This window comes from Acomys minous (assembly GCF_964271855.1).
Source record: "Acomys minous genome assembly, chromosome: 8".
Classification (NCBI taxonomy): Eukaryota; Metazoa; Chordata; class Mammalia; order Rodentia; family Muridae; genus Acomys; species Acomys minous.
In genome coordinates, this window is record NC_140489.1 from 24,018,150 (window position 1) to 24,090,238 (window position 72,089).

General features: G+C 34.9%; 1 protein-coding gene across 1 annotated transcript; it reads left to right on the forward strand.

Moving 5' to 3' along the window:
* Window positions 1-10,425: 10,425 nt before the first annotated feature.
* Window positions 10,426-10,809, forward strand: LOC311603452 (large ribosomal subunit protein eL21-like; the record flags this gene model as incomplete). Its single annotated transcript, XM_084792418.1, has 1 exon — window positions 10,426-10,809. One exon carries the CDS (start codon window positions 10,426-10,428, stop codon window positions 10,807-10,809), a length of 384 nt encoding a protein of 127 aa, XP_084648544.1.
* Between the last annotated feature and the right edge of the window lie 61,280 nt (window positions 10,810-72,089).

Here is a 72,089-nt window from a genome sequence, read left to right on the forward strand (position 1 = left end):
TGGAAAAGTATGAGACTCAAAACAATTTGCTTTTTAAAAGACTGCAGGAAATAAAAGAAATGATATGATTTCTTATGGTTGTTAAAATAGGAATACAGAAAAAGTCTATTGAAGTTTCCTAGCAGTAATATATTTTATTTTTTATAATCATTTCAAAGATACTATTCAAATCATAACTGTCAATATAACCGGATAGTATTACCCAGGGGAAGTGTTATATATACAAAATTATTTTTACAAAATTTTCTCATTTAACAGCACTTTTATTTAAGTCAAAAGTGACAAATCAATATCATTTGAATGAGTCTTGAAAATAGAAATTACTTGATGTGTTATGGTAAGTTCAAATCCATTAAAAAAGAATATGAAGCAGCTCCTGTTATTTTTACTGTTATCTTTACTAATTTTTTTTCAATTTGTTATAAATTTTGCCTTTGCCTGGGGTCTTTAGTCTAATAGTGATTCAGCACTAATTTCAATGTCTGGCTTTCAAAGCAAGAGTTATTATTCTAGCTATATTAGATTAGCAAATTCACCATTTAATATACGTGCATGTCTATTATCACTGGAACGCTGGGGAGCCTAAGCAACTGAGATTTAATGTAATTGAATGTAGTCATGTAGTACACATAGTGTGAAGTTGCCATTCATAGTTGAAGCAACAGTACGAATTCTCAGGTGATAGAAAGGAGGCTGGTCAGTGCTAAATCGTGTCTTTTAATGCCTTACCAATTATATTATGTAAAATTGTTATACATATGCTCCCTTATCAGACACTCAGAATAGTGTGTACGATGTATAACTGTGGTTATGGTAGGTGTTTCATATAGAACCTGTACAATATATGTGTGAAAACTCTAGTTATGAGTGTCAGAGGCATTAATATCACATGAAGATTATCAAACAGAAGGTCAAAATGTATGCTTCACTTTACAATTTAGCATCCACAAGGATTGCCTTCATCTCCATTTTAGACACAACTGCAACCATTGCAGTAACTGTAATAGCCACACCTCTGTTAGCAGGCGTTGAGGAGAGATAATGGAGCCTACTGATCTTCCAATGAATACCATACCTTGATTCTTCCTGGATTAAGCCAATTAGAATTTTCTAACTCCAGCTATAACCAGATAATTTTAGCTCTGCTGTATTTTAATTCATTAAATCCTATAGTGTTCACATCATTATCATTCAATCTGGAGAATTTCTAGTGTGGCAGCCCTTGTGCTTGATTTTCTAAATCATTCTTTTTTTTTTCAATAATTCATATTTACCACACATTCAGATTTATAACTTGAGACAATTTAGTAGTGTGCTGTTGGCAACGAAGCAACATAATACAGAAAAAATTTGCTTGCCATATTTGCTCAGTTTTCAATTATCTTTTAATGAAGTGTCTGAGGGTAATAACTTTACAAAGAAAAAGAAGCTGTGTGTTGAAGAGATGTCTCTGTAAGCATTTGTCATGCAAGTAAGACGACTGAATGTGAATCTGTAAAGGCCACACAAAGCTAGAGAAAGTAAGCAGCATGTGTTTGTAATCATAGTGTCCTCATAAAGAGATGAGAGGTAGGTATGAGAGAATCCCTCAAAGCTTAGAGGGTAACTGTGTAGTATATAGAACAATGAACAAGAGATCTTGTCTCAAGCCAGGTGGAAAGATAATGAATGAAATCCAAGGCTCTTTTCTGACCTCAACACATGTTACATTGTAAGACCGTGTTTCTGAATTCACAAGAAAAGAAACACACACACAAAAACACAAACACACAAACACACACAGGGGAGGGGGGAGAGAGAGAGAGAGAGAGAGAGAGAGAGAGAGAGAGAGAGAGAGAGAGGAAGAAGAAGAAGAAGAAGAAGAAGAAGAAGAAGAAGAAGAAAAGAGGAGAGGAGAGGAGAGGAGAGGAGAGGAGAGGAGAGGAGAGGAGAGGAGAGGAGAGGGACAGAGACAGACAGACAGAGAGGGAGAACAACAAAGACAGAAAGAGACAAAACACAGGGTCAGAGACAGAGACAAATAAAGAGAGAGAGAGAGAGAGAGAGAGAGAGAGAGAGAGAGAGAGAGAGAGAGAGAGGAAGAGAAAGGATTAAAGACTGAAATATATTTACTTAACTGTTTAGGAGGCTCAAAGACATGATGTAGCTTGGTTCTGGGGAAGAATTCATCATCTTATGTAGGACCAAGGAAAGGAAGAAACCAAGCCATCAGGGGATTTGAGTATCTGGGTAGGGGTGCTGGGTGCATAGCATGCCTGGAGATCTCACTGGAATCTTTGAGCATTTGTATGTTTTGTCCTACCAGTCCAGATTAACATAGAAACAGCATTCTTTCCTAGTATAACACATGCCCTTCCTTCTTCAGTAAGTCCAGAGCTCTCTGGACTTTGTAGACGCATCCCCACTAGAAAAATGGTCTGTCCCTGGAAGGGGGGAACTGGCTGTGGTGGAAACCGTGACCTGATCAAGCTTGCCTTGGAAGACACAGCCAGGTTTTGTGTCTGGTGCTTTTGCTCTGATACACATAAACTTTTAAAGGTAATGTTGTAGGTACATTTCTGCATTAACAGTTTCTGCATTCTCTCCTGTATCTTTCTGGTATCTGAGAGGGTGGAGCATTGCTGGGTCTGGGGGAGATCTGGGGAAGCTGCCTTCTGACACTGTGAGTCTGGCCTTTGTAATGGAGTCCTGGGGAGTACAGGGATGTTGGGCAGGTGTAGAGGAGTGGGGATGCCATAGAGGCTTGCTTTTTGGTGAGTTTTATGAGGGCCCTTATTTTTTTCTAATCTGTGGTTTCTTTTGATGTAATGAGGTATTGTCCATGATAAGAAAAAGGAAAGGAAATGCCAGAGCCAGAGAATTTTCTTGGGTGTTGTGCAGCTCCACAGAGGATTCCCCAGTGTCCCAAATTTTCAGAAAATCCAGCAATCTCCCTAAATAGCTTTGCTGAATAATTAGTTTTATTGTTTGTTTGCTTGCTTAGAAAAAGAGTTATTGCCAACGATATATGGGATTTTGGGGTTCAGACAGGGGCATTTTGGGCCTTCTACCAATGCAATGAGTGCTCTTAATAAAAAGTGTCAGTTACTTTGTCAATGTGCCTGCATTAATCAAGAACAAAGGAGAAAATAGATTGGCATCCCTCCTTGTACACAGGATTATGGCCTGTGGCTAATGCCAGAATGCTGGGGCACTCATCTGTCATCTGCTCTTACCCAAGGTCCTATGAACCCCACATTGGGGGCCTGGTGCTGCCCCATGTCTACTTTCCCCTCAGGGTAGCCTGGTCAGTTGAGCACCTAAGTGGTCCTGAAAGTGGGAAGCCTAGCTGGACACAGGTGATCTTAGTGGTGGCGAGCGTGTGGGTAAAGAACACACCATGAAGAGCTTGGGAGAAATGGTTCAGTTTACTGGGGAGAGAAATTGTGTTTATGCCCCTGGGGAAGTGGCCAGGGTCCCTAGGGGCAAGGTTGGCGTGGCCATGTAGCAATGGTCAGGGCAGTGAAGTTGGAAGATGCTTCTTCATCTGTGTACTTGAGGCTGTAGGGTCCAGGGCAAAAAACTATAAGGTCAAAGAAGTCTGATAATTGTCAGGGTAATAAATTCTTACTAGTGTTGATGGTGGGGGAGGTTTTCAGGGTTGAAGCTCCCTTAGCCTTTCCCCTATAAGCCCAGACCATTACAGTCTCACACTTAATTAATTTAGTACTGCATTTTGGAGCATTGCATCTGACACTGAATAAGTTTTTTGACTTTTCCAGTGTTGTTTTCCAGTTTCCAAGTGATGGTGGTGGCTTCGTCAGAGTTAAAGTCACAGTGTGCACTTCTATAGAACAATGGCATCAAGGTCATATATTTAATAAAGAAAAGGTTTATAATAAAAACCATAGAAAGTTCTCTGCCAAAGCCATAACATTTTGAAAAGCAGGGTTTTTTTATATATATATAATACAGCCAGTCTTTATTGAAAAGCTGCTCTTTCATAAAAGTAATATCTGATAGGAATAAAAATGATATTGACAGATTATTTCCTAGGATTGTTTGGACCCCTGGATATAAACTATTTCTACCACATTCCTTAAACAATATTACATGTTTTAAGTGGTATCCAGATTGTTTCGTTTCAATCAGAGACACTGCTAAATTGCTGAAAAACTCTTCTTGTTAATTCTCCTTGGATCTCTATGAAATATCTCAACCCTTTAATCTTGTCTTTGCAAAATGGAATCACATATAATTAGCTAATTTCTCAGTGCAAGGAGCTAGAAGCATCAGCTCAAAAGACATCCACCCCTGTTCTCTTTACCATGGTATGTTTGTCCCCACAGGCTCATGCACTCATGCACTCAAACCTAGTCCTCAATTGACAGGAGTGTCCCTGAGGGGGCTTAGGAGACTAACAGAGTTCCTGTGAAAGTCAGTTGAGTGGAGAGTGGGGTATGACTTTCACACGAACTATGGTGCCCCATATTTGACTACATCCCCTGGAAGGGGAGACCTGGTGGCACTCAGAGGAAGGACAGCAGGTTACCAAGAAGAGACTTGATACCCTATGAGCATATATAGGGGGAGGAAATTCCCCCCCCAGGTACAGTCATAGGGGAGGGGAGTAAGGGGAAAATGGGAGGGAGGGAGGAATGGGAGGATACAAGGGATGGGATAACCATTGAGATGTAACAAGAATAAATTAATAAAAAATTAAAAATAAAATAAAATAAAATAAAAAGGATACTAACAGAGGATGTAGGCTCCGCAGAGCTCCTTTTCCTCAATATTGCAGCTCTCTAGTCTGCCCCTCTGCTAGGACCTTTCACCCAATCTTCTTACCAAGGTGAACTGAAGCAAGACTGAAACCCTCTGGTACTGTGAGCCAAATTAATCCTTCCTTTCTTAAGTTGCTCCTGTCATGTGTCCTGTCCTAGAAAGGAAAAAAAAAACCTAATATATCAACACCCTGCTTTCCATTTTGTCAAATAATTTTTAAAATTATAATATAATCACATTGTTTATTCCTTCACTTTTCTTCTTTCAAACCTTCCCAAGTGCTCATTGCTTGCACTCAAACTCATGGTCTCTTTTTAAAAAATTATTATCAATTATTTGAATTATATAACTATATTATATATTATTATAAATTTTACATATTTATTAATTATTAATATAAAAGTATATATCAATGAAACCTGTTCTATCCATATAATATTCCTTTTATGCATATGGTTTCAGGGCTTACCACTTGCTATTAGATAAGTAGTTGGGGAGTTCTTCTTTGAGCAATACTATTTCTCTCACTCTCAACATTCTTAATTGCTTACAGTTATTTGTCTAGAATGGGGACTCTGTGAGATTCCTCCCTTTCATGGCTGCATGTCTAGTTGTGTTCTTCTTGCTCCTTTCTTGTTTAAGTAAACATTTTATTGAGATTTCAGGGGTATAGGTTCCCTAACATTTCTAGGAGATGCAATCTCACATAAGAATTTCTATTAATCAGGTTCTTTTTACACTCTTTGGAAACTCCGATAAGCATGAAGTGCATGAATTCTGCTTTAAATGTGTCAGCCAAAGTTTGTTGCCATGCATTCACTTTTTCTTTGCATTTTTACCAATAATCCTACCAAAATATGATGCCTATGAAGTACAGCGATGGCCAAATGACATGGTAATCCTATCGAGGCAATAGTAGCACACAAATAACCATCATTTTCTTTTCAATTAAATACAGAGATGTGTTTCCCCAAGGAACACTAGTTTAAAATTCACTTTTAAAAATGAGAAGAAATTTAGAGGAACCAATAATGAACTTTCTAGAAAATGGCTAAAGATATGATAACCACATTTTTGGCAGAACAGACTGCCTTGCTCTTTAAATATGAGTGACATCCTCATCAGGCTGCTCTAAAAGCTCAGTCTCTTTCTCAAGGCTTACTTTCCATGGCTTCCCCATGATGGCTTGTATGATCAGGTATTTTTCATCAAACCTATTCCAATAAAAGAATAGAATAATTGTACATTTTTGTCTCCAAGTGACAGCATTAGCTGTATGAAAGAATAACTTTAAAAATACACTGGCTCTGGAGAATTATGTAAATACACAAGGACTGTGGGTGGGAAGGTGAAGGGAGGAGTGATTGATAACACAGACATTCATCTGCTTTAAGTAGTAAATGAAAGACTTCCTTCCTACCACAAAGAGATGGTTTTCCAGGATGCCCCATTGTTTGAAGCTAGTAAAACCCTAATAAGCTACAATGCCTTTGTGTGTTTGTATTACACTGCTGACCTTTCTCATGTCTACTCTCCAGGGACCAAATTTTCTTTCATTATATAATCCTACTTCTTACTCCCCCAATTTCTTTTTATCATTCTTTATTATACTTGTGAAAACACTTTCTCTTTCTATATAACTCTGACCCTCTAATATTCATTGATAAATAAAGCAGATTACAGGATTGCAGAGATGGCTTAGAGGTTTGTTAAGTAGATAACTCTTCTAGAGGATTGGAGTCAGGTGGCTCACAATTTCCTGAAACTCAATCCCTAGGCTTTCTCACACCTCCGTTTGGCTTCAACAATCATTTGTGTGTATGTGGTACATACAGACATGTACATAGACATAGACAACAGACAGACACACAGTTCTCTCTCTCTCTCTCTCTCTCTCTCTCTCTCTCTCTCTCTCTCTCTCTGTCTGTCTCTCTCTCTCTCTCTCTTTCTCTCCCCCTCCCTCCCTCCCTCCCTCCCTCCCTTTTCTCTCTCTTTCACACACATAGACACACAAAAAACGTTCTGTAGTCTTTATAAAACAATGTATTTGTGTTCTTTTATAAGCTCTCAAGAAAACATAACCCCACATTAATGCACGAAAATAAAAAGAATAAAATGCTATTGGGTTTGAAATGTCGTTCTACCAAGTTAAGCTCACAGGAAATACAGACTAAATATGTTCTAATAATGTATTCCAATGAAGTGGATTCTTTTTTCCCTTTATTTCTTCCTGATTTTTTTTATTCTTTTGCTTTGTTATTTATTTTCCTCCAAAATTAGTCAGTATAATTTCGTTTATATATAGAAATGTCTTCTCAGAGGTATTTAATTTGAAGGACCATAATAATGTTCCACATATTATAAGTTTACTTCTTGGTGGCTGACTTCTGGGAGCTCTTTAAAATAACAAAATTAGATGATGATGATTATGATAATGATGATGATGATGATGATGATGATGATGATGACGATAAAAGGGAAGAACAGGAAATGTCATTAACCCAAAATGAGACAATGAATTCAAGTCTCTTCTTTGGGATGTTTCTTGAAGAACAACAAACTTATCAAGTGAAATTATTATTAATCTTTAATTCAAAAAATTTTACTGTTAGTTTTTAAAAAGTTGAAATTTTATAGTAATATTATTTTTAAAACTTGTGATTTCATTGTCTTTCTTTCTTTCTTTCTTTCTTTTTTTTTTTTTTACAAATTCAATGCATCTGTTAACAACAGCTATGTACTTGTACTCATCAAAATTTTGTTTGCTGAGGTATAATGGGTACAGCAGGACTTCAAAGCTGCCTTATATTTATAAATTAAAATTTTATGTGCTGAAAATAAAAACCCTACACTAGCCATTTCTTTCTTTTGCTGCAGGCTAGAGATTTGAAAGATATCATAGCAATCTGCTCAGGGCTCTCTTCTGAAATGCTTCACAGCATTGTTTACGAAGATAGAAAACATTCTACTGTCTTCAATTAACTTTCAACCCCAAACACATAATATGCAGTTTCATTACTCTTAATATTTTGAAGATAAAATTAAATCTGGCCACTCTTAGTGGCTAGACTGTGTCTTTTCCCCACTTTCTTTTTTTTTAATAATAACACATTTTTATTGAAAATTAAAAATAATTCATATTATATCTCATTTTCTATCCCATCCCATGCATCCTCCCATTCCTCCCTCCCTCCCACTTTCACCCCAATCCCCCTTCCCTATGACTGTGGCTGTGGTGGACCTCCTCCCCCTGAGGATGGTGCTAGGGTATCAAGTCTTTTCTTGGCAGTCTGCTATCCTTCCTCCGAGTGCCATTGGGCCTCCCCAACAAAGGGCCATGGCCAAATATGGGGCACCAGAGAACGTGCAGTCATCATCAAACCCCTACCCAGATCTAGCCAAGGGACAGAACAGTCTCCACAGTTAAGTGGAGACTGGGGACTGACTTTCTCCACTTTCTTCAAAGAAAAAATTTGGCAAGAATGAATGTACTGAAGAGACAATAAGAGACAGACATTAAATACTGCAGGATGTGAAATAAATGCTTAGAAGTTAATTTACAGATCTTGCTGACAAGATGTTCACATGGCAGTAGAAAATTTCAGAAGGATTAAGTGGTGCCATGAAGGAGACGTTCTGAGAAAGTGAAACTGGAGGCTTTGAGAAGCTGTTTCCTTCTTCTCAAAGACATGTTCAAATTACTGTCCTTGTGGAATGGCTCAATGGCTTTATCACTGTAGGAGCTCATGGCCATAGAATTTCCTAGGTTTTTTCCTATTTCTTGAATACCTAGCCATGATGCAACTAAAGAGAATAGCTGCTTCAAGAGGAATGCAATTCAAGAATGAAAAAAAAAAGTCTATATTAAAACATACATTATAATTATGAAAGGGTTTATGATAAATTTAGAACATGTCCTTATATTGATTTGAGAACAAGATATACTTCATAAATTTCTTTTCTGTGCAATGAGATTAGCAAGCAAGTAAGGTACTTGATGTGCACACGTAATGATGAAAGTTATACGTGCAGAACCCGTAGTGGAAGGAAAGAGCCCACTCCTGCCTGTTGTCCTTTGTCCTTAACATGTGTACCTTATCATATGGGCACCCTCAAACATACATATATAATTCATCAATACAGTAACAATAATAGTAATAATAGTAATAGTAGTAAAGGAGAATTTGTTTCTAATCTCTGGTCAATACTAATACAGTGGAAACAGCCTTCTCTATCCCATGAATGACTAATGTCATAAGAGTGTAGTAGACATGAGCCACTTCAAAACTTGGTTAATAAATGAAAACTCTTTTTTCTATTATCTTTCTTAGAAACTGCAGTGATGTTTGCAGTGTATTGTCAAGAACTAAGTTTACTTGCAATCAGTATCCTCATTCACCTTGTCTACATCGCCAGCCACCTAAATTCAAAGATGTTGTGCTATCAGCACTTGATTTCATACATCCAAAACTTCTATAAGAACCAGGGGAACACATTTCTATTGACACCTGATTTAGTAAAATGTAACTTATATATCACAAAAGGCACTGTTAACAGTTATAATAGCTTAGTGTCACTTGGCAGCATTAACTAAACTTACAGCAATTGCCATTATGAGATTTTAGAACTGCCATCTTTTCCATGGGAAGGTCATGTCTGTTAACCCACCACTTCTCTTTTGCCCCTCAATCAATCTCTGAAGGTGATGACTCTACTCTCTGTGAACTTGTCAATTTCAAAATTTTCACATATAGACTATACAATATGATTATCTTTATAACTGTCTTTTTTCTTTTTGGCATAATTTTTTAAGATCTTCTGTGTGGCAGCTTGCAGCAATATATTCACTTCCTGAAATACAATCTAGTCCATGGAAATAAAATGTGTTTGTCAACTCATTCTATGGATATTTCCCCACGTTTTGATGACGTGAATAATTCTGTTATGAACTTTCTCATGAGAGTTGTTTAGTGCGATTTTGGATTTGATTTTTAGGTTTTTCTTCAGAACTAAACTGGCAGGGTAATACATACCCCATGTTTCAAATTTTGAGCTGCTGCAAGACTATATCCCAAGGAAAATGTATTATTTTACATTTCTCCAAGCAATATATTCCCGAAGGCTCTCACCTTCCACAGCCACATAGCACTAGGTAGTGAGTCATAAGTTAATAACCTTCATGAGTGTGAAGCTGTATCTACTAAAAGTTGTTTGATTGCCTTCCCTACTGAATAATGGCTTCTGGCATCTCCGCAGCCGCTTACTGTCAATTGCAGACGTTTCTTGGAAGATATCTATTCAAATCATTGTGTTTTTAAAAATAATATGATGGCATATTTTTACAATTATTGAGTTTATTTACATATTGTTAAATGGTCATTTTTCTTATTATGTTAATGGTTTACAAACACGTTCTTGCCTGGCTTGGATTGTTTTTTCGTTGGATTGAATCAAATGTAGCTCAAATATTTTAAAAATATGAGAAGATAAACTTTGTCTTTCCTTTTCTTTTCTTTTCTCTTTCTTTTATTTTGTGAATCTGATCCTAACAAAGAAATTAGTACCCTTTCAGCCGTGGTAGTCATCTTCCATAACTCACCCAAACGACAAAGACAAAGAGGAGGGGCACTCACCTTATGTTCTCTAGACCTTTTACGAAACATGGAGTTGTTTCTTGGGCTCCATACATATGAGTCTACAAGAAGGGTGATATTGGAGGCATCAAGGGAATGGGCACTGTTCAAAAAGGATGTCTCTCTTGAGTGTTACCATGGCAAACCCAGAAAAGTCTATAGTTTCGCCCAACATGCCATGGACATCATTATGAACAAGGAGGTTGAGAGGAAGATTCTTGCCAAGAGAATCAATGTGCGCATTGAGCATAGCAAGCGCTATAAGAACAGGAACAGCTTCCTGAAGCAGAAGAAGGAAGCCAAGGAGAAGGGCACCCAGGTTCAGCTGAAGCACCAGTCTGTGCCACCTAGGGAAGCCCACTTTGTGAGGACTAAGGCGGAGGAGCCTGAGTTGCTGGAGTCCATTCCATAGGAATTCATGGCTCATTGTATAAAAAGAAATAAAGGATCTGGACTGTAAAGTGTTTTTCTTAATTTGAAGTGTGGTGTCTTCCCCTTAAAATGTTAAAGCAAATTTTAATTGTGCTAGCTCATTGTAATTTTCTCTTCAAATTTTACTATTACGTCCTTCTAAATGATATACTCTTAATTAGAAAATAAAAAAAATATTTATTGAAAAAGTACACTGTTTTTTTTAAAAAATGAAATTATTGTTCAAATTATGATCACTTATTTCATGTGTTAAAAATTTTAATATATATAATTTTAGTTCTTATAATCAAAAGTATTTGCTTCATTTTAAATTAATTTTTATACTATTAGAAAAGGGCATAATAGTTCTTGCTCATCTATATATCCAGTTAGTTAAAGCTGCATTTGTTTGTGAATTCTTGCCAAACTATATAAGTTTTAGTTTTGACATTTATTTTTATAAAAATGGCAGCAAGTGTGTCCAGAAATTTGGGTCTGTACTGAGATCTTTTAATACATTTTAATATTACTAAATTTTATAGTTAACGGATACAGAATACCTATTCATTTATGTGGGATTGTCTTACTAACATTTTTGTATTTTAATGTATGACAGTTGATCATATTTTGTTAGTTGTACGCTTAAGCATATTTTTATTTTGATGATGTTGCAAATGGAGTTTTAATAGTAACATTTAAATTATTGTTAGCAATGTAGAGAAATAAAATAGATCCTTGCATATTAAACTTACATAATGTGCATGTGTTGACAAGACTGGTAGGGCTAATCAGCTCCTGTGAATTCCCTAGGTTTCTGTACACAACATGTTTTCTGCGGCAGACACATGTTGGCTTGTTTGCATCATATACAGCTTTCATCTCTGCTTAATGGCTGAAGCTCCAACACAGTTTTAAACAAGGGAACAAATATGTATCTTTGTTTTCTTGCTGACATTGCGAAGAAAGCTGACAATCTATCAGCATGATTTAAGAAGCGTTGCAATCTGTTTATAGACTGAAAGTATCCTTCTCTACTGCTCGTTTTCTAGATGTCTCCCAGTAGATTGGTTCATCAAACCTCATGCTCTCTTTGTTTTGTAGTCATTGTTAGCTTTGACTCAGAAACTCAATACATTAGCCTAATCTGGCCTTGAACTCAATATGCTGGTAAATCTGGCTTATTACTTTTGGTGAATCTCTTTTCTTGATCTCTGGAATTATGCAAGCACACTCAGCTTCTAGATTTTGTTAGTTATTATTGTTAGTTATTAATGTTATTTTTATTATTATTATTATTATTATTATTATTATTATTATTATTATTATTATTATTATTTGTCTGTGTGTGTGTACAGTGATTTGAAACTGAGTCTCACTTAAGCCTGGTAAATGATGAGCTATTATCCTGAACTGCGTCCCAGGACAATACTAATTTCAATGAACTGTTTCATTTTCTACTATAGTATATTAATTTAAAATATAATTTGGATACATTAAATATTTTAAAATTCTAGAATCAATCATATCAATCAAATGGGTTGCTTTGAAAATTGGTGGAAAACTAAATGAATTGAAAATTGGTGGAAAACTAAATGAATTGAAAATTGGTGGAAAACTAAATGAATGAATAAGTGGATAAAAATAAACATACACTGTTGCAGTGTATTTGATCCCTGAGATTGTGTACTGAGAGAACCCATTTCTAGGTATGGCATGGCTCATCCCTAGCGTAGACTTTTAATCCAAGAGCTTTCTGTAAACAGGGTTCATAAAGTCAGCTATAGGTTAAGAGGCAGAGCAAGCAATCAGTTGATAGGGAGTGAACACAGAAAAAAGAATGATAGAGTGAGAAGAAATCCAAAGGACTGATAGACCACAAGAATTAGAAAGAAGGGACGTTAAGTTTGAAGGTTTTATATATATATATATATATATATATACATATATATATGTATGTATATAAAACAGCATGGAGAAGGAGAAGGATCTCTTTCCTTCTTGAAAGGTCAGCTGAGTAGGAAGGTCAGATGGGTGCTTTCTCTGCCTCTCTGAGCTAATAGGCTTTCACCCCATTATCTGGCTCATGAGTTTTTATTGGTAAAGTTGAACATTTGAAATTTAAAAAAAAAAAATCAACAATGCGTCTTATTACTAAAGCTGTTCACACTCATTACTCTTACAGCATAAGCAAAGAAGAAGAATTAATTACACCAGAAACAGCAATTGAAACTAAGGAAGATAAAATTCAAGCAATTTTACAGCTAAAATGTTAGGAGTTTATCAGTCTGCACAATCTCAACTAGTTGTTTTCATTCAGTTGGTTGCTTTGGGGTTTGGTACAATTTGGGGCTATATTTTATACTATTTCTCATTGATTATCTTGGAACACACTTTGTAAGCCAGGCTAGCCTTGAGCTCACAGAAATCCACCTGTTGCTGCTGTCTCCAGAGTGCTAGGATTAAAAGACTATGCTGTCACTCCATACATTACAGTAACCACTGAACTAAATTAAACGGGAATTCTGGAAACAACTATATATTTTGAATACCTTAAAGTAAGCAACCTATTACCCGTACTGCTTACAAACCTCCCTGCACTCTTATCATAGCCAGGCACAATGGCTGCTCCTTTAAGTAAAAGGTAACTTTGCTTTCCTGAAGGTCAATTATACTCTGATAATTTAATTTTTCTTTAATTCATTAGGTCTCTGAAAACTTTGTGTACTTCCCTTTTTTTTTTTTTTATCACATTCACCTTTCCTTCCTCAACTCCACCTAGATACATCTCTCTTCTCCACCTTCCCTATGTCATGTCTTCACTTTTCCTTATGCATCAAATCCAATATGTACTGTCTGCATGCTTTATGGTCAGTGGCCTTCCACTGGAGCGTGGGCCTTACAGCTGCCACAGCCTTACAGAAAACTGATTATCATTTTAGCAGTTTTCAATTGTCAGTAGTTTCTTACTCAGGGCTAGTATTGTGCTCACCACCACCCCTTCCCTGCCTCCATGCTGCCTTTTTTTTTTTTTTAATTGAGCTTGTGCAGGTCTTGATCATGCTATCACAACAGCTGTGAGATGATGTGTGCAACTTCCCTACTATTTCCACAAACAGTTTTTTTGTAGTCATCTAATGACTATAGTTATTCCAAAATACCATCCCTTCTTCCATGAAGATCCCAGAACTGCAGGAAGGGGTTCTGTAATATAGCTATTATTTGAAGGGTTACCATTTCACATTTTTTTATTCTCTCCATTTTAATTAGCTGTGGATCTTTTTTATCACCACCTACTGCAAAAAGATGCTTCTCGGATGATGGCTGAGATGTGGACCTTACAAATCAGTTTAATACTATATCCATTAGGCAGAATAATAGTAGCACCTTAAGATTTAACCAACAAACATTGGAGAATGCTTTCCAAAACTAATGGATTGCAGAGTTCCTGAATAACCATTTGATTGAGGGGTAAATAAAACAGGAAAGCAGAGTACTTGTGTCTTCTGAGTTTCATTTTCAAGGAAGTGAGATCCTGAGTTCCAAATATTAGCCACATATAAGGGTGAAATTAAATAGTATATATATATATATATATATATATATATTTTAAATTTACTTTTAGCCATCTAGAAAACCATACACATAAACAAAGTAAAATGGCCATTGTATGCCAGGCTAACATGTGACAAAGTTATTAACTAGGATTTAAAGAAGACTTTTTTCAAATAATGCAGCTATTAGTAGGTCTCTTTGTATGTGTGTGAAAGGGCAGTAGTTGGAAGATCCTCCTATAAAGTTTGCAGTTCACCATATCAAGAGAGCTTTCCAAGCTCAGTACAAAATGGAGGATTCCTTTCCTCAGTGAGGGTTCCTTTTTCTCTGCCCGACCTTATCTGGAGAGCTCCTCTAGGCAAAAATGCATGGCCATAACCAGAGTATGACACTACATGACTCGAAGCACTAGTCCTATTCTTTTCCCTGCCCGTATGATAATTACACACTATGTTTTAACCAGCCATCTTTTCTGTCCATATGATAATTAGGTACTGTATTATGACCAATCAGTCCTTCCTACCTGTAACCCTAAGAACTTCTATTTATATCACCTCTGAAACAATAAAATGAGGTGTTTGTCAGAAGCTTATCCTGGAAGTCTTATTCATTGTACTCACAGGTTGTCCATCCAAACCCCATTCATTGCTGCTGTTCCCATTGTCCTTGTGGGTCTGTGACAAATGACCTGTGGGGAAAAGGAGGACCATAGAGGGGAAGAGTGCTCACTGGTTTACTTCATTGTCTACTCACGACTAAAATAAGTGAATAGTGAGCTTTTAATCACTGTGACACAGTACTTGAACAATATTACTCAGTGAGACCTGATTTATTTTGGCTCCTTTTTTTAAAAATCCAGTTTCTGTTCCTGATTACTTAGTTCACCACAGTGGGTTTGTAATAGTTAATAATATTGTAGGACAGGTGTATGGTGTAATAAAGCGGTTCATGTCATGATCTGAGAAGCAGAGCACCAGAGCAAGAAGTGGCCACGACAAAACAACTACTTCGAAGGCATATCATCAATGACTACCTCCTCTGACCAAGTCCTTTGTCCTAAATAATATATTTGTGTATAATCAATCAACCAATGAATGCACCCTCTAATGAGAGTAATACATTCATGACCCAATAACATTTCAATAGTGCTACCATCTAAAGCCAAGCTTTTAACACATGAGTTCACAAGTTAATTTCATACTCAAATAACATTACTAAACTTTAGATTGTTCAATTTAAATTATTTAATTGTGTAATTTATCCCATTTTTTATAAGTATTGTGCTTACTTTAAAAATAGAATGCACTGTTTAAAATATTATATTTGCAGATGTTTATTAAATACAGCCATTTTTATACTGACCAAACCCAAGATCTTTCATCTTCATTATTTCTGTAAGCACCAATACCCCAGGCACAGAATTTTACACATGCTGTTCTCTGAATATGTATTATTATTATTATTATTATTATTATTATTATTATTATTATTATTATTTATTCTGTGTTTGTTTTGGACTATATTTCTTAAGAATTAATATAAAATACTCTCAAGTATTAAATGGTTGCTGATTTAAAATTTCCTCTCCTCATATAGCATTTAGTAATAAATTATTTAAAGCACATTTATAATCTGCATAAGTCCTTCCTATAAAGTCAGCAAAAGCTAGTTGTATATTTCAGACATTAATGTGCACATCCAAAGACTCAGGTGTACTTTCGTATCTACAGATAGAAAAATGCATATGGTATAACTTATTATGACCTAACCAGTTAATTTCATATTCTTTGTCATTGATTAAGCATCTTTAAATCTATCATGTCACACATGAAAGATAATGACAGATAAATGGTGTAGAAATAAAATCTAGATATAGATAAGCCTTTTGTAATTTTCCTATTGCAGCTTACTTGTTCTTTTAGCGAGGCTGAGCAAATCTTGTTAATTTAACAATTTCACATAGTGTACACATGTATTCTTACAATTTAATGGCACCACAAGAGAACTATTTCCATTCTTCCCACAGTTTTCCATGCATATACCCTTCAGCTGAGGTAGTGTGTTCACACAAAAATGTGTGAAGCACTTCCACACATCAAAGATAAGCAACTGCTGATAAAGCCACCTTCATTGTTAGCATCTCAATACCTCCACGTTTGCATACTACATACAGAAAGAAATTAAACAGTAATTGATATCACCATGATTGATCAACTAACAATTAGCTTGCATAACTAACTTATCCTAAGCAGCCTACAATAGCACTTTCAAAGTATTGGGAGTAAACCTTGTATTATAAGTGAGTTGTTTAGGTATAATACCACGTATTATAGTAGAAATACATATAATGTGTGAAAAATTATCTTCAATTTGAATTCTATATCAATGTATCTAAAACTAAAGTTATTTTGCACCCATATACAAAATTCTGTACCAGTTAATTAAAAATAACTTTGTCAGTAACAAGCATTAAGTTGAGGAGTAGATTCACTAGTATACTTTTTGTTCTATCATCCTTTTCTATATTTCTATATTTCCCCTTCTTTCTTTTCAACCATATCTCCAAACCTAAAAATGAAAGATAAAGGAAAAGAGACATATCTCATTAGTAGTCTATTTTTATGACAAAAATATGCATCTTAGATATAACAGAAAGATAGGATTCTATAGAAATATGAGGTAAAATAGTTAGATAAGGTCCTCATAAACCTCAGAGACATACAGAATATGGCATCTAAAGATGTTTTTATCATTTTAAAAATTCATTGAAAAGAAGGCAGATTAACTCCTGGTAACACCCAGCCTACTTCAAAGATGATCAGCATCAAAGAACTTCCTTATGGAGATGGCTTCAAATGTGACAAACAAGTCACTGGACAAAATGTCTTCATTTCTACCACAGACAGAATTCTGCCTAAATATGGGCAACTTTTAATACAGGCAGAGTTGACAGCCAAACTCTGCCAAGACAGGGTAAACAAGTTCTCAATAGTTCCTGCCTCACAGATGTGTCTGTCAGATATATTGGACCAAAAGGTTGAAGATGATGCTCCAATGTTATAGAGAGTTTTGGTTGACTTCAAAAAAACTGTCCCAGTCATCTTCTCACTTGGGAAGCTGCTAACCTGTACTACCTGTATACTCAGGTAATTAATTTTATTCCTTCTCTAGTATTTGATGGGGTTGAATACCAGATAGTTTAATGTTACAATTAAGCTTACTTGTTTAGGGTTTAAGATGTTTTTAGTTCGAGATAGACGTTTTAAGTTGATAATGATGAGATATGATAATATTAGTTTACATTCAGAATTTTAGATGCACCAAGATAGGAAAGAAGTTTTCTCCTAGGCTTCCAAACGGAAACAGACAAAACACTATGAATGTACCATTTATATAATTCCTGATTTTTTGTGATTCTTCTTGCTGTATGTAGATTATTGTATATATGTGTAATAATATAAATATATATGTAAAAAGATTTAGGAAACAAAGATGAAAAAAGAACTGTAAACAGAGTAATATAAGAAAAAGGAAAGTTCCAGAGCATAAAAATATTAAATTTTAAAAAGTTAAGCAATTCTTGTCCATTGATCAGCCTTACAAGCCTAATGCATATGTTTGGGTAAAAATCAAATTCGATTATTACTAAAATCTCTTTATAGCTACATATGTATGACAAAACATTCACATGCTGCTTAGGTATTTTTGTCAGAAGTTCAAGATTGGCAATGGAAAACGTCAAAACATAAAAATCATTCACATTTAAGGGAAGAAAGACACACCTAGTAGTAAAATTTAGTCCATGACCAATCAATCAATGTTCATCTGAATCAGTAAACTACTAATTGGCAAACATTTCAAATTTTCACATAAAAGTGAATAAGTTTATTACTTGGAGAACGTAGTTTTATACAGAAATAACAATGAAATATATAGATTTTGGAATGTAAACAACAGTACCAACAAAACCACAAACACTCTCCATTGGATTTTTTGTGAATACTTGGATGTTATAGCTGCTTAAATTACAAAAATAAATGAATAAATAAAAATGAAGACATTCTTTTGAGGTTGAGTCTGAGCAAGCAACACAAAGTCTCCTTGAAAGTAAACCAGCTTTATTTGAATTATATGTTTTCTGGATATCTAGTTTTGAGTTCTTTATATATTATGAATATTATCCTTCTCTCATATGTGTAGTTGACAAAAGTCATTTTGCATTTTCTATGTGGCCATATTGAACAAAGTTGTCTCTTCCCATGTAGATGTATTCAATTTAATGAGTTCTGATTTATTAACTAATGATATTACTAAATATGCCAACTTCATTCTCTTCAGAAAGTCTTTTTGGTGCCAATCCATGCAAGGTTATTCTCCACTTTCTCTTCTATTAAGCTCATTGTATCTGGCTTTACAGATACATTTGGAGTTGAATTTTGTGCAGGGTACTAAATATAATTATATTTAAATTCTTCTAAATTCAGCCCTTCAGTTTAACCATGACAATTTGACGAAGATGCTGCTTTTTGTCAGTATATATTTCTGGCTTCTTTGTTAATATTTTATGTCCATAGATATATATATAGAAGGTATCAGATCATCCATAACTAAAAGAGACAAGTTATTATGTAATATCTAATTTAGGTACTGGGAAAAAGCAGCAAGCATTCTCATCTGCTCAGTAATGTTTTCCACCTTACTTTCTCTCTTAACTCGAGTTAATCTTTTTCATGGTTTATAGAAAAATATATGTATCAAATTTAAATTTTGACACAACAAAGCTATTTTTCCATGTTCTTATTGTTTTTTAATTATTTTTGTTTTTTCCTTTTAATTTAAAAAAATTAATTTGTACACTTTGCATCCCAATTGTAGGCCCCTCCCTTGTCACCATCTGATCTGACCCTTCCTCCCTCATACCTTTTCCTTCTCTCCCCAATTCCTCAGAAACATAGGAGGAGAGTATGTGCCTTAGACCTGTGACCAAACTTGGTCATCCCAGTTTTTATTCATTCTGCTGAAGTGAACTGACTGATGTCTTGTCACCAGCCTAGAAGCAAAATGGACACAGATATATTGAAAGCAAAAAAGCAGCAGGAAGAGGGAAATGTGATTATGACTTCCAATTAGTAGCTAAGATGGACATTATTGACTCTAAATCGTGAAAAAAAATTAGTGTTTTGTGACAGTAATATGTGTTTGTATAATATGTGTTTCTTCTGCTTTTTCTTTGGCTCTTTTTCTTGTGTTTGATTGGGTTTGTTTTATTTTGTTTTGTCCTATTCTGGTTTGGTTTTGTTTTATTTTATTATTCTTATTCTTTAGGTGTCTGTATTCAAAGGAGTAGCCGAGATAATTTTGGTGGAAAGGGAGGTTGGGGGAATTTCAGAGTAGGTGGATTTTGGAAAATATTAATCAAAATATAATGTATGAAAAATATTTTCAATAAAAAATAGAAAAAATATTCATTGTAACCACCATGATGATTCTATTTTGAGATAATTGCTAAAAAACTAAAATTTCTCTCCTGGCAAACTACAATTTATATACATTAAATCTATTATAACTATTTCACTTTGAAAAAAGGCTGTTTCATGCAAATATTTACTGTATGTGCCAAGGCCAGGCACAGATTCACAGAGAACCCAAAGCAGAATTTATTCAAGACACAAGGAGAGAGATATTTTGTGAGCTGTTAAAATAATGAGGAATTTCCGAAGGCTGTTTGAGGATCCTAAGTGTGAAAGTGCAGGATCATAGGCAAAAGGCAGCCTAGCTCAAGCCCCAGCTGACTAAAACAGAACTTAAGTTTCCACTGCGTAGCATAGGAGGGCAAATTAATGGAAATGCCAAAGATGATGGTTAAAGAGTAGGTTGTTTTAAAAGAAAATAGGAAATTATAGTTGTCATGACTCTGCCCACAAACTTTAGGTTACATTTTAGTTAAAGACGATTTAAACATTCATGTTTATAGGACTTGCAAGTTAAAAATTAGTTTATCTTCATTATTTACTATGTTTAATGATATCACATTGGTATGTTGAGAACTTCAAAATGATTTCAGATATATAACTCTAACAATCACCTGTAATTATTGATTTAATTCAAAGAGCCACTTTTGAGCTCAGGCCCTGAATTAAAAAAGCAATTATTATTTACTTATGCAATCTTTATGTATTATAAATATTAATCTGCTATCATATATACAATTTGGAATTATTTTCTCCTCCTTGAATTGTCTTTTTACTATCAGGTCAGTGAATTTACCCTGATGGTGTAATAAAGTTTTCTGTATGGAGATTTCAAGATCTTTTTCATTGTGTTAGTTTTATGTGATGTGTTGTTACATCAAAAACATTACTTTACATTTCTAATTCAAAATCAATAGATTAATTATTTATTTAAAAAATGAAAAATATTAATGCTTGCTAAAGAAAAATATTCTTTTTTCCCCTTTCTCATAGAAACGGAATATTAGATATATTCCAATTTTGTCACCAAGGATATGTCCCTCTGCATCTCTTTCAACAATTTATGCTTACATCGACTTTATTGTTAGAAAAGCTTGTCAAGTATCTGTGAAGATATCTCTTGAATCTCCAGGGTTACAGGTCTTAGAGTCTTCAAGCATAGCAGACAATTGTAGCATCCATAGAAATAGGAGTAAAGGACCTGTTTCCATGGATCACTCAGCCATGTCTCCTCCAAACAGCAAAACACTTAAACACAAAGCACAGCTTGGTCACCGCCCTGACACAATGCTCTCTTATGATAAGTGTGTCATATTCTGATGATACCACTCAGAGAAAAAAATATCCAGTAAAGGGGGAAATACAGATTTCAGCTACTAAAGACAAAAAGAAAGGTTAAGCTTATTTATTTATTTATTTATTTATTTATTTATTTTTCTTTCTTTCTTTCTTCTTTCTTTCTTTCTTCCTAGGTTGGAGATAGACAAAGAGAGTACTGGGAGTGGAATGCTACAATCTGAGGTTGCATCCTGGTCTACCAGGGGTCTGAAAATGTACCACTGTGTGCCTCAATTTTCTCACCTTTCAGAAGGAAAAAAAAAAATAAAATGGTAACAAATAATATAGATGTTACCTGTATAACTGTTACTATTTGAGAGCACCTTAACTGTGTTTGCACAATAAACTATAACTGTTTTCTAGGTGTGGTTATAGGAATGCGGTGACAAAAATCATGTGAACTCTATTATTGTGGGACACACTAATGAACTGATCATTTTTATTCTAGCTGGTGAACCTGAGCAACATGTGCTTGTTATTCCTTAACCACTTGTATACTCTCAAAAATCTGACTAAATATAACTGATATAAACAAACTAAATGGTAATATTCAAGGACTCACCGTATTATTTTACAATAAGCTAAATAACTAAGAAAAAGTTTTTTAAAGAGTACAACAAATTAACACAAAAAAGTGATATTTTAGATAAGTTATTTTAAGACTTTTATGAAAATAATAAATCCTATTTTGAATAATTTTTCTAAAATTTCTTCTATTCATCTAAGTTTATGAGTATTAAAAATACAATAAAAATAGAATATCTCATTAGATAACAAAAGGAATGGATTTTAAAACAAAGAAAACTAAAAATGTGAATCACTAAAATAAAGAGAAATAATGGCAAATGAAAACTAGTTTGGCCTAGGTTAACATTTAGTTTAAAATGAAATTAATTTTATTTTTAAAAGCAATAATAATTACACTTGAAAGTTTTTTCATAATTCAAAAGGTATCATTATAACCAGTACATGTACACTAAATAAATTTGTATCATATTGAGGTTGAAAGGGGGCACAGGTTAAACAAGGCCCCATAAATTACACTGACATTTTCTGGATATATCCCAAGGTCAATAGGAAACCATTGTGGTGGTTGACATATTCAGATTTATGTACATGAAAAGGGTGTTTTTGAAATTGTGAAGAATGAATTGGTGTTGGTAAGGTTGAAACTATATTTAAAATGTATATGATGTGCCATAAATGATCAAATTTAAAATGATATGGGTTTGTTTAAACAATTTGAATAGACTTAATAAGTAATTGGAAAGATTTGATAATACTTTGATGTAAATACAGGTGCACGCAATATCTTAATTCAGCGTATTGTTATAAAAACTTTAACAAAAATATTTAACTCACTCTGCTCTTCATTATTGTGTGAATTGTGTTCATACTTTAGAATAAATTGTTTCAAATATTATTAAATGTTTTAAGATAGAAAATATCTTTCAGGGATCATAATTCGAATTATTGTCTTTTTAAAAAATTATTTTTATGGATCTGGAAATACAGGTCAGGTCAAGAATATTAGCACAGATACTCACCCCACTTCTGATTCCTCTTCACTTCTTCTGCAAACTTCACTCATGCACACATACACCAACAGGCATGCACACATGTGTGTGTGCATACAGACATACACACACGCACACACACACACACACATATAGATACGTTGATATTTATTTTAGCCAAGTTGCCAAGGTAAGTAAGATTACATGAACTCACTATACCTTGTTAATTTATTGCTAATTAATAAATCCTGACACCGGAAACAAACAAATGGTTTTTGTCTATGTTTTATGCTTAGTGCGCTGGTAACAAGCGCCCCAAAACTGAGTGATTCATTTGCATGCTAAGTTTCTTGTGACCATTCCGGGTCAACCTGATTGCAGCCTTTGCAGAAGAGGCCTCTCAAAACCTGTACTTTAGAGAAACACCCTGAGTGGGAACATGTGCAGTCTGTAACTTTAACTTTTATAGAACCTTTCAAGTTCAAAGATCTGTGATTCCATAAGAACACTGAAAACAAGACCCTGTAAGAGAAGATAAATGATTGTGATTGTAAATGCAGTCCAAAGAACAGGTTTGAAATGTGACAAATTCAAAACATCCCTTACTCTCCTTTTGTTTAAATTGACTGCCTCACCTTTAAATTTGCATCAGAACTTGAAACCATATGTGTTAGAGCCCCATGGCTTAAGTGTCTTTAACACTGACCCCTGTGTGGCAACTAAATTTATAATAGATGACAGAAGTAAGTCCTGGATTATACAAATTTTCTCTGTTGAGATTCATTACCTACCCCTCTCTCCTTCAGTTATTTTTAATAGGGGATTTTCATACAAATATAGCAAAAATAAAGATTTATCATTCAGGAATTCTTAAGAAAAGTACTGTAAGAGTTTACTCAAAAGGAACAAAACAAAGCATCATTTGGGTTTAGAAAGTTAACTAGAGAAGAAATGATCAAGATTCCCTTAATCACAACCAAATGTCTGATTATTCCCAGTGGTTAGAGAAGCCAGTTTTATTGTGAGATTCCTGGATTCTTTAGGATTAAACTTCTACCTAAAAATGGTATTCATACTCAGATAGAAAACTCAGACATGACAGTCCTATGCACCATGTATGAGCCCAGAATAAGTTCACCTGTGCCAACTTAGGACCAGTTATTATGTGGGCTCATCAAAATGGGAGGATTTGAACAAATTCTGCTTTCTTTAGACTAAGCATATGAATATGTTACGAAGTATTATAAGGGTTAATGAATTTCTGCCAGATTCCCAGACTTAGCCAGCATTGAGGTCAACTTAAGTGTCATGATATTGTAAACAGACCTCATCAGAAAGCAGCAGATTTTTAAAATAAAACTTATCTTCAAGTTCTATTTACATGTTAAGGCAAAAAGTAAAATTTTAAGCTTTCTAAATTGTCTATAAAATAGTAATTTTTGTGTTTATTTGTATGTCCTTCATGTATTACTGCACTCTTGTCCTTAAAAACAGTCTTTAGGAACCACAGGTCAAATAATATGTAAATTTGAACTGTATGTCTTCTGAGTGGCTCACCAAAGCATCAGATAATGTGTCTGGACAGGATCATACATATTTCTAAAATAGCAAAGAAGTGAAGGTGGTACTCTGACTTGAGTTATATTAGAGTTGGCACATCAGTATGTCTGCTTTGAGAGAAATTTCTGGAATGTTCTCTTTAATCTGTTGAATAGATGATTATAGAATGAATTTATTATCCTTTCACACAGGACAGCTATCTCATCCTTCCATTATGTATATCCTCATCCCAAGCCTTTCTCCCACGATCTCTATTTCTGTGTCAGGATTCTTTCAGTTTCAAATGACCAAAGTAAAATTCTAAATAGTTACTTGAAAATGTGAAGATTACGGCTTAATGTTTGGATTACTAGTGTATACTGACCTCTCTAAGCCTGATGGGATGCAGTGAGGAGGAGGAGGATATTCTTCATATGTAATCATTCTCCACCAAGCTTTACAGTCTCTTGCTGGTAGGCTGCCATGAGACCGTCATCCTTTTCTAAACAGTTGCTAGTTACAACAGAAAATCTAAAACAAGTTAGGACTCGGGTTAAGTGTATCATTCTCTCGCCTTTTCTCCCTCCTTTGGGCCCTGAAATTTAGTGGAATGATACCAATTTACAATTGACTACTTCAGTGGTCCTACCTTGTGACTGAGCTGTAAGACAGTGTGATGTGCACCCTTAATAGAAAAGATAACACAGTTTGATAAGATGCAAAGTGCTATTAGTCAAGAAGGGAATCTGTGCTAACAGGACATGCATTACAGAGGGGGCCTAAGTCTGACTACCTTCTTATATGTCCTTACCAAGACAATGCCATACCTTTACACAACTAAACTAATTTAGCTGCTAGGATCTTATTACACTAGTTCAAATCATCGCTATTGTCTGAGAGATAACACTAGTCTTATAAAAGTTATAATAATACAGTTTAACTCATTCATGAATTGGAGAAATATATAAAAGAGCCACTCAATAGCTTTGATTCTGAAACATTCTTTAGGATATTTTGCTGTATTGAAAAAGGATGAAAATGAGATATGATATATTTTTGATTCTTAACATGTCCTAATTTTATTGCTGATTATGTAAAAGGAGAGTTAAAAACATAAAGCAAATAAAAGTATTTCTAATGTCAAATATATAAGAAATTTTATGCAATAAAACATGTTTAATAAAAGTATAAAGTTGTTTTATATAAGATCAACTTTCTAGATGGCATGATAGTAAAATTTTTAAGATATACTACAAAACAATAAAAATTCAACCATTTTCACAATTCATGAATATTTAGGCCAACATAGCTATAAATAAAAGATTTAAAGTGTTGGTTACCCATCTCACTAGTCAAATAAATAACTTTACATGAAAATCTATTGGTGGCGCATATATTTAAATTTTTGTAACTTAGAACATACTAATTCCTAAAAATTTGCACATAAAACAAAAATAAATTTAATTAAAGAAAGCTACATAGAGAGACATTGGTCACTACAAAATTAATTTGGACAAATACCTTATATGTTCATTTTTTCATTGTGTACTGATGGAAAATTTAATCTTGAATTTTAATAAACTAATACATGTATGTAAACACAGATGTGGATATTTTTATACAAAGATTATATCACAGTTATTGGATAATTCTAGAAATTAAAATGGAGAAGAATAAGAGATAACTATGAAAACAGTAATTATTGAGAAGTATACACACACATATATCATAATATATATACATACGTATATGAGAAATAATTGAATATGAAAATATCAGGAAGATATATATTCAGAGTGAAGAAAGATGCTTTTAACATGAAATTCTTAAGAACTTTGGTAACATATTATGCCACCAAAATTAATGTTATTTTATTTAAAGATCAAATATTTGAGGGTAAATTCCTGCAAGTCTTCTACCTGGCATACATAGGGCATGCTCAATTCTATCAGGTAAAAATAAGTATAGATAACAAAGAAAGAGTAGACTACTATCCACACAGAAGCTATTGGATTTTTGCAGCTTAGAAATGATATTTAATCACATATGCTATTTTTAACTTGTTGGAAGACAGTCACCTTGAGAAGCTTACCAGAAAGAAAAGTGACACAGAATTAATATGTTCAAAACTGTTGCACACCGTAGGATTAGTATCAACAGTAGTAACTCAATTGTATACTAAGGAAATGTTTAGTGCATTTCCTATACCCTACAATAAATGACATGGGTGATTATTCATATATTCCACAAATTAACAATGAACATATGTGCCAAAATATCACCCTGTGCATTGTAAATTAATATATAATTTTAGTATAAAACAGAAATGTAAAATAATAAAATGAGACTATCGGAAAAGAACATAGAAAGAACAATTAAGCCCTACACACACCTTTATAAACTCAAAAAGAGTTAAAAAAAAAATCTCTGTCTTTAAGAAGATGTTACTGAGATTTAAAAAGTAGAAATTCAAATAAATGTATAGGTTCCACCTAAGAAACAAAAGAAAGGGCATTAAAAATAAAGGTACCGATCATTATGTACCAGTTTAGAAGGCTGCCTTCGACTGCCCATATTGCACAGTACTGGGTATGAAACCATGGCTATAGGTACTTGACCTATTGACAGGAATATATATATATAGTTACACAGACACACACACACACACACACACACACACACACACACACACACACACACAAGAAGCAAAGAACAAAACCTCTCAAATCTTAAAGTTACTTACATTTTATTTATTTTAAAGAACTGAGAAATATTGGGCAAGTGTCCTATTAAACCACATGAAGCATCAAATCAGTTTTATAATTTATCGAGTCTATGAGCTGACTTCTGATGGATCTGTGCATTCACATGTGAATGTTTTACAATGTGCTTAACCTGTACAAAGCAAATACATCCTGGAGTAAACAATATTTGTGGTTACAATGTCCATCCTAAAAACAACTTTTATTTTCACAGAATGCTCTTATAGAAAAACACACATAACTTCCTTTTCTATTGTAATGTGATATACAGTGTATTTCTCCATTTTTTCTGTTTGTTCTTTAATTTGTTACATATGGTTTGGGAAACCATGTGGCATCAATTAGAGGTTTATTGTTTGCTAAATTATTCAAGGCTTTTATATGCCTCACACCCCTTTATCATCCTATACCAACCTCGCCATATCGTAACTACACACATATATATCTTTTTTTCAGATTAATGTTTCAGTCTGTTACCCCATCACCTAGCAAGGTTGATCACACACAAGTTTAAAAGTATGTATGTATCACAATGAGAGATTTGGTTTGCATTTCAAATTTATATAACTATCCATTGTCAGATTAGTTATTTAATGCATTTGAGATTTAATCAATATATTTAACCAATAAGTTGAAATCTGAAGGCTGGTATGTGGAAATAACAAATTTTCACCAGCCCCTGAACAAAATTTGAGTTTTTTATTATTTACAAAAAATGTAGAATATTATTATCTTAAGCACTACCACTCCTTACATAGCATTGACCTTGATGGTGTTGAAAACATAAATATAGAAAGGAAGAAGGGGAGGACACACACACACATAGAGAAATAAAGAGAGTGAGAGAGAGGGAGGGGGGAGGGAGGGAGAGAGAGAGAGAGAGAGAGAGAGAGAGAGAGAGAGAGAGAGAGAGAGAGAGAGAGCTGGATCAGTACAAGCATGCATATTTTATTTGGATGGCCTTCATATAACAGATTATTTAATGTACGTAATTTAGACGGTTTGGTATAGACAGACAAGAAATAGGTGAAAAGATATTGTCAAATGTCTCCATGTACAATTTTGAGAATAAGAAACATGTCATTTACTATTGGATAAGAAGGCAATAGAAATACCTAAAGAGAAAGAAGATGTTCTGCATTACTGATTCTTTAAATCAGGAATCACCAGATATAGTAAAGCCATCTTCTCTGACAGAGATTGATGAACAGTCTGACTTTGTGTATAGTGATGGAAACAGTATATTTTAAAAATAAATCAAATATCCAGCAGTGGTATCAATATGAGTCTGACGCATGTCCCCAGGCACTAATGCATCATGACTAAGAATAGTACCTAAGTTATAGAAATGTAGATGAAATGTTAATATGGGCAAATAACACCGGAGTAACTGATACATTGTAAGTACTATATAATTAAAGTAAAACTTGACCTGTGTAAATTACGGACAAACAAGAAGAGTGAAAAATAATTACAAGTATATAATATTTAACTCCAGTAGCATAATCTTATATTTAAATACATAGAGGTGAGACAGAAGAGGTAGCCGTTGAAAAGAGATTAAAACAGTAGATGATTAATTAGGAAGAGAAATGGACTGTACCTGCTTATAAATGACTAGGAGACCGACTATAATTAAAGAAAAGGCAAGTAATAAAGAAAATTCTGCTAAAAGGAAATAGAAAAGGAAGATAAAAAAACATTTATATATAGTTGCGTGAATCTCTGTAAGAGGATTTTGAAAATAAAATCCTGTTTTGACCCAACAACAAGAAACAGGCAAAACAAAAGTAAAAATAGAAGGATATAGAAAAGCTTTACTAGGAAAAGGATCAGACAAAATGAATTTGGTAAATGCATTCATTGTTTATTGTAACAATGTTTACTGAAAAGGGCATGTAATACAATATGTTTATATGTAATGAAATGAATCAATAAGAAATGGGGGAAATAATAGTGATATGATATTAAGCATCTAAATTCCATGAATAAGCATCAGATAAAGCTTTGGTGAGATTTCTCTATGGAATCAAGGATCCATTTGATACTTAAGTGCTGTGTTCAAATTGTGATTGGTAAATTGACTTTAGTCTTTGTTTAAGATTTTATTGCATGAGTCTTATTATTTATTTTAACACCATGATCTTTTCTTTACAATTCCTCCAGTGTCTCCATTGCAACAGCTGTCATACCTCTCATATATATATATATATATATATATATATATATATATATATATATATATATATTATACACACAGCATGTGTGTATGTGTACACTATGTTTATGTATGTATATGTGCATGTATATATTATGTATATATGTATATTTAAGGCTGACCACTCAGGATTTGATAACCTAGCAAAGATCTTATCCATGGAGAAAACAGATTCTCCTCCCTTAGCATCATTAGCAGTTTAGATTTGGGGCCTTAAAATATTTTCCTCATACATGTAGGAATGACAACTTGGACATACTCCAGTTTGTAGGATTGCCTAGTTCTGTGTATTTACTAGACATAAGCTCAGAGAAGGATGTACTTAACTTTAAATATACTATATTTCAGGGAATATAGCAGAAGGGAGATTTGAGAACTTGATAAAGTAATCAACTATTATAATAGTACAAATCGGATTGGCGACTTTGAAATAATTAATTCAGAGGCCCTTGTTCTCCTGGTGTGACCTATCTGCCCTGGTTCTTACAATTTCTGCCTCCTCTTCTGCTGTATCCCTTCAGCTCTGAGGGAGCGATTTGATGGAGACCTCCCATTTAGACTTTGTCTCCATGGAATGTCTTGATGTGGACATTCATTCATGTACGATGACAGGATAAGACACTAATGTATAAGTATAGCAGAGCATCATTGGGAATCATTTCATTGATACATTAAAAAAACAGTTGTGGTTTTATTTTTCAAGTTTATGGGCTATCTGGTCTCTGGTTCTTGGTTACTCAAGCCATGGTGAGCATACTTTTTTTGCTCATTGAGTGGACAAAATCAAATCACACATTGATTGCCTATTCCGAGAAGTTTTGTGCCACGATTGACCTACCATATTTTGCAGATAAGACAGATTGTGGGTTAAAGGACTGTGGCTGGGTTGATGTATATATTTTTATCCTTGAACCCTGCAAAGTACCTTCTTGTCCCAAAGGGATTAGAATATATGAGTGGAGGCTCCACGTACACACCAGCTTGACTTTTCCATATTCAATGAGTGGTTTGGTTGTTGTCCTCAGCAATGAGGCTCCAGTGTCTGTTAGAAGAGAGCAACCCTTTGTCTTAGCAACAGCCTGGGTTGTTGGGGGAATTTCCCTAGGGATCCCTTGGCCAAAAAGTCAATTAAATACAACTAGTCCCACCACTGAAAGCCTTGCCTTATTACTCTAGAGAGCTGAGACTTTGTATCCTCGCCCCAAAGGGATCCCCTTCATATATTTCAGGAAATTTCCACTGTACTATGTTCCCACACACCTCCCTAAACACCCGCCCCAATTCTAGATGTAACACCTTATATTCTTCTCAATTCTTTTAAAAAAGTTATTTTTTTGAGAATTTGATGCAGATAACAGGCTTTGATTACATTCTTCTCTACTTCTGCCTCTAACTCTTCTAATACTCACCTCAAACCACCTTTTTCTCCCCCAATGTCTGTCTTTATTTTTATTACTTTATAGTACAGATATTCTAATTTGTGTTGGCCATATAATGAAGAGTTTGGTGCCTTTCATTGGACTTAGTCAACTTAGTCAACTGACCAGGAGCCCCGGACTTTACCCTAGAAACCAGCAACTATCAATAACTACACAGTTAGGAGTTAGGGCTCAGGAGTCAATTCCACCAGCAGTCCCAGCATAAATTATGCTGTAATATTGACTAGTTGCACCTTGGGAAGGTTTGTGGCAGGCAAACATGGCTGCAAAAAGCTTATGAGTACAACACAGCTCTACTGTGTTCAGAATGCACTGTTTCATTCCTGCTGTCACCAAATACGGACTCCTACAATCCTCTGGTCTCTTCTTTCACAGTTGTAACTAAACCACCTCAGAAGTATATATGTGGTGTGGCTGCCTATTCTAGCTGAACACTCTAGAGATATTTGTCATTTGCACATTGAAAAATTGTGAGTTTCTGTATTAGCTGAAACATACCACGAAAAGAAGCTTTCCATTGAGGTTTCAATGATGTACTCTCATGTGGATATTGGATTCAAATTTTAAATGACAATTAGATGCTTCATACATTCAGTAAATTAATAGTAGTAGGTTGGGCCGATTACTTACACACCAAGATTTTTGGACAGATTCATATTACCAAAAATGTGTTTCCTCCTCTGGAGCAGGACTTGAATTCAATCAGAAATTAGATTTTAATGCCATAACATTTTTGCCACGACTGTGCTTCCCAGTTTTCATATCTGGGTTGATTACTTCATCCTCAAAACAGACTACATAGCTCTTTCAGATGCCATGAATGCTAGTCAGCCAGAAGGAAGTTTCCTTGTTAGTAGTAATTTGATTTGTCCACAAGCAGAGGTCAACTTATATGGTATATATACAAACAGGGACTTAGCAATGTATAACCACATATCAATTCATTGATGTTAATGAGAGAGATTTTATATTCAGTTGTATCATTTATTATTATTTTAAAACATTATGCCATACTTTTATTAATGATTTTATTTTTAATGTTTTAAAAGATATTTTTCTCCTGTGCATTTTTCTCCTCATATGCATCTTTGTTGTGGTTTCTATTTATCTTTTTGCTGTTAATGTCTTATTTCTCATTTTGTAAGAAGGAATTGAATAATTACTGAGTTGTGATGTTTCTTATAAGTTAAATATAATCCATTATTAATGAGCTTCCAATGTTAATGTTCTAAATTTAAGTGCTTAAGAATGTGAAAATATTTGTGGAAAAGATAATATAAAATGGCAGAAGAGTACTGCAAATATATGCACATGTTTTTAATTCTTCTAAATCTCTTGACTATCTAAAGCTAATCTGCAATTATTGTATGCATTTTCAAAAAGGAACATGTTATTCTAAGGACAGTAGCTGTCCATGAAAACGAGATGATTGTACTTTTGTGTCTAAATTTGTATTATTAAAAATTTGTAAATTTTTCCTATAACTAAATCATATAATTTAAAATGTCATATTAAGATAGATTTATTTACTCATCCCTACACTCTAAATTTGAAGATATTAAATAGATAATTTCAAGCATATATTTATTTTCACTTCTAAGTAACTTGGGCTAATTTTAAGTCACTTTTTTGGTTCTATTTTACGGAGAATTAGCATTATCAATCCACATTTCTTTCGATTCTATGTTTCTGGTTTTCTCTTTTATGCAATTATGTTTCTTCATAATAGATTTTACCTATATGTTACATATATGAAAAATATAAATATATATTCATCCTACATACCTACTAAAAAGCTGAATAATTCATACGTGATTTTGATCGATATGCTAATAAAATGAACATTTAAAAAGAAATCATATTAAGCAAATCTCCCAGCTTTTTACAAACAAAATATATGAAAACACTTAAGTCTAGAAAATGTAATTTCATTTGTGTGATTTTGTTTATTTTGGTTCTTAACCCTTAAAGATTTATCAGGGCTAAGTTCACTGTATAATATTCTTTTTGCCTACTAAAATTATTTAGTCTTAGCTTTGACATATATGAAGGTTGTAGAAATACACTTTAAAATCTATAGTGAGTTCTTTAAAATCTATGAGTATATGAATATCAACTAACTAATAACTGGAGTGTTATATCCAGTTACCCAACTGAATTGTGAACATTAAATTGCCATCCTGTTTGGAGTTTTAAAGAGCAAAGGACATTTGGTTTCAAAGTGTTGGGATTCTTGGGTCAAAACTATGAGAATACTGCTTTTCAAATTAAGACAAACAATGACTTATATATTGGGGATTGCTGATTTGCTACCCAAATATAGACATTATTATACTCATTTTCCACCAAAAGAAGATGCTGGAGAATTGGAAAATTGCCTTAGTTATATTTAAGTCTGTACTCAAAAAAAAAAAAAAACCAAAAACAAACAAAACAAAAAAATACTGAGTATTAAAGACTTAACAAGAAAAACAGGCCAGGCCAAATCAGTTTTTGAAAATTTGCTAAGGTGATTTTTCTGCATTGCTGAATAGGATAGATGGACTTACCAACAGAACTTTGCACCAATATTAAAGAAGGACTGGTGATTTTTCACTTCATTCTGAGTACAGGCATTAAATTCAAATGTGAGCTAGTTGCACAATACAATTTCTCATTTTCATGAAATTTATTTCTATCATTTTATTCTCAATCTAAGAGGAGAAATACGTATTTCTGAGAAGATGTTCCAGGTGCTTAAGGATTTACTCCTATAAGTCAGTACATCCTTAATATTCTCCACAGAAGAAACTACTGAATGAGTGTATACTACTCTGCTTTTATTTGCAAAGGATATGTTGTAAATAGAAAATTGATTTTAAAGCATGATTTCATTTTTAAAAGCACATTCATTTACAGCATGAGGAGTGTTTTGATGAGTCTATATAAATTAGACAAAACCCCAATGTGTATCATGGCCTCATCTGTGTATGCACTTTGACCTTGTGGTTACTTCAATGTAAAGTTTGTTTAATATACCATAATAGCAGGTTTTAAGTGCACAATAAAATTAATATTTCCTTTGTGGTACACATTTGTTTGCTCTAAACAATTCTTTTTGCCATTAATAAGCTACACTAGAGACTAAACATAATGATCTACTAATTGAAGCATAACAAGCATTTACTTAATGAAATAGAAAAGCTATTAGTACAAATTTAAATTGTACACATATTTTTTCATGGGATTGTATATTACTCTGAATTTTCTATTTTTATCTTACCATACTCTGATGATATTATTTCTTAATAATTCATAGGGATGTGCTGACTAAGAATTATCTGAAACAAAACAATTAGGAAGTTATAATTGAAAATAAAATCAATTTATCACAATATGTAAAGATCTTCAAGAAGTGCGGAAAAGTAATGAAAATATTTCATATCTACACATCTGACTATTCTATGACAGATAATATTTCACTGACACTGCAAGATGGAACATGAATATATTCCATATCCAGGATAACCCAGTGAATGAATTTAAGAAACCATGATGAGAATACTATGTCAAACTCTATATGGAAAGTATGGTGGCATTTTTCCAAACAGTAATAGTCACTTGTCCTTTTATTAAAGACTATTCATCATGTCACTAATTGTATGTATGCTGTGGTGTTTAATTATGAAGATATTCCAAATAATAATCTCTCAGAAATATGATTGGCCTAGGTGTTCTCTATTTGATAGCTTTTCTCTTCAGTTTTTACAAAGTTTGTTTTCTTTTCTCTCCCTCATTGTAAATATTTTTGTAAAAAAGTACAAGCAATCCCATTTGTCAATTTTTGAGATTATTTCCTACACTATTGGAGTACTGCCTATAAAGATTTTGCTCTTGCTTTTGTTTCAAAGAGTTTGGGGAGTGTTTTTTTTTCCAGTAGATTTTATCTCTTTAGGACTTCTATTGAGCTCTGTAATTGACTTTTAGGGGGTGAAATCTAGTCTTATATGGAGTCATAGATTCCATAGATAGCTATATGGCCTCTCCCATCGCTCAGTGAAAATAAATAAATACAAACAAACAAAGCATTTAAAGCAAGTAACACCCACAAAACAAAAGCCCAAACAGAAAATTAAAAGCCCAATAAGAGAAAAAAATCCTGAAGCAAAACAAAAAATCCAAAAATATTACACGGAGTTTGGTATTTTGTTAGTCAACTAAGTCTGGGCTTGGACCCAGCCATGGCATGTGCTGATATATGCAATGAAAATTGATTTTTCCTTTGCCAGTGGTTATCAATAGCAAATAGCTTCTCGGTTAGGGCAGAAACACATATATACTTCCTCCTCTCAGTTCTGGGACCCTGCCTGGCTTGAACCTATGTAAGTCTTGTGCACGATGGCATATTCACAAAGAAGAGACTTGATACCCTATGAGCATATACAGGGGGAGGTGGTCCCCCTCAGTCACGGTCATAGGGGAGGGGATTAAGGGGAAAATGGGAGGGAAGGAGGAATGGGATGATACAAGGGATGGGATAACCATTGAAATGTAATATGAATAAATTAATGAAATATATTAAAATGTTTTATTATCTGAATAAATGCTCTCTCTCTCTCTCTCTCTCTCTCTCTCTCTCTCTCTCTCTCTCTCTCTCGTGTGTGTGTATGTCGGGGGTCATGGCACTAAAAGGGGAGCATGAGATTAAAGTAGAGGTCTAAACTGGGGGAGACAAAAGCACATTGGAGTGTACATAGCATTAAAGAATAGTAGGAGATTGTGGTGGAACTAAGTGGACAAACAAGAGAAGGGCAGAGGGATACGGAGTCCAGAGAGGAGAATAATACGTGCAATATATAATGGTGTATATGCATGATGATGTCATAATAAAGCCATCATTTTTGCTAACATCTTAAATAAAAAGTGATTGTAAAGAATATATAGAAATAATTTATATCTTCAATACATTTTAAGTATAAGAAAAAAGGTATAACTTATTTACTTGACGGTGACTAATTCATCAATATAAAGTAGCTATGTTGCACTTATGAATTTGAAGGCATGTTTCTAAACCTGAAAGTTGAAAACAACACACTTGATATGTGATTGTATCTGTAGGTACATGAAGATAGAGAAAAACAAATTACAATGATCTAAATTAGTATAATGGTTGTCCAGGATGTCATCAAATAGAGCTAGGATTGACCAGAGGGCAGAGGAATAGGAACAGCCTTTGTTTTCATGTTATTACAATCGTTTTCATTATAAGAATGTGTTTATTTTGAATACACAACTTAATTGTAAATTGGTTATGTAGCCCTTGCCCATACATTCCTTTAGCTAACAAGATATTTGAATAAAATGAATAGTTTGTTCTAATATAAAAATAACTATGAGCTAATTAGATAATTTTCCTAAATAATTCAACTGTCCTTCTGAAGCTTTACTTTATGTTATTAACTTGAAATAATCTGGAAATAGATAGATTAAGAGGAGAAACAGACTACAAACTTATTGAGAGATGTGTGTGTGTGTGTGTGTGTGTGTGTGTGTGTGTGTGTATGAAATTCACACTAACATGAAGCTCAAAGAAGACTCTCAAATGACCTTCAGTTGCAAAAAGAAAAGTAGAATTTGTAGGTAACTTTTAGAATGAGAGAAACCTTTTTTCCATGAGACATGAATATGTACAAAGGACAGACAAATTCTGGGATTGAGTTCTTTGCCCTGAACATACCATATTTGAATTTTAGTTTATTTTTCTTTAGTTAATGAAATTTCAGTAAAAGGATTGATGGTGACTGTATTGCTTATGATGTCTGCAGTCAATTAGGAAGGTGAGGGGACTCCAGATATTGTCTGCTGAATTTGCTACTCCCTGGAACACTCAGTGTGACATCTCCTAAAGCATGTTTTAAAGTACTATTTTTTAAACTTTAGTCATACCTACTTTATTAAAAGAGTTTTAACTGTCGAAAGGATGATTTATGGCAGGTATTTTTTAAAATATATTTAAACCATATTTCTTATTTACATTGAAAAATGCCCAGATACTAAGGTTCCTTTTCTCATTTTTACATTTGATAGTTTCTCCTCTCTATCCACTCCTTCTTGCCGTGTGTGTGTGTGTGTGTGTGTGTGTGTGTGTGTGTGTGTGTGTGTGTGTAGGGGTATACTGCTGCATGTCAACTATGTAGATCCCAGATATGAAACTCAGAATGTTATAACGTCAGAATTGCCATTTTGCTCTGAATCAACGTGCTGTTCTTTTCTTTTTTTCTGCTTTAAATTACTCTTGTTAAACTTCATTTAATCTCAAATATTTTATGAAGAGACATTGTTGGTCAAAAACTAGAAGGATAAAAAGATAAGTTGACTTATTATATCTCATAAAGTAAAATGCAAATGATCAAAGTTGTATTTCTTTGACTGGACTTCATAAAATAAAGAAAGATAATTGATAGCAAATACAAGCATTTTATCACATCTATTCTCCCAACTTCTCTCTCTGATCCATCCACACCCTCACTTCCCTACCCCCCAACTCCTTCCCTCCCTCCTTCTTTCCCTCCATTTTTCCCTTCTTTCCTATCTTCCTTTCTTCTTCACTTCCTTTCTTTATTTATTCTTGTCAATCCTCTTCTTAACAAGCGAGGGGACAAAACTCTAGATATAATCTGAATAAATTATTTAAATAAAAAATAAATTTATAAAAAGAATATTGAATTTTGTAAAATTCTCTAATATATTTCTGAAAATTTCTGTATTTATTTCATTCTTATAAAAATAAGTGCATAAAATTTTATTTGCATGCATGGAAGCCATTGCATTATATTTTTACTAAATCACATAATTTGTTGAATTTTATGTAGAGGTTTTTCTAAGCTTAGATTATATTACTTTTGTTATTAATTACTTATGTATGTTTACAATCTATTATACCAGATCTTGTTGTAGATACAGAAACAAATCAGAGAGCAAAACTGACATGCTTCAACAAAACTTGCTTTAAAACTGGAGCTATAGACAAAACATAGGAAGCTGAAATAAGAGAAGATACGGGCACATGCTTATGTTCAATGGAGAAAACCCCCAAAGCATCCTGCTAACACCATACTGTATACACATGATTGCAGTTGCTTGCTATTCTATTTTTAGAGTATTTGCAGTCTCATGAATATATTATAATGACTTATTTTCTGTTAGATTTAATTTGGTTTAGCTTCCATAATAAAGTCTTAACTCATTTGTAAATATTGACTATGAGAGCTACTCAATACATTTTTTCTTTTTATATTAGTTCATGTAATGACATACTAATATTGTTCTTTTTTTAATCAGTATAATAATGAACAAAATCATTTCAAATAAAGTTCTTTGTACTATGTGCATATTAGTTTTCCGTTCTGAATGATTTACATCAAGGATTGTAATAAATAATTTTTCTATTTTATTTAACTTAGTGTGGTTTATTTTGGGTGTTTGTTCTTATTTTGGTCATGGAATTACTTATATAAATGCTTAATACAATGTAAAGTATTTTGAATGGCATGCTTATATTCCTAAAATTCAGACAACTTCATCAAGTATAGGTGTGAATTTTATCCAACAAAATAAATACCCTTGACCACATTATTTCTACGAAGTGTTGATGCTAGATATGGCTTTGCCAAAACCCAAATCATGTAAGGTTTGTGTTCAAATACAGAATCCTTGACCCTCAGCAACTATGACAACATACATACACAAGACCTACTGAAGCTTGAGCCAGACAGTTATCTCAGTGAAGAGATATGGAGGTGGACATGGAATCCCACCACCAGCTAAGGAGTTGTTAACAAATAGTAGTTTTTAGGATAGTTAGCATTCTTTAATGGTATGACATTGGAAGGTCTCTCATTCTCCAGGACAGGCTGGAAGAATTTGTGAGACTATTAAATTGGATTCTATGGGAAGAAGAAAAAGGAGAAATTCTATAGGAAGGAGGAGGAGAAGGGGAAAGAAACAGAGAAGCAAAAGGAAAGCAATGCTTTTCTCCTAAACCCAGACAGTTGCATTTATTTATTTATTTTCTCCTTTATTAATTTATTCATGTTACATCTCAATGGTTATCCCATCCCTTGTATCCTCCCATTCTTCCCTCCCTCCCATTTTCCCCTTATTCCCCTCCCCTATGACTGTTCCTGAGGGGGATTACCTCCCCCTGTATATGCTCATAGGGTATCAAGTCTCTTCTTGGTAACCTGCTGACAGTTGCATTTATTATGAATTCTAATTTAGTATTGTAAATACTGTAGAATGCATTCATATCTACAAAGAAGTATGTGCTTTGGAATTCATACTAAAAAGCACACTTCACAGTAATTTCCTGAGACAGTTCACATCAATTTTCACCTACTTTTTTTCCTCTTTTTTACATTTTAGCTGTTGAAACTTATTTTGAGTTGATTATTATATACTACAATGATATAATTAGAATGTCACAATGAACCCTTTCATTTCTGAAAATGATTAATATAATTGGTAAAGAAAATAAACGCTTTTATATATGCTTTTTCTAGAATAACACAAACAAAAGGAAGATTCGAGAGTCTTAAGCAATTGTTTAGAGATTCCAGAAAAAATTAGCCACCAATTTTCAGGATTAATGCAAAAATTATACAGACAACAAAAAGAAAGCCCTTTGATAATTGTTGCTTTTCAAACAAATCAACACATGCAGGAAACTGACATATTACCTCTCCCTTTCACTCAGTGTGAAAATTAACACAATGAATAGAACATCTTAGTGTAAGTTCCAAATTATTTTATTCATTGAAGAAATCATTGATGATATACTTGTATACATGCTCAGAGGAATTTAAATTTTTTGAGATTATATTATAATTATATCATTTTCATTTTCTTCTTCCAAACCCTCTCATGTCATGGCTTATTCTTCTATTCAAGTGTGTGTGTGTGTGTGTGTGTGTGTGTGTGTGTGTTCTTAATATAGAAGTATAACCTATTCAGTCTGTAAAATGGTACTTATGTACATGAGTGGGTTTTTTTTGTTCTGTTTTGGTTTGGTTCTGTTTGGTTTGGTTTTTGTTTTGTTTTGTTTTGTTTTGTTTGAGACAGGGATTCTTTGTGTAGCCTTGACTGTTCTGGTCTTGCTCTGCAGACCAGGTTGGCTATGAATTTTCAGAGATGCACCTGCCTCTGCCTCCCAAGTGTTAGGATTAAAGGATTAAAGGCAGGTGCCAACATAACCGTATACATATGTTTTTTCCATTATTTTATTAATTTATTCATATTACATCTCAGTTGTTAGCCCATCCCTTGTATCCTCCCATTCCTCCCTCCCTCCCGCTTCCCCCCCCTACTCCCTGCCCCTATGTCAGTGACTGAAGGGGACCTCCTCCCCCTGTATATGCTCATAGGGTATCGCGTCTCTTCTTGGTGACCTATTATCCTTCCTCTGAGTGCCACCAGGCGTCCCCATCCAAGGGACATGGTCAAATATGGGGCATGATAGTTTGTGTGAAAGTCAGATCTCCTTCTCCAATTAACGGTGGAGAATGTCCTGTCCATCATCTAGTCTGGGTAGGAGTTCGAAGCTTACTGCCTATATTTTCCTTGGCTGATGCCATAGTTTGAGGAGGACCCCAGGGCCCAGACCCACCTGTAGTTTTCCAGGACCCTCTGGATCCTTCTAGCTTCCTCAAGACCCAGCTATTCCACTCCTTGGAATATACCCAGAAGATGCACTACCACATAACAGGGACATATGCTCAACCATGTTCATAGCTGCCTTATTCATAATAGCCAGAACATGGAAACAGCTTATGTGTCCCTCATAGAAGAATGGATAAAGAAACTGTGGTACATTTACACTATGGAATACTACTCAGCTATTAAAAAACAAGGAGTTTCCGAAATTTGTGGACAAATGGATTAAACTAGAAATTATCATAATGAGTGAGTTCACCCAGAAGCAAAAAGAGTTAAATGGTATATATACGTTTTTAAGGTTGACCATTTGGTACTAGATTGCTCCTTGATGTACTCTTCCCTGAGAGAGTTTTTTCTCCTGTTCTAAGCATTCCTTAGCGGCTTGTAGTTCTGTGTCTAGAGTTGAAGTTTCTAAGCACTCCTTTCACATTAGTGTGTTTATTAGGGTCATTCTTGTTCAAGTAGTATTTAGACAGCCATGTTGTTGAAACTTCATGGGTGTAGCTTTGAACATTTCTAGGAAACACAACTATTTAGGCTCTTTCATATTATTCCAAATCACTGGAAATAAAACAAGGTGTGAATTACACTACATGCAAAACTTCAGACCAATGGGGAAAATCAGTTAACAGAGTAAAGGGACAATCTAGATAATAAGCAAATGAAAACATTTGCCAACCACCACCTTTAAAGAAACAAAATCCAAAATACATCAACAGATAATTAAAAACAGATCGATAAAACAAACAGAATTATTTTTAAATTATCTTAACAAATAGTAATTAAATCAAAAATATAATTGGCTAACAAAAAATGAAAAAAAAAAAAGGAAAATGCCCATTTACATCAGAATCGAGAGAAATATGAAGCAAAACTACAAAAATGTTCCCTCCGTAGATTAGAAAGGATATTATAAATATATACACAAATAAATAACATGCTGACAAAGGTTTGTGAAAAAGATAATTCTCAAATGCTGATGGGAATATAAACTAATTCAATCATATGAAGAACAGTATGTCAATATGGTTCAAAGGTCTTCAGCTAAAGAACCAATGAGATCCAATTTTCATATTTCATAAAAATGAATATTAAGTCATCATACCAAAACCTACCTGCCTACCTCTAATTATCATTGCACTGGTCACATGGTTAAGGTGAGAAATCCATCTTGGTACCCGGAATTAGATGACCATATAAAGAAAGTATGGTTTGCATATACAAAGGAACCCAGTACAGTCATAAAGAATGGAATGCTATCCCTTGCAATGAAGAAGATCGAGCTGGAGGCCATCATACGAAACCAAACAACTAGACAAAGAAAGAACCATAGAAATGCTCTGATGTGTGAAAATTAAAAACCAAGTGACCTGGAATGAAGAGATAGCTCATGTTGGAAGAGTGCTAGCTGCACAAGCATCAGGATCTAAGTTAAGTTCCTAGTGCCCATGGGAATTATGGGAACCAGCACAGCCTTGAGAGAAAGCCTGCTAATCTGTGGATAGATTGTCCTGGGACTTTTGGCTTACCAGATTAGCCTCAGACTCATGATAGTCTCTGACTCAGTGGAATAAATTGAACGGTGACAGAGATCTGACAAATGCATTTCACCTAATTTCACCTAATTCCACCATCTGCATGCATTAATATGCATGCTCCAGGTATCCGTACCCATACACTTTCATTCATAATCATATATATACATATGAACATATATATATATATATATATATATATATATATATATATATATATACATACATACATTGTCCTGCATGTAGAATAGTGACTGAAGGGAGACTGTATGTGATCAGATCATGTTGAAATACCATAAAGAAATTCAGTAGCATGCATAGTTCATACAACTTATTCCAAAGTCATAAGGTTAATACTGCAAGCATTTATGACTATTAAAAGTTAAAGTAATGTGAACACAGTGGGCAGGAGCAATGAGATAAATACTCCATGTCAAAGATTCCACAAACCCTTAATCTGTATTAGCAGAAAGTTCAGTTTAAAGGCTTTGATTTTATTGATTATTTAAATTGTTTTTGTTTTTGTTACTATTTCCTCTGTCTTCTGTAAGTTGACTCTTCAAGTACATATTCTAATGTCATTAAATTTATTTTAATTACCATTGAAAATTAGGTGGATTTGGGCTCTTTATATCATAGGAAACAATTCTCTGAGATTTCTCTGCAGCTTAGTAGTCATGAGCAAGGATGAATGGCAGATGCCTGGGCAGCTTTGCCCACTCTTAGCCCAGACTCTTGTGTTTACCTGCTGTTCTCACAGTACCACCAGCATAAAGAACTCTGCCAGTGTTTCCACTTTGTTTAGAAATTAGCTACGACACTTTGCTTTGGGCTAAAACATTGGCACATGAGCCCCCAGTCAGTTTTATTTTTCCTTAAATAAATTCCAAAATACTTTTTAGCTAAGACACTTTAGTCAGAATAGAACATAAATAAATGTAACTGAGTCCAGATGCTTTTGCAGTCCATGAGAATCAGCAGAGACGAACTATGCTTTCTTAAAAATTGAAAAATAAACCTGAAAGCAATGACCACCACTATCCTCTCTCCATAGAAGCATGTCTCAATTTAAATGTGTTTAAATTTACTTTTAAAGTATTCAGAGATGAAACTAAGACTAGTGAGTACGTATCTAGTAATTCACTATTTTTAGACACTTGATGCGTTGTATTTAGTTTGTCCAAGTTTGAAATAGAATGCGTATCTCAATATGACTTGAACTTGAATTATGCAGCAGTATATAGATATAAGATTGGAAGACCTGAAAACATTCTTTCCCTAATAAATCTGGGAAAGATCACCCCCCTCCCTCCACACTTCCCAATATATCACATGACAGTTGCTGTGTGTTGACTCAGCCTTGGAGAAAGGCGCCCAGCAGGTTGGCAGGATAAAAGCTTTCCTGTTTATTCAACAGTGTGCCTCCATGGGGTATATGGTGGTAATCAGACTGGCAGGCCTTACACAGTGCATAAATATTTCATTTTCCAAACCCACTGAATATGCTTGGTAGCATGGAAAAAGTGAGATGGACCACGGCTGAGCTCAGACTCACCTGGAAAGGCTTTCAGATATGACTACGTGTACAACAGAAGTTTCATTTGAATTGTCTTCATTATTCTCAGTTTTCAAATCGGTATGGCACAGGACTTGGTGGCTGTGGTGGTCAGTCTGGTGACTTTCAACAACTGAGGATGCCAGGGCTGACTAGATCTCTGAACCTCTTGAGAAGAAAGATCTGCAATTTTCAACACAGAATCTGTCTAAACTCATCAGAAAAATTAGCGATCATTGACTACTCTAAGCATGGAAGCTGATTGCTAAAGGCATTATTTTAGCTGCTGTGAGAAGAGCTCACTGGAGAAGAGGAGAACAGGAGGAAAGTAGATGTAAATAAGCATTAAATTTGTGGAACACTGTATTTTAGAAACATTGATCCTGAGATTATATGATATATGAATCTTTTCTTTCTTGGTCATATCCAACACTCTCTAAATTTAACTTCCAAAGTCATACAATGTGAGTAATAAGTCTATGTGCTATCTTTTACAGGGGAGCCAAAATGAAAGTTTAGTACACATTAGAATTGTAGAGTCTTTAATCACACAAAAGTTTTTTCTTAAGATAATAGAGTCACACAGACTTGAGATATAGTCCATTTTGGAAAGTTCTTGCTACACAACTGGGGTGACCTGATTTTTTTTTACCCCTAAGAGCACAATATGCAGATCTTAGCCTCCTGATGCTGAGAGGATTGAATACAGAGATCACCATGACCTCCCCCTCTTCAGTCTAGAATTAGTAATTTCCAGTTTCAGTGAGAGAACCTGTCTCAAAAATCTAAGGAAAAGAGTGACTGAGTATGACTCATAATAATAATCATGGACTGTACACACACATGTAAACTTTAAAGAACATTTGCAAAAAGTTAATATTATCATAGTTCTTAGATAAATATTAGGATAATTTCTAGCAATATTGGTATTACTTTGGCAAGATGGTTTGCTAAAAGAAAGAGGTGTAAATATACCCGTGTTTTAACCTACCTTAGAGATAGCCAAAATGCATAAATCTCTTGTGTGATCATTTACTTAAATTGACATCTAGGGGAAAATGAGAAAATGACCCCAAAAGAAGCTAGTAGTGGATGAATAATTTAGTAAGCTAAAACTAAGATTCATGTTCTAACTTCATCAATATGCTTATCAGTTAAAGAGGGACTAAGCTATCTGAAGAATACATATAGTTATAGATAAAGGAATAGCCAGAAATCAAGTGGTTGGTTGTCTAGGACCATGACAGATGCTCTCTGACTACACTGGCGTATGAAACTTTGTTTTTTCCATCTGGCCTTCTTGCCTTGCAGCATGACTACCCATGACCTGAGTACTTCCCATGATTTGAGGCCCTTGACTGAATAAAAATGGAAGAAAAGAAAAGAGAGTTCAACACTGGCATACCCAACTCTCACCTTCTTGATTCTCCAGATCTGAGGATTTACTGCTGCAAGCTCCTGCCACCCTGATCTCCACTATGCCTTTCTTTCATGCTGAACTGTGAACTCACAACTATAAACTGTATATTTATTTCTTCAGGTTCCTTTTGTCAGGTAATTTGTTCTAGCAGCATTAAAAGTGACCAATGCATTACCCAAAATGTTTAATTTTTATGTGTCAGGCTTCTAAATGAATGAAGACTTCCTGAAAAAAAGTGTTCTCCTTTGCTGTTCATCTATCAAACTTCTTAGTACTCAGCACAACACAATGCTTGGTGAGCATTGTAGACACACTAGCCACAGGTCCAGAGTGGTCAGTGTTTCAAGAGAGAATATGCCTATGATTCAGCCATTTTACCATTCTATCTGACTCCACAAAGATTATAGCTGGTTAAAGTATTCTTATGGATACTCCCCAAAAAGGTATGCAGACATATTTTATTTGGGAACTTCAGTGTGGAATAATTTGTGACAGAATATTACCTCCAAACAAGAAATGGTTATGGTAGCACTGTTCTAACTGCAGACCTTGTATGCACCAAAGTGTTTCTTCACAGCTCCCCAGAGTGTAATTACTGAGGATTTATTTCTGGCCCTTATAAATGCTTCAGAGTACATATCTAATAAATGTCCTTTTCGCCATCAGACCTTTAGCCAAGTCGACAGAAAAACTGTCTAACCTAGAGTAGCATTTATTAAGCATGCTCTGTCTTCTAAGCTGTTTCCTATAGCCTGACACATTATGAATTTGTATTATATTGGTAAGATAAATGTAAATAATATGTGTAGATTTTCAGTTTGTTAGACACCTAGAAAATAGGAAGTATTGATGTGGGCTTATTAATTGAATCGTTCACAAACAGTTGCACTGACATTGAAAAGGTCACATAAGACAAGTTTAAACAATGGATATGTGAAGAGTGATATGAAGTTTTACATCATTAGTAACATTAATTAATAGTGTTAACTTTATTGATTTTGTAATATTTTGGGGAATAAACTTTTTGTGACATAATCTTTCTACCATATGCTGTCTGCAGGTGTTTATATGCAGAGAACACAAGAGAACTAATATTTCCAGCAAGCTGCTTTTCAAATGGAAGAAAAGGCAACTTCCAATTATTACAATTCATAACAATTCATCCAACACACACACACACACACACACACACACACACACACACACACACACACACAAAGACAGAAATTCCAACACTCAAATGATTTAGTTTCATCTCAGCCAAGGCTAATTTTACATCAAGACAATTCTTATAATTTGTTAGCTATTCATGTCACCCACCATAGCCTCAAAACCCAGGCTCGTATAAAACACTGCCTTCTGCTTTCACAAGTCTCATTTAACATCCTTGCCTCTTACCCAGCCAGATGAATAAATAGAGTGAGAAGATCTAGCAAACAGCCTTCTATGAGGGAGTGCTGCACTTCAACACAACTCAGAGCTCCCTTTCTGGTTGACGATGTGACATCTTTCCTTAAGACTTTGACAATGAAGTTCTAAGATGCAGATAATCACAGCAATTCACGCCAGTGTCATTTGCATGGGAAATGATGACACCAAAATTGAGATACTGCCTTGACATTATATTGCCTCAAAATATTTATATAAGCTAGAACACACTTCAATACTTTCCAAATGATCTATACTTTGTTGATGTTATTGGCATACTGGACAATCTTAAAGCCTGGCATTATCCATACCTTGTCTTTGCCTTCTCTAGCTCTCATATCTTTGACCATTTTCTCAGTGTGTGTCCTTTATACCAGAATTATAATATCACAGATAGATGGAGAATATCAGACTATGGTGTTCTTTTGCACTCCCCTCTATTCCCCTCAATTTTGTGTGATATATGGAAGCCAAATTAACCTTTTATGTTTCTATATTTTTAGACACAAACTCATTCAAAGACTGTGGCTGGCCTCAAACTCACAACCCTCCTACTTCACTAACCCTCTGGTGATCTTCATGTAAAACAAGAATGACTCTGTCTCTTTAGAGCACGTGTGGTCTTTGTTTACAAATACATTGTGTCTGAAAGTCACTGTTAGATGGTGATAAAAGACAGATTTAATTAGCATAGCTCAAGATGTTTTAAGAAAGTATTTTGATATGTTACTCCCACAAACTTCAAGTTTTATGACTTCCTTCTTCCAGAGAGATCAGTGGTAAAACATCAGATTGTTCACTTTTGCTTGTATCAAACACGTGTTGCCAGATTTGTATTGGGAAAGAGAATATTGGGTTTCAAAACTTTTGTCTGTTATGTTTTTGTGCTCTTATTTATAACAGCCTGAATCCTTGCTAACTATTTGTTGGAAATTTCTAGAACTGAAGATAAATGTGAGATTATAAGGTTTACATTATCATTAATAAATGTAAATCCAATCAATATAAAAATATATACCAGTAAACCAAAAAGCAATATCTTGTATTTATCCTTAAAATATTTACTTTGTCTTCTTCAGAATACCACTTCTTAGAGTAGTAACATATTTGGAGTGTTGAAAACACATTCTAGATGAAGATGTCTATTTTGGATACAAAATAAGACAAAAGAATACATCCAATTTGGTCTAATTTTTATATTATAGTATGTTCACAAAAGAAAGTTAATCAGGTTATCAGAAATTTTGTCCCTTAATGGTTATCCTGCACTAAATGGCTAATATTCTCTTAGGAATTAGTACATACCATGTGTGCCCTTCTGGGTCTGGGTTACCTCACTCAGGATAATCTTTTCCAATTCCATCTATTTGCCTGTTAATTTCATGATGTCTTTGCTTTTAATAGCTGAGTAGTATACCATTGTGTAAATGTACCACATTTTTTTATCCATTCCTCAATTGAGAGACATATATCTATGTTATTTCCAGTTTCTGGCTACTACAAGTTGAGCTGGTGTGAACATAGTTGAGCAAGTGTGCTTGTGGTATGGTAGAACATCGTTAGGGTATATGTGAAAACGAAGTATAGCTGGGTCTTGAGATAGAGCTAGTCCCAACTTTATGAGATGTGACCAGGTTGATATCCAAAGTGGTTTTACAAGTCTATACTTCTGCTAGGAATACAGGACTCTTCTCTTGGTTTCACATCATTGCCAGCATGAGCTGTCACTTGAGTATTTTATTTTAGCAGTTCTGACTGATATAAGATGGAATCTGAAAATTGTTTTGATTTGTACATTTCTTTAAGTGTTTCTTGGCCATTTGAGATTCCTCTGAGAATTCTCTGTTTAGCTCTGCACCCCATTTCTCAATTGTGTTTACTTGGTTTGTTGGTGTTTCATTTCTTGAGATCTTTATATATTTTAGATATAAAATGTTTAGTTACTAGCCCTCTGTCAGCTGTAGGGTTAGTGAAGATCTTTATCTATTCTGTGGGATGCTGATATGTCCTATTGACAGTGTCCTTTGCCCTGTTGAAAATTTTATTTTTCATGGTGTCCCATTTATTAATTGTTGCTCTTAGTGCCTGAGTTAATGGTGTTTTGTTCAGGAAGTTATCTCCTAGGCCAATGTGTTCAAAACTATGCCCTTACTTTCTTTTCTATTGAATTTAATGTGTCCAGTTTTATGTTGTCGTCTTTGATCCACTTGGACTTGAGTATTGTGCAGAGTTATAGATATGGATCTATTTTAATTCTTTATACTCATACATCCTGTTAGACTATTAGAATTCATTGAAGCGACTGTCTTTTTTCCATTGTATGTTTTTTGCTTCTTCACCAAACCTCAAGCACCCATAGATGTATGGTTTATTTCTTGGTCTTTGATTTGAATTCATTGATCTATGTGTCTGTTTTTATGCCAATACAGTTTTTATTACTATTGCTCTGTAGTACAGCTTGAAATCAGGGATAGAGAGTGGCTTTTATTGAATAGGATTATCTTAGCTATCCTGGATTTTTTTATTTTGTCCATATGAAGCTGATGATTGCTTTTTCCAGGTCTGTAAAAAAATTGTGTTAGAATTTTGTGATGGTTTCATTGAATCTGTACATTGCTTTTGATAAGATGGAAAATTTTCCTAGGTTAATCCTACTGCTCACGAGCATGGGAAATCTTTCCATACTATGTTATCTTCCTTAAATTATTTCTTCAGAAATTGAAGTTTTTGTCATATATGACTTATGTCTTTCACTTGCTTGGTTAGAATTACACCAAAATACTTTATATTATGTGTGGCTATTGTGAAGGCTGCTTTTCCCCTAATTTCTTCTTCAATTCATTTATCATTTGTATAAAGGAGGGCTACTGTTTTTTTTTTTTTTTGGTTTTGTTTTGTTTTGTTTTGCTTTTTAGTTAATTTTTTGTTCTGCCACTTTGTGGAAAGTGTTTATCAGCTGTAGGAATCCCCTAGAAGAATTCTGTGGGTCACTTATATAAACTATCTTATCATCTGTGAATAGAGAAACTTTGACTTCTTCCTTTCCAGTTTGTATCTCCTTGATCTCCTTTGGTTCTCTTTAACTAGAACTTCGAGTTCTATACAGAATAGATATGGAGAGAGTAGGCAACCTTGTCTTGTCCCTGACTTTAGTGGAATTGCTTTAAGTTTCTCTCTATTTAATTTGCTGTTGGCTATAGGCTTGCTTGCTCTATATTGCCTTTACTGTGTTTAGGTGTGTGTTTTGTATCCCTGACCTCTCCAAGACTTTTAACATGAACAGGTGTTGGATTTTGTCAATGTCTTTTTCTGCATCTAATGAGATAATCCTTTTTTTTCCTTCAGTTTGTTTATATGGTGGATGGATGAATTTGATGAAAAAGCCCAGGGGCTTTATGAGTAAAAAAGATGGAGTGGGGTAAAGTATCTAACATAGATTTTTCTAGTACCACAGTCCAGGTGAAGGCAGGTGGGATGGTGGTGGCTGGACAATTATGATTAAATATTTTATTTTTTAAAAGATTAAGTATTTATTTTTTATATGTTCCTTTTTCATTTGAATATACTAATTATAATATTCAGGCACAAAACATAGTACTGAAATACTTAACTATGTGCTGAAAAGAACTGTTCATCACAGGTAGATCGTCATGATCACACAATAAAAGTCTGAGTTTTGCTCAAGGTGAAGGATAAGAAACCAGTTTCATTATTTTGTATGTAGGTTGATCATTGTGTGAATCTGATGTATGTTCTCTAGTGTGTGCTGCAAGTCTCTTTTTCAGGTGGCTATAGAGTGTGGACTTACAAGTGGGTCCTCAGTTATATTCTATTGATAGTGTTTTCTTCTACTTCAGTGCTATGTTATTTCTGTTGCTATAGATCAGTAGCATAATTTGAAACTTGGACTAGTGACAGCTCTAGCAGATACTTATTAATTTATTTATATTTATTTGTTTACTATTGTTTAGTGTTGCTTTGATGGTCATGGGTCTTTTTTATTTTCATATGATAATGTAACATGATTTTTAAAATTTATATGAAGACTGCATTTGAATGTTCATGGGGTTTATGTTGAGTTTGCAGATTACATTTAATAGAATGGCCATTTTCATGATACTAATGCTGCCAATCCAGATAAAACAGAATAGTTGGGCATACCAATTAAAAGCATGTGCAAGACCTGTGCAAGTGCCAGCCAGAGAAAAATCGAAGAGTACAGATTGGAAGTTGGCATGAAGTCCCTCCCAAGCCAAGATGCTATCTGCTGGGAGATGACATATAATGGGAAAGGCTGAGTCAGTTTTCTTTAAGAATGTGTAATAAAATAAAAGTATTTTTAAAATGTAAAAAATAAATAATGTTGTCCCTGGTGTGTTGATCCTGTTCTGTGGGTAGATCACATATCTAACAGTACAGGGGAAATATCAATTTTACTTAATATGTTTAAAAATAAAAAGAGGAAACAAAGTGGGTAGAAAAATAAAATAGGTTAAATCTGGGAAAGTATGTGAATAAGGTAAAAACTCATTCTATCAAATACTGAAGGATTAATTTTTTGTGTGGTGGTTGTGGTGGTAGTGGTGTGTGTGTGTGTGTGTGTGTGTGTGTGTGTGTGTGTGTGTGCACGCGACTTATAAAATGAACCAGGCAGTGGCGGAACACACCCTTAATCCTAGCACTCAGGAGGCAGAGCAGCCAGAATTCTGGGAAGTCAAGGTCATCTAGGTCTACAAAGCACATTACAGGGCAGTCAGAGCTATACAGTGAAATATTGTCTCAAAAACAAACAAACAAAAAGTACACACACACACCCATACACACACACACACACACACACCCATACATAGAACAATTTTATTTTGGGTGTCTTGTCTTTATAAAAACACATAGTTTATTTTAATAATTATGCCATGTTTTCCTTAGAAAAATAATATTATTACTTAAGATTAATTTAGGTATCTATTTATTATTGATAATCTAATCTGTTATAAAAATGTTTGAAGATGAGATAGATTAACAAGAAAACTGATATGCATTAATATTATACTGTTAAAAATATATAATCAATATAGTTGAAAGGCAAACTATAACAAATACATTATACCTTATGGAAATTTTGATATTTAGGAAAATAATTGCTGAATGTGTTCACTGGTATCTTTAATTTCTAATCAGCTTACCTCTAACACAAGCCTGACATCTTTACATCTTTATCTTTTGCAGATTGATTGATATTACCCTTAGTTGTAGGTTCCTTAAATTATTTTCAAATAATATAGTAAGGTTTATAATAATAATAATAATAATAATAATAATAATAATAATAATAATAATAATAATCTCATTTAATATATCCAGACCAAAACCTCTACTCCCAATGACCCTTCAACCTCCTCTTTCCTCTGATTAACTGCTTCTGTCTTTCCTTTCAGAAAAGAACAGGCATCCCAGAAATATCAACTGAAAATGTAATAATAAGATGCAATAAGACTAGGCAGAAACCCTCATATCAGTGTTGGACGAGGCAGCCCAGTAGGAGGAAAAGGGTGAATAAAGCAGGTAAAAAGGGGCCAAAGGTACCCTCCCTCCCACTGTTAGGATCCCACAAACTCTCCAAGCTAAACAACCACAGCATGCTTCAGAGGACCTACTGTAGACCCAAGCAGTCTTCTTGACTGTTGCTTCAGTCTTCCTTGATTTGTTGATTCTGTGAGCTATGTTTCCCTGGTGTTTCAATCCCTCTGGTTCCTAAATATCTTTCTCCCTGTCTTCCACATAGTTTCTCAGTCTCCATCTAATGTTTGGTTGTGAGTGTCTGCAATGCTCCCATCACTGACTGGAGACACCAGTATATGAGTATAGCAAAATATCATTGTCAATCATTTTATCAATTTTTTAATTTTTTTGTGAATCATGTTTGATTCTACCTTAGGTCTTCATAAGTCTTACAAAACGTTTGTGAGCACGATACTCCTTAGATTTCTCTACAACAGTTCTTAAACCCTTCGGCGTCTCAAACGACTCTTTAGCAGAGTGGTAACAAAAGTCATATTATGGTTAGGGTCACCACATCGTGAGTAAATGTATTAAAGGGTTGTGGCATTAGAAAAGTTGAGAACAACTGCTCTATAATAACTATTTAAACTACGTACAAAGAGCATCATAAAAACCCCGCCTTCATTGAGATTGCACAGTGGATAAAACACTTTTTATGTAAGGTTGAGGACCTGAATTAAGATCCCTGGAACCCTATCCAGATGGATGAGACCTGATAAGCTGTGACCATATGGTGTGTGTGTGGGGGGGGGGGGGAGGTCCTATTCTGCCACAGGTCTAGGGGAGGACAATAGAGTGAAAGAGAGAGGAAGGAGACGTGGGAAGATACAAGCGAGGCATAACAATCTGAATGTAATCTGAATAAATTATTTAAAAATTTAAAAAAGAAAAAGGAAGAGAACAGAACATCAACACACACACACACAAAAAAAAACCCCCAGAAGACAAGAATATCCAAACAGGCTACCTTGTTCCCGTAATCCAAAAGTTCCTATGCTGAGATGGCAGGTGAAGATGAGGATAGGACAGCTTGTAGTTCAAAATGGCAAACAAAAAGAGGACTGTGTCTCTTACGAGAGGGAAGGTATGGACTGAAACCGAGGAGGACTGACACCTGAAATTATATTCTCACCTCCAAACTTGTTCTGTGACATTCATACACTCACAAAAAAGAATAAAAATACATATATAAACACCATACACAGACCAAGATTTTAGGAAATGTTTATTCCCTGAGTATAAATCTATCTTAGTATTGAAAGCATACAGATAAAGGAGAATACATAAGATATGTAATAAGTATCTTCACATAAGCCAAAAAAATATGATTAAAATGTAAATATTATGACAAAAGAGCTAAAATTCTGGGTGGTCTTTTAGAATCCATCAAATATCCATAATGCTCAGGACCACACAGAGGCAAATTGTAGTGTTTTAGTATATTGTTAACAGTCCTTTACTTTTTTTTGTGTGTGTCTAGTTGCTAAAATATAATTGCCCTTTGTGTCTGAAAACTCTAAAACTATTTGGTCAGGAATCACTGAAACCTTTATCAACAAGTTAAAAAGAAAAAGAAAAAAAGCTTGCACTAGAATGCTTACGAAACACCATCTCTTCAATAATCCTCTCTTAGATATAGCAGACACTATAATTTAGTTAGTGTTGCTTTGTGGTTATTATTTTTTAACCCACCTTTCCATTCACTAATATTAAGACACCATGCTCAGTGTTTAAAATTTCATTTATATCAATCAAACTTTTCATTTACATTTCTGTGTATTCTGTCCTACACTAGTTCATGATAACTTTAACTTTAATTTTATGTCCCTTTGCGAATGATTATCAGCTTATTTCCTTCTTCCTACAACTCACCATCTTTGCTATGGGGGGAACTGCATTGTAGTGTGTAATGCGCACTACCAACATTTCTCTACCAACTTCCTTCACCAGCTGTAGCATCTTAGGTCCATGACCATTGCTGATCTCTGCTCTTTTCCTTTCCTGGGAGAATTTATACCTCCAAAGGGGGAACAAAGAGAACTGGATCTTGTGGCGGATGTATACCTCTGCCTATCAAATTTTAATTCAAGAGTAGTTATTCACACATGAAGCTTAACCAGATTATTACTTATTTAGTGTAAGTCCACATACAATAATAAGCGAGCCATAACTACGTGTCCACCTCCTTCATTTCCTTTATGTCGCTACACTGCGAATGAAAACTAGGGCCTCAGGCATGCTTGGTAATCACTTTCCACTGAACCATACCCCTGGTCTAATTTACATTTTGAATACATGAAAATGTAAGATGCATAAATGCAGGGTATAAGACAAATAATTACCTTAGGATTGCAGAATGTGTGACTATTTTGTTTTGGGGAAATAGTGGATTTTTAACCCAAGCCAGTCAGTGACATAAATACAAGTCAGACTTCATAAATCACCCGTTCCATGACCTGAGAGGACCCAAGGATTTTCATAGTTCTTTCACTGATGCCTCCAGTCCAAGTGCTTATAGCTTAGATGTCAATTAATAAGTGCTAGTGAATGAGAGAAGAAAAACTCAAAAATCGACTGGATTCCTTTCCACCTAAAGACAAATAAACCAAAAGTAAACTTCCATATATCTATTAACTCAATAGGTACTAGCTTGTATGTTTTTATTTTACATAAACCACAGAAATAAAAATGTTATGATTGATAGTCCCCACCTCCACCCCACTTTTTCCCACCTGCCTTGGTACTCACCGCATTTTGTGACATACATGTTTTTCCTTCGATGTTATCCTGTGATCAGAACGACGGCTAATGAAATATGGCAGGAGAAGCCTGGGGCCTGTTTCTCATCTGCAGCCTGCTAGACTGCAGACTTATATTTATCCTGATAAATTGGCATGGGAACTCCAGAGACTTAGTTCAATTTCCTGCCCCTGACAGCCTCTATGAGTAAGACACCCCTCCCTAAATTGTTTCCCTGATAGATGGCACACACATCGTGCCTTTACAAGCTAAGCATGGTCTGTAGAGCATTTATATAAAAAAAAATGTAACAGAAAAGTAAAAATCAAATATATTTTAATGTGTCTTTCTAAGTTCAAACGTGGAGAGATAATGCTTTAAGAAGGAAGAGCTAAAAAAAAAAAAAAGAAGAAGAAGAAGAAGGGCAAGTATTAAAGCGACAAGACAGACAAAACTTAAAATACAAAATTCTGTAGTGATAAAATTGTATAGATGATTGGCAGTGATAAAATTATATATAATATGTATTCTTATGTATGTATTATATGTTTATATATAATGGATAACGAAGACGCTAATTCTTTGGTGAAGTTTCATGTAATGTGAATGAGTGTTCTAACTCACCAGAAATCCAATGAGATGTACGGCTTCTATGCCTGGAAAAGTGTTTGTGTGCTTTCCTGATACTTGCTGTGTGATGTCTTTAATTATGAGCTAATTAGAATGATGTGCTTTATTTTTTCACAAAAGAAGGCATGGTGATAGCTAGAAACAAATTTTACCACTCACGTATACCAGGTCAAAATAATACAAAAAGACATCGGCATTTTATCAGATTCTTTATTAACTATGTGTTCCTTGACAGAATAACTGCTCATTGCAATTTAAACATGCTATGTGAGGACTTCTCACGGACCCCATGCGCATGATGTTGCCATGTTGCTAACAAATAGACACATAATGCCAGCCAAGATAGTGTTTCCTCCATACTGCTAGATTGCATGATAGTAACGGCCTTTGATAAATTTTGATTCTGTCATATATTTGCTCTGTTAAAACAGGCCCTGTAGACACAGATTATTACCAGGTTATAAACACCGCTTGTGTTTTTGTTTGTTTTGTTTTGTTTTGTTTTAATGGTCTCCAAATTTCAATTCTAAGGAGTTAGTTTCTATCACAGAAAATGCCACATCACTGAAGACAATAGAGGTAACAAGCTGATTGCTTTTTTTAAAATCGTCCAGATATGAAGATCTTACTTTATACCGCATCTTATATTATGTAGTCCTCCTAAGCACCCAGAATTTTAAATTAATTGATCCTGAAAAACAAAACAAAAAAATTAGAAAGCTTTCAGATTAGCAGTTCATTTCACTGGAGTGCCATGAACCACGGGAGCACATACCAGCAATCTAGTAGCATGGAAAGGCAAACACATATCCTGGCTTTATAATTACATTGCTTCAGTATTTGGCTAAGGATTATTCAGCTTTATAAGTGAGCACTGTATGAGCAGCTTTTGTTGGAAGTGACGAAATAAAACTTACCCTTTTCCGGGTTCAGTCTGGCTTCCAAATTATCTGTATCCCCATTGTCTCCTCAATGCTCTGGAGATCCATCTTCTTTTTCAAGTGATTTGTAATTGGTGGTTTTTTTTTTCTTCAAAGACATACATTTCCCCCTCCATATTTCTGGTAAATATACTTTTCTCCTAGTGATGTAGTATGTAGCCATTGACACAGAACCTGGCTATATAGCTCGGGTTGGTCTCTAAACTCATTGTATTCTTTTTTTTAACATGTTGAGTGCAAGGATGATAGACTTGGTCCACTACACCTACCTTTTGAGTGATTTATTTAAATGTGGAAGTAATATTTAAGGCTCTTTTACAGGAGGAGCCGAGGACTAGACTTATGCCTTACCAACATTCTCAATGCTATCATAGAGATATGAATGCCACCAACAGGTACCTTTGTATTACTGTAACAATTGCTAGTCTACAAGTGTTAGTTGTAACCATAGAAAAGGTTAAAGACAACATCATTTAGATTATAGCTTCTCAAATTGGAGTAAGTATATTTGATCATCAGGGGGTTTTGTTAAAATTAAAATTCTGATTTCTTTGCTTTGGAAAGAGAATCACTATTTTTTCTAAAGTTTCTATGACATGTAGTTCCAACAAGTCACTCACAAGTACATGTTACACTAGATTTGGTAAAGCAATTGCCCAGCACATGTGAGACCCTGAACAAAGCCTGCCTCCTAACACCAAAAAGAATTGTGAGAATTAGGTTTTTCCCCATACACAAACAACAAGTACATTAAAGGATCCTTTAAATATTTCTGATATTTCTCAGTCTAAACTTTTGCCCCCAAATGATCACAAGTAAATATCCCTTCACAAGATTTAATGTAACAGCAGTTATTAAGTACTTAAGAGTACTTTAAATATGCATCTCATGAAAATGAGATTAACATGAAATAACTTTCTAGCAAGGATTTCTATTTCAAGAGTCAAATTTGCATAAAATAAACATGTCACTAAATAAAAGTATTGAACAATGGAGGTTGCCATAAGTATAACAAAAAAGCATTAAGTTAATATCTATATCGATCAGATAAGAATTGTGGAGATGGCTGTGTGGTAAAAGCAATTTCTGTAAAGCTAGAGATCTGAAGTCCCACTCTTTATCACTCACTTAGCAGCTGGGCATGTCAGCACATACCTGAAGCTCCAGCACCAGGAAATGGAGAACAGCAAATTCAGGAAGCTCACTGACCAGCCAGACTAGCGAAAACACTGAGCTCTGAGTTCTGCAAGACACTCAGTGTCAAAACAAAAAGTAGCAAATAATAGAAGCCAACTGATACCCTCCTTCCCTTACCTCCACATAGATGGTTCCCAGTATGTGCATCTCCATACATGTGCTTGTCCATGTGCGTGTGCGTGAGCGTGTGTGAAAATAAGTATAGTTCAAGTGTATAGAAAGTATAAACCCCAAGTTTAAAGTTCTCAGGATTTTCACTGACAACTCAATTCTATTGTTTTTAATTTCAGAATGCTTAATGTATCCCAAATCTCATTTGAAAAGAAAAATAGATTTTACCCAAGTACATACTCTAAAAAGTATTTGAAGTTGTTGTTTCTTCAAGACTCATATTCAATTTTACTCCCATCATTTCTGATATCCAGAACTTAGGACCAGTTCTCATTGTCTTTGAAACATAGAAGTTGATGTGACTGAGACATAGACAAAGGCGAGCAGGCTTAATATATACCACTGTGCTTGCTCTGTGTATGGCACCTTGTGCTCTATTCATTTTCATGCCCACGTCATGGCTGGGTGTAATTTCCCTTTTGCCTCAATCTGTTTCTGGTCCCACTTTGAAAGTTCATTTATGCAAATATGGAGATACATTCTCTCCATTCTGGTTTCTGGCTATTATTTCTGAATAAACATCTTTCAAATTGAGTGACTAGGCCTTTAAATTCCTGTCTCACACTCCAGCATTTGCCGGCTGCACCTGAATGACAATTTCTGAATGCATGCTACCCCCCACTTGCAGACTGCATACAGAGCAAATGTGCAGGTTCCCTAAAGGGGTAATCAGAAGTTATCCTCCACTGGAACAAAGGAAAATCAAGCAATATTATTTAGTTCTGTTTTAAGCGCCAGTGAGCTGGTTGAGACAAGAGAAGAGTGTTGCGAAGTCTCTATCTCTTCTCACAGATGCATTCAATCTGAACACATTTCAGCACATTTTCGATTCAAAAATAGAGACTGTTCTTTAAGTAAGCAATGCCTTGAAATCCATGAATAACCATTTGAATACAATTGTGCATTTCAAATGAATTGTGGTTTTGTTTTTTTTTTAAATAATGAGACAACAGAAAGATCACATCATTCAAATGGAAATGGTTTTCATCTAATCTTCCTTGATGGTGGAAATCATACAAAAGGATATGTGGCAGAACCAGGGGGTTGCAAGAATTGTTTTAACTTCCCTGGCATCTTTTTAAATATGATAACTTCCTCACTTATTAATAAGTGGATGCTATGACCTCAGTCATTATAGCAATGCATTAGATGAAGACTAACAAGAAGTGAATTTAACATTATTATTCAACAACCATAAGTTAAGCCATACATGCACATTTGATATTGGCTATGATGTTATAAGGAATCTCTCATAAATCATATAGGCATAATATTTTTATTAAATATAATTATATATTATGTATTTGAATATATATGATTTTATATGTAAAGGTTGATATGATATTATTTTAATATAACTTTTGAGAACTTGTTTATTTGTAAATATTAATAACCACTGAAGTTCAGGTAATTCTGTTGTGACAAGAGGCAAAATGTAGGGCTGGGTCTAAGAAGAATTAGCAAGCATGGCTGTTCTTCTCTCAACTGCATACTCTTCCCAGGTTACTGGAACTCCTCAGCACTGAGATTTAAAAACATATGTCAAGGTTTCTTAAGTTAAAATAGCATAAATGTAAGCCATAAATCTATATGATGATTTTTTTCACTTTAATATTAATTAAATTAAATAGGAGCATGTGGCATTCCACTGAATTTGATGCTTTGAATCACTCTCACCTCCAACATGGCTCTCATTACACTAATGAGATATTGCCTAAGTACGATTTGTAAGTTTTGATACTTCACCAACCACTGCACAGACATCTACATATTTATCTGCATTTATTCTAGACTTACAAAAATTTGTAGAATCTGTTCATCTTTCACGCCATAGCCCAGATCTTGAACTTTTGCCTCTCTCTGCCATCATTGCAGTTTTAAAGAGGCTCTGATTTTAAAGAAATCTCTGTTTCCTGTTAATCTCTGTAGTAGACCCATGTTTACTAAACGTCTTCAGTACATGTTAAGTCATGTAAGTAGTTAGAGAAGAAAACACTCATTCAAATCCAATGACTTTCCTAAAGACATTTTAAATGAAACAAAATATGAAAGTGGGTAGTAGCACTTAGGGCTTGAATTTTGATGGATCTCATTGTTATATAAGACCATAGGTCATATTAGGTGAGTAAGGAATTCTTTAAATTACTAGTGCTATTATCTTCACAGCTAGATAAGATTAACAGATGGTGTGAAGTAGGAACAACTTCTGTAAGAATCTGTAAAATATTTAGCCTGAGACTGTGTGTTGGAAAATGCTAGGTACTGGTGAAAACCTGAAAAATGCAGGTGTTCCAGTCTCCAATCACAGGCATTCTCAGGAACACGGTTGACTTAAAATGATTAAGAAAAGAAAGACTTGAAAATTAAAATAGGTTAACCTTAAAAGCCTAATGCAAGTATAATACTTATTGAGAAATATCTAAGTTATATTGTATTCTTTGGCTGTGTCTATTTTTATAAAGTCCAATTGGTATTTGATGTATCCCTTTACTTACTGATGGCAAACAGCCCCCCAAAGAAATATTAATAAATATTGCTATGAGTGCTTGCATTTGTAGAAAATCACTTGGCAACCATGATATTTTGTAAAAAGCAAAGCAATTTTCTGAGGGCTAGATAAACAGATCAGTGATTAACAACACTTGCTGCTCTGTGAGAGGACCTCGGCTTTGTTCCCAGCATCCATAGCAGTTGCCTACAAATGCATTTGCTGCCAGCTCAAGTGGACGTATGCTTTCCTCTGGTGTCTGTGCATATGTTCATAGACATGGCCATACACACATATTCAAATATCTTGAAAATGTAAAGGGAAAGTTTTGTCATGTTTAATGAGAAAATATAAAGTATACAAAGTGTAAAAAATTAACAAATTATTGAGGCATATGATATTTTTGTACTATACAGTTCTAGTTTTAAAACATGAAGGAATATACTTCCTATTTACCTAAAGCCTATGGTATGTGTTTGTGACTACAGGGCAGTTCCTAACTACCCTTGTTTATGAACCAGATACCCCTTGTCTGTTCTACTTCATTGTCCTGTACCACTTCCATCTTGTTTAAAGCAACAGAAATAGAGACTGGAGATAATCACTCATGGCATTAAAAATACTCTATAGTGAAGCCTAATAGGACCCCCACCTCAAACAACAAGAGCATTTGGCAATACAGTCTAATTATGTGGCAGTAATAAAGAAGGCATGCATTTGAATGTGGGCATCAGGGGAAGCAGAGAGCAAGGAGGAGCGAGCATATCTTTTTCTTTATTCTTTCAACTATAAGACCTGTATTTTCTTAGTTTTCTCCCAATAGGTTGAGAACTATATAACAGGTGTATCTAATCATTCAATACACATGTTTGTAAAATTACTATCTTGAAGTTTGGTGTTTTTTATTTTTGTTTTTGTTTTTGTTTTCAGAATCTATATTGGGGAAATAGAAGGATTCTCACACTCTTGTTATTCTGATGAAGAATTAAATGAAATCACGGAAAAGTGGCTTGTGAAAAAAATAATGATGGCCTTGGTTCTCCTTGGTTTAGGAACTATGGAAGAATAATGTAAGGAAGGGTCTCCTATTTATTTAAAGGAGTTCACAGTTGGCCAGTGAAAGAAATATAAAGGGATTTGAGAAGTATACTGGTTCACAAAAAGGGCTTACCCTGAGAGGGGAGCATGCACACAGGGCCCCATTTCTAACCAACAAGCTGTACATAGTTGATACTACTTGCTGCCCTTTGTTTGCTAATCCCTCAGAAGAGCCAGGCCTGTCACACACTATGCTGAACTGAGAGCAGTGCAAGATCTGGTTAGAGATCAGGATATGGGCAATGAACAAACCCCGGGAACAGCTTAAGAGATCTGGTCAGGTTTAATGGGGGAAAGGGTGTATTTATTCCCCTGAGGAGGTGGCCAGGGTGCTTGGGACTAGGTTTGTGTGGCTGTGTACCTTTGCTAGGCCAGGTGTGTTGGAAATATGCTTCCTTTGAATACTTAGGGGTTGTAGGGACCAGGGGAAATAACACATAAACAGGAGTAAAAACCTTAAAAACCCCTTCAAACAGGTGAAGCCTTGTAACTGTCATGGTAACTAATTATTCAAGAGTTGATGGTGGTAGAGCCAGCTTTATGGCACCAGGTTGGGAGAGGGAAGCTAGCCGACTCCTGCTCTCCTCCTCAAGTTTGAAGTATCTGGAATTGAAGCTCCCTCCACCATTTCTCCACAGCCCTAGGCCATTGCAGTCCTACACCCAGGAGAAAAAAGAAAATCAGTTTTTTGCAACCATTACTTCAGGGTAGGCCCCATGCCTATGTGTAGTTGGTTAACACAAAAGGAATTCTATGTTTTGTTGTTTGTAAATTTTTTTTGACAATTTTTGTTTTCTGTCTTCTGCTTGTTCGTTTGGATTTTCATTTTTCTGTTTAGTTTTTTTGGGTGTTTTTGGCTTTGTTTTCATTTTTTATATTATTTTTCAAAGAGAGAGGAAAAACACAGTGTTTGGTAAATAGACAAGTGGGGAGGACTTGAAAGATAAGGAGGAAGGAAAGTGGTGGAAAAGTGCTGGTCTATTATAGGGTACCAAAATTTAGAGATATGAAGATTGCCTTAGTTCTATTATTCTATTGCTGTGAGGAAACACTATGACTAAGGCAATATATGAAAGACAGCATTAAATAAATAAAGTATGTAAATGCAGGCTTCTTTTCAGGTTCAGAAAAATAGTCCGTGATCATCATGGCAGAGAGGATGGTGGTAGGCAGAGTGTGGGAAAGAGAGAGAGAGAGAGAGAGAGAGAGAGAGAGAGAGAGAGAGAGAGAGAGAGAGAGAGAGAGAGAACAGAGAGAGACAGAACAGAGATTTGCCTAACTTGAGCTTTTGAAACCTCAAGCCCACTTCAGTGACACACTTCCTCTAACAAGACCTCACCTTCTAATCATTTTTAAATAGTTCCATTAACTAGGATCTAAGAAGTCAAACATTTGAGCCTTTGGGGATGATGCTCATTCAAATTGCCACAAAGGGAAAAGTTAGCTTTTCTAGGATATTGAAAACATCAGAAAGTATGGGATATGTCTGTCTGTCTGTCTGTCTGTCTATATATATATATATGTACATGAGAGTATGAAAAGAGATGAGTCTAGGAAATATCAATGTAGAGTCCACCAGCCTGTGAAGTACAATTTTAACTCTTTTTGAGCGCAAATGGGATATATTAGGAGGCATAATTGTGAGAGTCCAGATACTGATCTAAGTTCGCTTGTGCCTGGTGTTTAGCAAAGTGGAAATGTTTGCTGATTGACAAGACTGTTTCAGTGTCTCTACCGGGGAGAGGCAGTTAAAGAGGGATTATTATGCTTCTTTTCAAATTCACTATGCATAATGTCAAGACAAGGGGACGCCCCATGCAGATGCTTTCCAGATCATGGGAACCAGGCGACTATAGTGCAAATGAAGGCTTTGAGTGGAGAGGAAACAGAAACACTGCTTTGGATTGAGTTCTGTCGACCTCTTGAAATTCAGTGCATTACAAAGTCAGAGTCACATTTGATGCTTAGAGAGTTTAAAGATCTGAGCATTTTGTTTCATTAATCATTACTGGTGTTTATATTTTATTTTAAGATAAGATTAATAATGTATCATATTCTCATGAAATAAATCAACCACAAATTAAGATGGAATTCCTTCTTTCAGCACATGCTGTTTAAAACAGAGCAATTTAGTTACAGAGGCGATAAACCATCCACATGAAGCCTACTCACCTCCAACCCCATGTTACATTGAGCAAATCTAGCAAAAGTTTATCTCCTTAGATTTTCTTTGTCATTCAGAAATACATTCTTTTTCATTATTCTTCAATTTTTCCATCATAGTTCTTAAAATGGGGACCTTGAATAACCAGTGTTTGCTTACCTGATTACATTAGCTTTCTTAGCTCTTGACAGGATTGTAATAATATGCTCATTTAATATTGTCCTCAGACCAAGGGACTAATCTAGAAGCCTGCTCACTCTGCAACTAAACATCTTGTATAAAGGCCTTATAATAGAAAAATTCTACTTGAAGTCATTCTTTCACAAAGTTCATTCAGTGAACCCTTGGTCAGAATAACAAGGTGGTAGAAGCCTATGACAGTGTTATGTAGACAGAAAACAAAGAGATCAAGACAAGAAGAGGCCAAAGACAGTCAACATCCAGCTGTCTCTCCGCAGTGGCCGACATTCTCTGTCTGTATGTCACCTGCTATTTCTAGAATCCCTTCAAGTAGCACCATGAGCTGGATAAGAAGCACCAAATCACGTGAGCATATGAACTACATTTCATATTAATTCATATTAACAGCCAATGAATGAAATGCATTGGATATGTAAGGAACCCATAAGTCCAACAAAAAGGAAACTTAAAAAAATCATTCCATACTATATTCCTTTTACAAATACTTACAATGTATATTGCTTTATTAATATCTCTAGGAAAGTTTGAAATGTATCTTTATCTAAATCAGAAATCTCCATACTTATTAAGTTATAAGATACTGTCTCATGTGACACCTGTTTAATATCCATCAAATACCGAGTGCTTACAAATATAACTTGATAAATGTACCCGATGGGCAGCTCAGGCTTCATGTGGGTCCCCTAGTAAGGGGAGCAAGGGCTGTCTATTACATGAGCTCTGCTGCCTGTTTCAATCACTTCCTCCTGGAAAGACTGCCTTGCCATCCCACAGGGGAAGAGGATGAACTCATACCTGGTGAAACTTGATGAGCTAGGGTGGGTGGGTAGAGGGCCTTGCCTTTTACGAGGAATAAGGGAGGAGAGCTGAGAAGAGAAGAGTGAGGGGGTTATAATCAGGATGCAAAGTGAATACATAATTTAATTAAAACCAACAAGAAAGATAACTTGAGTAAAAAATGATGTGTGAAGATGTCCCCACATTCATTACAAAGAAAGGTCGATCAGAAAAGTACCTTGGAAGATGCGATAGACACAGCTCTGTTTATTTGTTGAACATACCTTTCCATTTATAGGGAGAGAAATGTTTTCCTTCTGTAAACTATATTTATTTATTATTTGCAAATTTCATACATACATAACTACATCCTCACCAGTGTCCCTCTCTCAAACCTGAACATTCACCTTCACGTACTCTTTTATTTTTTATTCTTTAAATATGAGCCTTCATATGTCTTAGGCGAGAGGCTATAAAGATTTCCTATTTAGGAATAACTTCTCAATAATCACTTAGTGTCACTACTTTGACCAGCTATGAGACTCTGTATTATTAGCTGGTTCCCACTAAATAAGGAAGCTTTTTTGTCAAAGGTTGGGAGAAACACTAGTCTATGGTTATCAACATAAATATTTCTTAATCAGATTTCTACAAAACCTTACATTTTGACAAGTAACCATAGTAGGTTCTGACCTTCCCCATAGGCCCTATGACCTCCCAAGTCATGTTTTATCAAGTTAGGGCATTTTTTTCTTACCTTTCTGCTGCTGTGATGAAACATTACCACCAAGGCAACTTAAGGAAAAAAGAGTTTATTTTACCATAGGATTTAAAATGTTAGAGGCCACATATCTGAGATAGTGTTGCAGTAAACAACACATATGATGAAAAGAATAGAAAGCTGGGAGCTCCCAAGTTGAAACACAAATATAAAGCAAAACAAGCACACTACAAATATCAAGAGGCTTTTAAATGCTCAAAGCTTAACTTCAGTGAAATAATTCCTCCGACAAAGGCAGACCTCCTAAACCGCCACAAATAGAGCCATCATACGGCAAGCAAGCATTTAAATTCCAGAGACCACGTGGGTAATTTCTCATTCAACCACCATGTGAACCAATCATGAATTCTTCACTGTGGAAGAGGGCTCAAAAAAAATCCTTTCAGGAAATGAAGTGATTGTTTACCACCTTGATGTTCTTGTCACTATTTCAGCAATGAGTACATTTTGTGTGGAAGGTCAGTTTTGGAGCTTCTGGCATTCACAGCTGGCTAAAACCATTTTTGTTTTTATCTCTTATCAACCTTAGTAATAATTTTCATTTCCAGCAACGATGGAGTTCTTAAGCCAGTTCTAGCTTGATGTCTTTATGTCATGAGACCCAAGTACATTGTGTCTTCAGCCATAAGGTCTTGGCATCTAGTTATAGGGAGCAACTAAAGGCAATAACAACAGGCTGTGTTTGATGTGGTCTCTAGTGACTCCTTATCCAATAGCTCATAGGGAGGCAACCCATATATGGAAATGAATAAGGGGTAAGAGGTTATATGAGATGGGTCTGAGGAGTAAAGAACAAGTGGATGGAAACATAATGGTCTTGAAACATTTCTGAACAAATTTAAAGAACAATCAGACATTTATGTGAGAATTGAAAGTAAAAATTATAATTAAATAGAATACGTAGGGAACAAATTGCTTTTATGGCAGCTCTGAGACAAAAGCTGAAGTTGTGGTTGAGAAAGTCAATTTTTTTTTCATCTTGAGTTTCTATTTTGCCTTTCCTCCAAGTACCAAGAATAGAATGGGCAGACCATCAAAAAGGGGATCCTTGTCTGTGACATGCAGAGGCAAAAATTCAATTTAGAAAATAAGAATTCCAATGAGAAATTAGAAATTCTAAGACCTCAGTGACACAGAGTGCCATAAAGAAGAGGCTGGAGGTGTTATGGTTTGCTATTCAGACCTGGATTCAGGGAACCAGAGAGAATGGTTGTCAGTGGGAAAGATGTTATATAGTCCTATGCTCCCATAGGGTCCCCTAATGCTGACCTGTAACAAACGGATGAGGAAGTCTGTTGAAAAAGATGATAGGCAAGAGTACCACGAGAGATGGGTCTCCATGTATGGTAGCTCCAGAAAGCTGGGGCAAGCCTCCTGATTGCACCTGAATCAACAGGTTTTCATGGCTGTGGACTTAGATTTGACAACAGGAACAGCATTCCTTGGAGCAGGAGAATGGAAGCTAGAGTGAATTGTCCTGTCTGTGGCCAGCCTTCAAGAGGGCTGTCTCCAAGAATACTCAGGAATAGCCCCCTTTCTCTTAGGAGCATCTGGGAGCCTAAGCATATGCAGTTGCCTCTCTGGCCAAAGCCTAAAACGACTAAAAGATGAACAGCCACAAGGGACTAAACTGTGAAGTTTCCCTTCTCTTTCTTTGCTGATGAGCAACCCAATGAGTTTGTGCAGAATCTGCATACCTTAATATGTAAAGCTAGGTAGGCTCTGTGTGCATGCAATATTTGTAGGTGGAATCAATCAGGAGAAATCTGTCAAACTCAGAAGCAGAAAGAAAATGTCTGGCAAAATTGAGGTTGTCCTCAATTTGTGCTTGTGCTGTATGCCTTATTTTCCTATTCCCCTATCTCTATTGCCACCCAGAGAGCTTTTGCTTGCTGTTGGCTTATGTCCTTACTTCTGTGATTCCTCATAGTTACAGACTGTCAAAGGAAGCCTGCTGTGTAAGTGTTTGAGCCAGGGTTTGTTCTTCATTCTGTTTCCTACTTCAAGGAAGTAGCACTTGGCTGTCAGGAAGGCAGCAGCTCCATTAGTCACTGGTACCCATCTAATCAATCTTAGCTGTAGGCAAACAAAGCTGGGGGTCATTCCGTGGTTGATGCCATGAAAGCCCTCTTACCTTGGGCTTATGGTCCTCTAACCCTGGATGCTGCAGCAAGTCTGAAAATGCAGTTGGGAATCCAACCACTCTTGCCTTCAGCTATAATATTCATTGGTGTCCCTCTTACTGCATCAGAAGTGTTAGCAGGTAACAGAAAATAGCAGCCAGAAACATGTCCTCCGTAAAGTTATGAATGATGATATGGACCCACAAAACAGTGATAGCCCTATAACTAATCAAAAAGGTAATGTTATTCAATTGAACAATTTTTTATGGGAGAATTTTTTTTTTGAGCAGGCAAGTACCTACCTAGAACATTTTGATAATAGCAGATAAAATGCTAAGGAAATTCCTATATCATTTGGGAATCTTTCAAAACTAAACTAATAACTGGTACTATGCAAAAGAGAAGTCACCCTTTGCTTTGCTGCCAGCTGCCTCACCCCTCACCTGGCTAGTGCTAGAGAGCTGGCCCAGTTGGCGTGGATGCAGAAGAGCTGTCAGGCTGACCAATAAAATTACCACTCATGCCCAGACCCAGGGCTTTAAGTTGTCCCACGCCAACATCTATCCCATCTATGAACTGCTGGAGAGCATAAAGAGCCTGGTGCTCCGGAACCAAAGCTTCAGGATCTCCATGACACAGGGCAACAACAGCATATCCAAGAGAAGCAGGCACAGTGAGGATTCAATATTGATAGGGTAGCAGAAGCCAGAAGCATCCTAACAGACCAGTGACTCTCTGCAATGAACATTTGCCCTTAAAACTGTTTGTACAAGAGGGTATATTATGTGACACACAATGACACACCCCAGCTTCCATGGTGATATTTGTATGTTTGTTAGTTTCCTTTGATAGGGTTGGGGAGGGAAGGGTGCAGATATGGAGGGACAGAAATGAGTGTGATTGGGGAGCATGATATGAAATTCACAAAGAATCGAATGAAAGTTGAAAGCAGACACTTAGCAACTAAATAAACACATGAATAAAAAGAAAAGTAAGAAAATGTATTTGTCCATGTACTATATAAGCCCATGCCATATGTCTCTTACTGTACTTGTAAGTTGCCCAGATGTACTAAAACAAACAAATAAACAAACAAAAATGAAAACAAAACAAAACTGGCGTCATCTAACTTCCTTCTCTTTTAAATGTTTACTCATAAGCTAATAAATTAGAAAACATAGGTCAAGAGAGCCAAATAATTAAATAACTCCAAACTAGGTGAGGAAATGGTACAGCGTGGGACTTAAGTCCTTTTTCACTGCTTCACGATGTAGTTTTGTCTGTGACAGTTGAATCAGTCTTGAGGCAAGTTATTGTTTGGGGATTCAGACAGTGGAATGGTTCTCAGAAAACCTTTGTGACTCACAGCATACCAGGAAAGTGTTTACCTTCACTACAAAAGTCTGTTTTAGAGACAGATGATATCTAAATTCTTTGCTTTTAAGATGTGTACCATGTTTGGGTGGCAGTGTTATTGGAAGATTTTAATTAACAAGCATGGTTTCTATCATTCACAATGTGAAGCAGAGAATCCTAGCTGTAGCATTGTCTTTTTGTTGCTGTAGAGACACACTAACAAAGGACCTGCTACCCTGGGTAGGATGAGTCACTGGGTTCTGAGTAACTACATAAGAAGAAACAAAAATATAATTAGGGTAATTTGTTAAACATTGGCATTCTTTATGACAAAGTTGAGATCACACTATAAGAATCACAATACTATTGTTTGACAAGCTAGTAATTTTGAGAGAGCTGTGCAGGGTTGGTCTGATGATGCTTTGGTCTCAGTAAATTTCCTGTTTATTCCTCCCAAAAGTGTTGGTGAGGTTAACTTCATATTTGATTTCCCATTGTGTTGATTTTTGTTGCATTCTGACCTATGTTTTTCCTAACCATAGTAAGATATCTTTATTCTGATCAAGAGCTAGAACTGATCAAGAATAGAATTTCCCAGGTTAGCGTATTGTAAAATGCCTTGGCCACTATAGCAATAAATTTATGTATGTGTATATATATATATATATATATATATATATATATATATATATATATATATATATATATATATATTAGCTTTCCTCTAGAATAATGCTTGCAGTACATCTCACAGCACAGTCTCTGTGTGGGTCCCACAATATAGAGAGTAGGGACTACACCTGACATAGACTCTGGTCCCACCATTTTTATTACTTCTCCCTTGCAGGGCAGTCTTGCAAAGACACAGAGGAAAAGCATACAGGTAGTACAAATGGGGCATGATAGGCTGAGGTCAGATGTTAAGGGAGCAGAGCTCTTCTTTCTGAGGACTAGGGGATGGATGGAGAGGGGATGAAGGAGGGAGGGTAGTGATCTGGAGGTGACAAGGGAAGGGGCTACATTTGCGATGTAAAGTGAACAAATTAAAAATAATAAAAAATTTAAAAGAATAAATAAGTATGCACTTTTAAATATTTAATGAATAGTCCCTGTTCAGCATCATAATTATTTATAGTCTTTGTGTTTTTCTATTCTAAGCCACAGATACATTCTACTAAATGAAGAATGTACAAGATAAAATATAATGTATCAAACTCATATCATATGCCAGACACTGTGATGAGATGAGATTTGTTGTATCTCTGCAGTCTCATAATTTGACCACTGCTATTTATTTTCTAGGTTCTAAAGAAAATAAAATTGAAACTAAGTCAGACTTCAAATATCACAATCATCTCTAAGACCCACATTTGTACCAGGCATGCCTTGGATTGTAGAACTGCCGTCTTGCATTTAAAAAATATTTCTACTACAAGACATACTTCCAGATGCCCTGTTTTCATACATACTCACTAAGTGACAGTATATATTGTAGGGTACTTAGATAAGAAGTGATAACATCACTTTGAGGACCACTGTCCATGACCAAAAGAAGAAAACATTTGCAGAACACATAATGTTGATTGTTAAGTTTCAAAAAATAAATGAAAAGCAGAGTTCGTTGAATCTAGAGAACTTCTACAGGAGAATGTCTTACCAATCTCATAATGAATAGGTCTTATTTAATTCTACACATCTCTTCTCCAAATCTTTTTCACCACACTCCTTTATTTCATTAAATATCTTGCTACAGATAAAATAGCAAAGCAAAGAATTCAAAGCTTATTAGGATGTTTTTATGGGGTTTGTGGAACAGAACCAAGCAAACACTGACATGTCAGGGTAAATGCTACATATAGAACCTAAAATCATGCAGATTTTATTTTGTATACCAGATCATTTAACTTTTAGCGTTGCATAACAGTATAAATATTTTAAGGCTACAAAGCTAATATTAGTTAAAATATATATTTTAAAATGCATATGTAAACAAATACGATTTGATATATAAGGCAGTGGAACCAACATAGCTTTTAGAATTGCTGGTCATTGAGAATATAAAATGTTTTTGGAAAGAAAGTATAGTTGAGACATGAAAATCATTGGCTGGTTAAAGTCTAAATTTTACAAAATGTTTGCTGTGAAAAAACTTTTAAACATTTTTTTATTTTTACATATATGTTTATATTATTCTACATGTATACAATAAACTACTTATATCAAGAAGAAGCATGACACATTCAGGAATTATATAAATGTTACATTCTTATTGTTTTGGCTATTTGTATTTGACAGCCTTGAAGAAAAAAAATCTCTCCTATCTTGGTGAGTCTCAAATTCCGAATATAAAATAATCTCCATCACATCTTGTCATTATCAACTTAAAGTATCTATCTAGACCTATAACTATTTTAACCCCTAAACAATTAAGCTTCATTGTAAAACTGAGCTACCCGGTCTTCAACTCCATCAGAGACTTGAGAAGAAATAAACTTGATCACCTGAATATGCTGGGAGTGCACGTTAGTATCTTTCCAAATGAGAAGATGAATAGTGACCCAAAACTCTCTATTATGTTGGAGAATCATCTTCAACCTTCCGGCCCAATATACTGACAGACACATTTGTGAGGCAGGGACTAATTTTTAAAGAACTGATTTAGATTTTTTTAGTCGTCCCAAAATATAAGCAAGATGTAAGAGCTCTATTTTTCTTGAATGATTTAAAATACTTCCTTGTTTTGTCGCTTTCCTTTTTCACGCTTGAATGAGAAATTATTTGTTTATAATTGTGGGAAGCATGATTTTTTTCCCTAGGTAAAAATGTAAGCATTGCTCTTCCTTTTTGAAAAAGATACAAGACCAAGGTACTTCTGAATTCTGAATCTCTTTTCCTCTTCATAGCAGACAAATGAGTTTGAGTTGTTCTTGGTTCTTTCATTTTTGATTTGATTCCTCTTTTTTGTTTATCTGTTTTTTGTAAAAACATGGTTTCTTCTCTGTATATCATCCAGGAAAAGTGAGAATGATAATGGCAATAGTTTTTCTCTAAGCAGGCACAAACGGCAATCGGATGAGACAGAGGGGATAGAAGTCCTAAACATTAAGTGTTGGGCAGTTATCAGTGCCTGATAATCTCTTGTACTAGAGAAATCGAAGAAACATTGTACAAGAAGGGAGCAAAAACTATTCAGTGTTCATTCAATCCCCTGTACCAGCCATCTCACTGAGAGTTATGATTTTGACACTACACTTGCTCTTGCCACTACCCACCCAGTCTTCTTGTCAAAGAGAATGATGTGCTCAGTTGTATCACAGACATGATAATAATTGATTACATTCCCAAGTTATCAGCAGAGCTATCACTAAAATGTCTTTCTATCTTAGGCCACCATGAGCTTCCGTCAGAACATATAGGCCCAGATACATTATGAGGTAGTCTCCTTGTTTACAAGATGAAAATGAACAATTTAAAGGGACATACATTGGATTATGTGACGAAGATACCAGTGTTTCATGCACAGGCATGCTAATCCACTTTTTAAAATGAGTACCTACTATTATTCTTTGGAATTTTAGGGAAACATGTT